The sequence below is a fragment of the Adiantum capillus-veneris genome, chromosome 12, assembly GCF_014529385.1.
Source record: "Adiantum capillus-veneris isolate H3 chromosome 12, ASM1452938v2, whole genome shotgun sequence".
Classification (NCBI taxonomy): domain Eukaryota; kingdom Viridiplantae; phylum Streptophyta; class Polypodiopsida; order Polypodiales; family Pteridaceae; genus Adiantum; species Adiantum capillus-veneris.
The window spans coordinates 29,380,168-29,452,256 of NC_140942.1; the positions used below are offsets into that span (position 1 = coordinate 29,380,168).

Sequence of the window (72,089 nt, forward strand, 5' to 3'; positions counted from 1 at the left end):
GTTTCACAAAGTTTGGAATGTTTACCAGTGTTTTTCACTCTTTTTTATGCCCTTGTAAAGGTTTTCAGCCTTTATGATGTTTCTTGCCCTTGCACAACTGCACAAAAATTTCAGACTTGCTCAAGAGTTGTATAATGTTCCAATGAAGCCCTATCAATTGAGACTTTTGTCAAAATCACCTTCTGGTTGCAAATCTATCTTTGGCGTGCCGAAGATAAATTTCTATCAAAAATTAACATTTTGCAATTTCTGCTTCACAAATTGATTTTTTCACAAGTTTGAAGGCTTATCCATGCCTTGATCTAAATGTTTAGCCATAGTTGACTTTACTTTTCTTAATTTTCTCCCAATTGGTGGTTTTCTTACCAAATTTGGGCCTGACCAACTTTCAATGGTCCAAATGATACCAAAATCAATAGGGATGGTATAAACAATTATTTACTTCACCTTGTAAGTTCAGTTTCACAGTTTCAACCCCAAAAGCCCCCATTCTATCTTTGGCATGCCAAAGAAAAATCTTGCCGGTTTATAATGTTTTCCAGTGCACCTCAATTCAAATGCAGTTGTGATTGTTTTCTACTGACCCTACTCCTATTGAACTTGAAAAAAGAGGGTTGAATGTGAAAAAATCAACGTTCTGTACCAACTCTCTAGTTTCTACCTAGGTGCCACCCTTCCCAACTACTAGCCAGTCTCAAGGACACTTCACCTAGCCCGACCTACTAAACTAATGCTATCAAGGTCCTTAAAGAGTACCCCTACTCTCAAGCGCCTCTCACCACTCTAGTCAAAACTAGAGGAAGTGATGGAAATTTTGGTGAATGCTTTAGGTTTTTCTCTATTCTAGGTTGCCTCGTCCCCAGCAATGGTGCCAAAATGTTAGTCATTCGTCAAGCCTCACCATATTGATGCTATCAAAGCAAGAATCACATACATAAAACGTCAATCGATGGGACGCATGGAGGCTACAAGCAAAATTAGCTCTTTGGGTGATGAGACATAGGCGTCATACGGTCACTAGCGAGGGCAAAGAAGTTGCTTGCGTGTTTAACTCCATTTGATAGAGATGGATACGGATTTCTTTTATGGCCAGAGTGTAGAGAATGATCCTCTTGTCTCGGCTTGCCTCGTGATGCATCGACAAAAAAGATTATCTACACAAAATACGCACAACATGAGGGAGTGTGTGTGTGTGTGTGTGTGTGTGTGTGTGTGTGTCTACTTATGCCACCAAGAGAGAGAGAGAGAGAGAGAGAGAGAGAGAGAGAGAGAGAGAGAGAGAGAGAGATTCCTGGTCAGCTAAGAACGAGTTAGAGAGAGAGCTGATGTCGATGATGTATGGCGATGGGGTAGGAAGGTCCCTGCGCTTTGGGAGGGTGGTGGCAAGCTACTACCCTCATCATAATAATAAAAAATCCATTTTTTGTCTTTGAAAAAACTCTCATGGGCTTGTTCCTACTAGAAAAGTTCTCCGAGATTGGTGTAGATAGAGAGAGAGAGAGAGAGAGAGAGAGAGAGAGAGAGAGAGAGAGAGAGAGAGAGAGAGAGAGAGAGAGAGAGAGAGAGAGAGAAGATCGTAGTATTTATTGTTCTAGAAAAACCATTTTCCCAAACATACAAAATTCCTTTCCTTGAATTTGTCAAGAGGAAAATTTTTAAAATAAGGTTTCACACAATTTTTCTCTATTTCGGGGCAAAATTTATCCTTTTACGCTTGCCTTCAACTGGGATTTTTGAAATTGAAACGACACGATATTGAGCTGAGAGAAATGGACCAAGGGCTATTATTGGCACATGGGAACACGTTTGGTGTTGCTTTCAATCAATTTTAGCGCAAGGGGCTACTCAAAAATTTGAGCCATTTTAAGGGTTTATCTCCAAGATTTGACCAGAGAGGTGATTCCCCACACATCTAGACTGACCAGGCAACCTGCTCTCAGGTTTGAGACCAATTTTCCTTCATCAATCTAGCTTAGATCTATGAGGACAAAAGTAGATTTTAGCTAAGGAAAGGACACTTAATCACTTTGACAATATTTTGTCTGGCCAAGGACTTCATTTCTGACATAAATTTATGAGAGGGCTCTTTACCGATCTAAGGACCAGAGGTTTGTCACTGATCTAACAACTATCCACCACTGATCTAAGTCACAAAAAGGGAGCCAAGTCTACTTTGGCTTATAATTTTTATTTCTTTTCGTGCGTGAAGATTTTTAAAAAATCTAAAAACAATTAAAAATTGAGAAAATTTTCTTTAAAAAGTATTGCTTTTTCTCATAGCAATCCATGGAAGGGGAACCCACATGTTATTTAGGATTGGAACAACCCTAGCTTTAGGTTCAAAAGTTTCTTCAAGAGCATCCACCTGTAGCAGTCGAGGCATGCCTTAACCCAAGTTGGGCTGAACCAATACCCAAAGAACATAGTGCCCTTGAATCTGAAGAAACTTCCACATGCAACACCTCTTCCATGGCATCCACCACAAGGTTCATGGCGGCAAGGTTTATGAGATGGCTAGAGATACTTTGTGACATGGAATTTTCTTAGGGCCTCAACATGTAAGGAGGTTTAAGATTTTGAAGCCTCCTCTGCTTTGTGGTAAGTTTAGATGTACGACCCATTTGTGTTGTGGTGCTGGTCAAATCCAACATGACATGATTATTTTCTTCAATATACCTTACACTTGCATCAATTTGTCAAGGGTGTTGCTCATATTTGCTCCGTAATTATCTTTGCTCGATTTTCTTTGCTTGTTGATTGGAAAGCCCCAAAGCTTCATGTAATACTCTTTGTGGTCTAAGAGTCTTAGCTATTCTAGGTATTTCTCAAGCTAGAAGAGTTGTGCAGATTTACATTGTGTTTCTCATGTTGGTATAGATCAGCATAAGAGTCAAAGTCTATGTATTTTAAGTCTGGTGAAGTGAAGGCGAAAGTTCAAAAGACACTCACACTCTTAAAATAGTGAGGTATAAGTTAAAAAGCTTCTACATTGAGCACCCTTCTTAGAAATGTGGAAGCTATTGTGACATCCTTTGATGCCACTTGTGCTACATTTACTCCTTGAACCACGCATCAGCTCCATCTTTCATAATGCATGCTTTTGTTCGACAAATTTCTCGTATGCATATGGAGTGTCCCATAATTGACACTTGCAATAGGCACTCTTCCTTTCTTTCTCCCAAGAACTCACCTTGTATTAATAGGTACTTAATGTCCAATTGCTCAACTCCACCACCGGGTTTTTTCCCTTTGGTCATCCAAGTTTTGGACCCTAATCTAGAAACACTCATCATTATCCTTGTATTTATATCTCTTTTACATAAGTAGTAAGAAAATTTTTATCCATATAAATCATCAAAGAATTAGAGCAACAACAGTAGGTCTCCACATACTTGTCACGAGAAAATCTTATCTTCAACAACAACAACAAAGATCCATCCAACAATGGCAAGTCAAAGAATGGTATACAAAACAACGAACCAGCAATGGAAAATTCAACAAGAGATCTATTATCAACAACAATCATAAGGAGCTCACACAATGCTTCAAAGTTGGTGAAATGCTGCAAAGGACTCGCATTGCAATGGAACTTGAGGGCAAGATCCATCATAAATTCAACTACACAAAGAGGTTCTATTCCAAAAGGCAGGGAATGAATCTTCAAGGCCAAAAAGTGGCAACAAAATCAATAATTTGCAACAAAGTGCCAAATTGCCTCAACAATGAAACCCCAACTCAGGAATCGACCATAACATAGTAGATATAACTCACTCAAGGAAGAGGGGAGAGTTATCAGCTACAACAAAATTTCGTTGCTAAAGACCACTCTTAAGCTAACAACCAGATTGCACATGGTTATTTCAAGGGGAAACTCAAGCTAGAAAGAGGAGAGTGCTTGGACATTCAACATATAGATGTCCATGCATAGCAAGACACCACATTTTTTATATATTTATAATCTTTTGTTTTTCCAAGACAGTATAGCTACACTATGTGAATCTGATTATAGAGTACTTGGTCAATTCCCTGAGTTGTAAATCTTTCATGATATGTGTAAAGGTCTACGTGAGCCAACCAGTAGCCATTTTGAAATCCCAAGTTATAAAGGTCAAAAAGTCTTAAATTGAACACATTATTGGGAGGCTTATCTTTTGGAGAAAGGGAGCTCTATTGTATGTACGCTCAACCGGCCAAGTAGCTCCAACTTGAAATCAAATTTTTTAACAATTGGATAATCCATTTCACTTTTGAAAACTTGAACTATGTTCCTCTTTCCTTTACTCTTTCAATCAAGTGTAATAATTTCAAGTTCTGACGTGGTTTGTGACTATTTGTTGGCTCAACCTTTATTTTTGAGTGCTTAAATCACTATTTTTTGACATTTTGACCATAAGAGGGTGGCATTACACCTTAGGGAAAAACATTTAGTTCTTCTAATGTTGTTTTTGTAACCTGGTACATTAGACCTAAGTCTCCTTAGACCTCATATAGATTCCCTTAAAGTTTCATGGCAATTGGATTCCATTTAGTCATTCAAATGGCATGATGACCTAGAGTAGCAGGACCATGACATAGGCATTGTTTGATCAGAGAGTGGTGGTTATCTTGTTGAGTTGTTGCGGTCACTTCCCTGAGTATTGACACTATGTTAGTGCCAGATAGCTATGCTACATACATCCATCACTATGACCCTGTGTTTGGCCATTTTAGCATACATGTATCCACATAGTCGGACACTTAGCTAGGCACTTATGTGGACACCACATTTTTGATATATTTTTACTCTTTTATTTTTTTAAGTTAGTGTAACTACACTATGTGTAAATCTAATTCCACAGTAGTAGGTCAATTCCTTGATTTGTAATTATTTCACAATATGTGTAAAGGTCCATGTGAGCTGGTCACTAGCCATTTTGGAATCCCTAGGTAAAAAGGTCAAAAATCCTTAGTTTGAACACATTATTGGGAGGCTTATCTTTTGGAGAAAGTGATCTCTATTGTACATATGCTCAAGCAGTTAAGAAATTCAGCTTGTAATCAACTTTTCTAATGATTGGATAATCCAATTTCAATATTGAAACTTGCATTATGTTCCTCTTTCCTTGCTCTTTCAATCAAGTGTAAGGATTGCAGGTTCTCTCATGAGTTGTGACTATGCATTTACAAGTCTAATCTTCAATTTTGAGTGCTTAATTCACTATTTTTTGACATTTTGATCGTAGGAGGGTGTTGTTAGACCCTAGGCCGACTTGTTTGGGTTGTTCTATTGCAATTTCTATGACCCAATACATGATGGATCATGATTTTGGTAACTTGTCATATTGCTATTAGACTTTGTAGACTTCTCTTTTTAGACCTAATATAGAATTCTTTAAAGTTTTGTGGCAAACCAAGTCCATTCAGTCATTGAAATGGGATGATGACCTAGATAAGAAGGACTAAACATAGGCAAATTCTCCAATCAGAGAGTGGTGGTTAGCTTGCTGAGTTGTGTCTGCTTGTTAGGTGCACTTCTTGATATTGACACCCTCAAAGAGTCTTTGTATCCCACTTCCCTGAGTATTGACGTTATGTTAGTGCCAGATAGCTATGTTATAGACATCCGTTGTGGTGACCTACTAACAACAACCAATTGTACCATCAACATTTTTATTTTATGACAAAGCACCCCCCCCCCCCCCCCCGTATACTACACCCAACTATGCACTGGCATTGGGATTCACAACTGCATTAAAGTCAAAGCAACCAATTTCAATCGATCATGCACAGTATGTGCTCAACACCTTAAAGAGCACCAAAAATAACAATGGCACATTGTCCTACATAGGGCCCCTAGAGGTATTTACATGAATATCCTATTATGCTATTGAGATGATCAACAATCTACCACTTCCCCCGTATCAAAATGCCTTTTTGATTTCTGGTGTGAACAATGAAGAGGAGCAGGAGGACAAGACTAAAGTGGCAAAGTCCCTAGCCACATGGTCAAAGAGAAAATTGATAGAAAGTTTAGAGGAACAAGAAGACCATGAATCTCAAGAGGAAGACCAAGTTGAATCTATACAAATAAACCAATCTCCCTTAGAGATTGAAGAAGAGAAGAGGAGCAAAAAAAAGGTTAACAAAAAGTGAAAGAGAGAAGTAGCAAAAGGACAAGGGTACATCCATACATGCAAACTGAAGAGCCCTCACAAAGAGCATCTTGACTACAAAGAAAAAAAGAGGCTTTGAAATTAGAAAGAAGACTTCAAGGAGATTTTGAAGAGTTTTGGAAACCCTCAAATCCAAGGATACTCTGAAGGAAGAATTCAATGTTTTGACATGAGAACAACCCACTAGCTTAGAAAACTACTCATGAAGAAGAAAAAATAGCATAAACAAAGATACATACTACCAATGATACCTTATGAGAGCATGGTACTATGTAAACAAAAGCAAACACCCCTATCTCTACAACTATGGAGAAAACAAGGTAGCACATCACCCTATCACCCATACAAGAAATACCTATAGATAGTGGCATACCTACAGACACAACAAGGTCAACAATTGGAGGAAAGAGGAGAACCAAAGGAAGAAAGTCCCAAAAAATATAAAGAGATAGTAGAAAATAGAATAGAGCATGTGGAAGTTAGAGAGGAGACGAGTATATCTATTGCCAAGAAAATGTCCCCCCTAAAAGACATAGAGGATTATGTTTATCACATCCACTCCATTATGGAATAACTAAAAACAAAAGTACGTATAGAGACACCACCACAACAAAGTCAAAAACTAGAGGAAAGAGAAGAACCAAAGGAACTCCAAAAAAGATTATTCCAAAAAAAGATGATGAGATATAGATGATAGAATAGAGCATGTGGAAGTTACAGTATCTAATGCCAGCAAAATTCCTCCCCTAAAATACATAGAGGAGTATGTCTATCACATCTACTCCCTGATGGAATTAGTAAAAACAAAAGTAAGTACTCACCAATCATGCATTCAGAGCTAGAAGGATAGAGAACACTACTAGGCTATATGAGTCAAGATAGCACATGTATTTCTCAATAAGTACTACCACATGCATGATAAGTCTCAAGCACTAGTCAAGGATTTGCAAGACAAATATCATAAACATTCAAAAGGAGTACAAGCGATGGCCAAAATCATGGACCAATTGTCAACTATGAAAGAGCAAGAAAAGAAGTTACAAGAGGTAAATAAAACTCTTCTGGGTACAAAGAAACATACACAATGGCTACAAACTCAGCTAGAGATTGCTAGCCTGCAGGTAGCTCAAGAAAGAACCAGAGAGAGGGACTAGAATGACCTTCTTGCCAAGTTAAAAGAAAATAGCAGATTCCTAATGTTGCACAGCTCGAACCTCACCTACCAGGCACTCAAAAAGAGAAACAAAGACTTAAAGATGGAGCTCGAGATTGAGAAAATGCAGAGGAGAGAACAAGAATTCAGATTTTATGCAAAAGGATCAAGCCTTCAAGAAAAATTAGAGAATCTAAAGAATTCACTTTAGGCTACACTAGCCAACAAAGGGAAGTAAGTAGAGAAGGATAAAGATGTGTTAGGGCTACCCATGGGTGACTCAAAGGCACTAAAATTTGTACAATTTTTGACAAAGACAATCAGTGAGTCTAAATAGATACTTGAGATGAAACCCATTGAAATTGAAACTAATATCTCCTCAATGCCCAACTTAAGTGGTCTAGCAAAGATAGAGATCAAGGTTAATGTGTTAGAAGATATAAATCAAATATGGAAAGAATCCATGCAATGGTAAGAGAGGGTATTCCACTCCCTCAATGTCACCCTAAATGCTCCCAAGATGATTAACAAATAGTGGCACCAACAATCCCTCCCATACCTTGCTCGTCAAGTTCAAGCTGCACTTGATCAAAGAATCTAGCTATCAAAGTATCCAAGGTACATTATCCTTCATACAAAATCCCCTAAGGATATCAAGATGAATCTTATACAGTGCCCTGTATAATGAATGTATAGTTGGGACAGGCACAAGGTCATCAAGAAGAAGTGCCCAACATGACTACATTATCTGAGGCTAGCACCACACAAAGATGTTAAACTGTCTCAAGAATAAATGGTTCCAGCACTCATAGAGGCAATGTATATGTTCACAATAATTTTGAACCTAGCCTATATCATGCTTATCAAGATACCATGAATGCTACTAACTTGCATCAAGACCTTTGAAGAGGTGGACCTAAGTGACACTGCATGGATGTCATTCCTGGAGTGAAATAAGGTCTTATGCTATGATTTATCCATCCAAACCTCAAATGAAATACTCTATGGATATTATCCACGGCTAATGTTTTGCCTTCCTACTACATGCAGACATTTGAAGATTCAATCTACATAGGAATCTTTACTTTTCAATCCAGAATCTTTGGCCATGTTGTACAAAAACTCCAAGGAGCAAGGTGTGAGGTCCCCAACCCCAAGAACATTGGGGCAACTTGATAGATGGCCTTCCTTTATTCTCCTTTTCCATTGATGACACCCTATTCCATTTCCACAGATTAGAGATACGAGAAACAGAAGAGAGGAAGTCCTCTATCCATCCTGTTCGTGGTTATAAGGGTCATACACCACACACCAGGTCGATAAATCAAGGATTCTAATGAAAGCTATTCCTAACATAAAAATAAAATCCCATTGACATATTTAGAATCCATAAACAACATCTTTTTCCCCACGTTTAAGAGACACAACCGCCATTCATAAACCTTGAATATGATATGAGACAAAGTCTAATTAACTAGTAATCTTGTGAAAAGTACCCGACTAATCGGGTCTGTAGCTTTCAAGGGCACGTATATTTGGGACTTCTTGACTCTTGGCACAATGAGTCTCTAATCTTGCTTCTCTTAATTAGAGGGAGTGGAGAGTTTCTTGACTAATCAAGACCACCCATCCTTGACTCGCAACCTGAGCCAACCCCCACTTTCCACCCCACACTTACACTTTTAAGCTTGTTTTCTAATTACTACCACACTGTTTTACATATACAAGAAGTATTCTTTTCTTAATTCCAGGCACAGGTTCTTTCGTTGAGCCCTTCAAACATCACCAAAACATTTCTTTCTAAAACATGGTCTAATGTGAAGACAGACAATCCTAAAATTTAACAAAAATGAATCTTTCAATTATACTTAAAGCGTTTTTTGCTACACTCAATATTTCTTTGTCTAATCAATAGTGCTTTTGCAAAGGATTTACTTATTTGCTAACTGCAAAATGCGCAAACTTCCCCAGTCGCTAACCGCAAGGGAGCATCTCGCTAATCGCAAGGCATCCCGCTAACCGCAAGGCATCTTGCTAACTGCAAGGTATCTTGCGGTATCTTGCTAACCGCAAGAGGCAAAAAGAGAGCTGGTAACCTCACCTTATTCTCTGCTAACCATGGAATCACCTCGCTAGTCACGAGTTCCATCTGGAAACAAGTTATTCTTTTGGAAATTGTTCTTTTTTTTTTGCAAAACTCACAATTGTGAGTGAATAGTATTAAGAACATCATAAATATATACCAACCTCGAGCTCATACCGAGCCTTGAGGTTCAAAGGATTACAAGTTCTCTGCTTGATAGAGAAACCACAACTACTCCTAGGCTTTACTTATTACAAGATGCCATCATGATATGTATTATTCTAGACCAGTCCTCTGAGGCTTGTTTACCTCCGATCATGTGGATCATCACTCTGCTCTCTTGTATGATTTCCCAAAAGCTTTCCATAGCCAAATCCCCCTCAAACACTCAGCAGTTACTTGCTTGCCAAATATGGTGAAAGAAGTAGTACCTAATTATTTGTATGCAGACAAGCAGAGCAGGACTTCCCAACTTGTTACTACCAAAGAACAAATTAGTCTTGAAGAACTTAATTTGCCATGTCTTTTGAATCCACTTGCATATTTTCCCATCCATGCCACTGATTGCCTGGCATCCCATGAAAAGGTGGGCTAGGTCTTCACTAGCTATTCTGCACCTCGAGCACGGATCGGACCCGATTCCTCTTTCTTGTATCTTTACGCCCATTGACACAGCACCCCACATCACTTTCCACAGAAATATCCTCATATAATGAGGCCACCTTGGTTTCCAGATGTTCTCCATGACTCCCTCCCATCGTTTCTCCATCGAGTCCCTCTTCCATAATTTGTTGAGGGGGCTACACCAATTAGCCTCGTACATTAATGCATGGTAAATGCCTTTAGAATGTTGTTTCCAAAAGAGGCTACTCCCGGGCCATCTCCAAGCGTCCCATTCAAAGTTGGATTCATAAATTGGCATCACCACTTTCTCAAGCTCTGTCATCACCCTGCAGACTAGTAAGATCTCAAATCCATTCAGTTGAAATTGGATGGCTAAAGAGTTAGTAGTTTTCCAACACTTCCTATTGCCATCCCAAAATTGATCTAGTCAAGCGAGCCCCTTATTATTCACATTTCTAGCCATTTCTATCCAAGAAGGGCTTTGCGGCGGCCCCAATTTTCTAGAAAGCCATGAGGACTAGTGTAAAATGGAGTTCTTAAAGTATCTGGTTGCTTCCCCCCATTGCAAAACCTCAGATTCTCTTTTGCACTTCCTCATTAGCTCCCCTCAGAGTCCACCAAATCTAAGAAAAGACCACTTCGGGGCGAGAAGTTTGTCGTGCATCACAACCCCCTTCCACTTTCCCCCTTTCTATCCTAGTTTTACTGCATCAAGCATTTCCTTGGTCATGATAGCCCAAGCTTGGTCCTGTTTTGCCAATGAGACCATAAATTTGGCACAAAGGGCCTCAGCATGGGATACAGGGTTAAGAATGCCGAGCCCTCCTTGGTCTACCGGCCGAGCAACTACCTCCCATCTAGCCCAGTGCCATGGCCGAGAGGTTTTTGTGTTGTTCTTCCAAAGAAAACTTTTCACTGGTTTTAAGAATTCTTTCCAGTTACACTTAGCCATCTTGAGCACGGGGCTGAGGAAAGCAATATATAGGATCATAAAAGCATTAATCACTCTAATCCGGCTTTGGAAGGGGAGGAGAAAAAACTCCCTTGGAAAGATTCTGTAGGTCTCGGCTATACTCATCTGCAGCGAAGATCTTCCCGTGTACCTTAAGTAGCAAGGGACTTTTTTATCTTCCCTATATTACCTCAAAAGGTGCTTTTTCCGTGGAAGTATGTACACTGTTATTGTAGGTATACTCCACTAAGGGTAAGTACTTCTCCCATTGGGACCTTTGATCTACTTCCGTTACATAGGCTTTTAGTAGATCAAGAATGGTTAGGTTAGCTATTTCACTTTGGCCATCCGTTTGCGGGTGATAGGCCGAAGAGAAATTTAGCCTTGTCCCTAAATTCTCAAAGAGACCCTTCCAGAAGTTACTGGTCATTCTAGGATCTCTATCCGACACTATGGACATTGGCAAGACATGGTACTTGAAGATTTGTGAAGCGAAAAGGGTTGCCATTTGATGGGCTTTGATAGTCTTTTTGATAGGTATAAAATGAACTTGTTTACTGAACCTGTCTACTATCATCCATATTCCCGTATTCCCATGGATAGACTTAGGCAATCCAAAGATAAAATCCATGGATATGCTCTCCCATGGTGAATTAGGGATTGGCAAAGGTTGAAGCAATCCAGGTTGCTTCCCTCTATCAAACTTCGTCTTTTGGCATACCACACCTTTAGAAACATACTCTTGTATGTTTGCTTTCATGGTAGGCCAATAGAAACATGTTTCAATCCCCTTTAGAGTAGACTGAATCCCTCTATGCCCTACATAAGGAGGAGCATGAGATTCATACATTACTTTCTCACGTAGTGAGCTAGTAATGTATAGTCTATTGCCATAGAGAAGATAACCATCTTGTAAAGTAAATGGTTCCTCTTTCTTCCCTAGTGCAAGGGCTGAAATCACATCTCTAAAATCGGGATCAATAGCAAAATCATCCATCATAGAAGATAGATCATTGTGAGTTGTTATGGAAACCGCATTCACTCTCGGCCGTCTTGAGAGTGCATAGGCTACTTGATTATTCTTGCCAGCAATGTGAGCAATATGAAAATGAAATTGCGAAAGGAAATTATCCCATCTCATTTGTTTGTCGGAGAGATTGGTCTGCGTCATGAAGTACTTAAGACTTTGGTGATATGTTCGCAGAATGAAAGGACTCCCCAATAAATAGTGCTTCCATGAGTCTAAGGCATGTAGAACTGCAAGAGGTTCCTTTTCATATATGCCTATAGCTTGCTCAACAGGGTCAAGCCTTGAACTTTCATAGCCTATAGCGTGCCCTTCTTGAAGCAAAACAGCTCCAAGGCAATCACCACAAGCGTCACACTGGACCTCAAATGGCTTTGATAGATCCGGTAGTGTAAGCACAGGTTGAGAGATAATCTTTTCTTTAAGCTTTTTGAAAGCATTGTTCTCCTTGGCAGACCATGTGTACCTAACATTTTTCTTTGCTACGTCATGTAATGGTCATGCTATTAGTGAGAACTTTTCTATGAAGCGTCTATAGTACCTAAAAAGCTTCTTAACTCATGAAGATTCCTTGGTTTAGGCCATCCTTTTATTACCTCTAGCTTTGATGGATCCATTTGGATGCCATCTTGAGAGATAATGTGACCTAAATACTGAATCTCTTGTAAGAAAAATTCACTTTTCTTTCGATTAACATAAAGTTTATTCTCTCTTAGAACTTGAAATATTACCTGGAGATGTTTCTTGTGTTCGTCTAATGAATTAGAGTAGATGATGTTATCATCAAAGAACACTCCTGTAAAGGTTCGGTGAGGCCTGAATAGCTTCTCCATCAAGCGGTTGAATGTGGTTGGTGCATTGGTCAAGCCAAAAGGCATGACAATGTATTCATAAAGACCAAACGTAGTGCGAAATGCGGTCTTTACAAAGTCTTGATCAAATATCCTTATTTGATGATAGCCACTTTTTAGGTTGATCCTACTAAATTAGGTGGACCCTTGTAGCTTATCAAATAGGTCATCTACAATGGGAAACCTATTTTTGATAGTGATCCTATTTAGTGCTTTATAGTCGACACACATATGATATGTGCCATCTTTCTTTTGCACTAGTAGCACAAGAGAACAAAATGGAGATGAGCCAGGCCTAACCATGCCCTTCTCAACTAATTCATGCACTTGCCGCATAATCTCCTCGTGTTGAGCTTGAGAAGCTCTATAATGAGGTTTGTTAGGCGGTGAACGTCCTGGAAGAATCTCAATTGCATGGTCATCATTGCCTCGTTTAGGAGGTAGCTCACAAGGGATGTCGTCAATAAAGACATCTTGAAACCCCTTGAGAAAATTGGATAACTCTAATTCCTTTTGATTGTGTATATTTTCTTTTGCTAAAACATTAGATTCGTTTTGAGAATCTTTAACAAAAATCATGTACACAAAAATAGAGCTCTTTATTGACTTGTTGAAAGCTTGTGTATGTACAATGGGTATAGTGTTACCCATTTCCATAGCATCTATATACATATCTTTTTCCCTGAACTTAAAGGAGATTCTCCTTTCAGGGAATTTAACATTGGCAGCCATGCGATCAAACCATGGTGCCCCTAGGATTACATCCTCATGCTTGAGAGGAGAGATAAAGAAGTCCTCTTTGTCCACATAGCTTTGGACATGGAGCCTCAAGTTCCCGACGATTAAGGGAGTGACTGAAGCTTCTTGCCCCTTGAAAGCACTGTCTGCGGGTAGGACATCTCCCATCTTGTAGGCTTGTATGCCTAGCTTGGTGGCCAACTCTATACATATAAAATTGTGAGTAGAACCAGGGTCAAAGAGAATAAAAGCATCATGTTCTCTTACCTTTCCCCAAGCATGGCATAGAGGAGATCCTTTGTGGTGAATTTCCTCCTCTTGAATTTCAACCAAGGTAGCTCTAGGAGATTCATGGCGGGTGTTCTTTGGGGGACAAGTGCGATACGCATGCCCTTGCTCCCCGCACTTGAAACAGCGGTTATCCTTGCGATAACACTCAAGCTCTTCAGCAGAGAGTTTATTTTTACCTTTGTAAACTCCCTTCTCTTTAGCTTTGTTGGAGTTGCCTTTAGGAGACTTTTGGACATTGTCCTTCCCCTTAGGCTCATTAGAACCCTTGTTTTCTGTGGGCTTAGAATTTCTTTTAGCCCCCGTTTGGAAATTGATTCGAGATGCCACCATAGTATGGTGTATAACCGCCAATATGGTGCGTGGCCTCTGGGAGTTGACATACTCCGCCATTTCTTCAGTTAAGCCCGCACAAAATTGTTGCTTTTGCTCTCCAAAATCCAACTTTTTGAAGATAGTGGCTTTGAGTTGTAGGTCCCAAAACTTGTCTACATATTTGTGAATGGATTCATAGGGAGAGAGCTTCAAACTTCACCATTCGGTGAGTACTTTGTCTTTGGCATCGGTGGCCAAAAACTACTTCATAATGAAGCTCGTAAAGCTTTCCATGTTCGTGGAGCTTCACTGTTGGCCTGAAGGCTATTGTCTAGCAGACGTTTGAAAGTGCATAGCTACATGGCATAGCTTAGAGGACTCCGTGAAGCCCTCATCTCCAAACGCCACATTGAACTGTTGGATAAAGGCCAAGACTTTGTCCGCCTCTTCCACGTGGCATAGGATTTCCTATGGCCTCTTCTTTTTGATGGTTCAAAGGTTGCACCATCACTTTCTTTAGAAGATGAATAATTTGAGGAAGATGGAGAAGAGGGTGACCTCTTTCTTGCCTTTTTCTTTCCTTGATCTTCATTGTCTTAACCATCACTTTCATAAGAGAAAGGGGATGAAGAAGATGTAGAACAGGGTGTCCTCTTTTTCACCTTTTTCTTCTCTTGCTTTTTGTCATCCCTCTTTGAAGTATGGTGTGGAGAAGTATGCGATGTTCTTCTCCGTTTTGGCCGCCGTCTTCATGCAGCCATCTCCGCCGAGGTGGCAGGAGACTCACTTCTTTCTCGTTAATTCGGTGGAGGATCTTGAATTCTCCTTTGAGAAGGAGATGCATCATCAAGGAGCAAATTTCTGAGCCCTTCATATGGATCCTCTTCTTCTTCCCGAATCGGAGAGAGGCCTCTTTTGGAAGTCTAGCAAGGAGGCTTCCTAGGTGCTCTCTTGTCATGGTGGGGAGATTGGAGAATCCCATGAGCACGAAGCTGCCGTTGCACTTCACTTTGGAGGGATGGATTTCCAATGGCTTGTTGAAGCTTAGAAACAAGATAGTTAACAAGCATCGGGGCATCATTAGTAGCTTTCTCATTAGCAAAATCAAAGTTATCAACATTAATTTCACTCTCTTTAGTATTGTCAACCATTCTAACAACTTTTAGGTGTAAAATTTTTAGGTGTACTTTGGCACTTCAAGCCCTAGTTGCTACTCCTCTTTACCCTTTCAGAAAAAGCACTCAAGCTACTGTACCCGTGGCTCGAATACATAATTGCAAGGAATAGAAGAGAGGGTCGTTCAACACCAAAACAGCACCGGATCGTGTCAAGCTTCTAATAGCTCAATAGTGGTTAAGCCGTAGGCAAGCCCCTTAGAACTCCACTATTAAGACCATAGCTCTTGATGGTGATGCCCCATTAAAAGGCAGGCGCACTGCAAGGCTGAAAAATCCCTATTCTACTTACTCACATGCAATTAATAGTACCAACCATTTATAGCTAGCTTGAGGACCTCCCTTCTTGAGCAAGAAAAGAGAAACATTGTGCTCTGACACCAATGTAACATTTAATGGCCTAGTAATTTGTGTGTAGCAGAAAATAGCATGAACATAGTGAGCATTTCATTAGAATAGATTCCTAATGAGATCAACAAGAGTGCTTGGGTGGAGAGAGCAACAAAAAGCATAACACCTAGTTAGATAGCATGAACAATACTTCAAAAGAGAGAGAAATTAATCAATTGAAAACAGTTGAGGACCGGATTTGCATGGAGCCGGTCCCCCCTCCAAAGGGCTTTGTATTATGGTTTCTCCCATCAAGAGAGACATTTTACAATACAATTCTTTGTTTTCCTTCAATATTAGCTAGTGCAATGAAGATGGAAACTTCAGGCACTAAGAAACACACTTATCAAACACAACATCAATTCCCTCACGGTCTCAGATCCAAGACCTCACACACCTTCAAAGATGGTGAGAGCTAGCGGGTTATGAGAGTAGATTGAGAGGAAGAAGAAGTATTCTTACGAGAAAGATGTACATCTCCTCACATAATCACTCATATTAGCATATCTTAGCTTAGTAATTATCATGGTAGAGAAGATGAGCATGCATTGAAGCTTGGCTCTTGGTTGGATTTGCATCACAAAGCCAAGAGTTGTTGGTGTAGGCCTCCCTTCTCACAAGCTTGGAGTAGGTGGTAAACTTTTTATTAAAGCTTGAGAAGGAGAGGGAGTCTTCTTTGCTTCACACATGATATTTTGTGAGTGTTTGTGTGATAATTCCTTGCAAAAATCAACCCCCTCTCTCTCTTGGCCCGACCTCCCTTGCTAATTACTCATGCTACAGCCGTTGGAAATTAAGCAACATAAGTGATAGCCTTCTGACATGTGTCCCCTTTCCCCTTTTGTGAGAGATTTAGGTAATTAATAAATGAAACTTAACTCTTATTGGACCCCTTTGCCTCCTGGCCAATAGGAATCAGGCAAGCCATAGGGATGTTGAATGCTCATTGGACCCCTTGGGAGACTGTCCAATAGTCTTCTAGAGAGCTTATTCTTATTGGTTCTTTTATTAAGTGTTTTTAAATTAATCAAACTAGACTTAATCTAGCCTAATTCTCATTGGTCCAACTCCAAGTTCATCCAATAGGATTTGAGTACACCTTGTGGGCATATGGCCTCGATCCAATTGAGCTGGGAAAATTAGAATTCCCATCTCTACATACTACCTATAGTCGACTATGATCACACCGCGGGCATTAGATACCAATATACAAAGATTTTAGACACTAAATGTGGGAAGAACATGATTGAATCAGTCTCAAGGACATACATATGTTGCAAGGATTGGAGCTAGAGGATGAATGGGATCTCAAACATCTAGAACTATTGTTGTAGGGAGCGTAGTTCCTAATCCAATCCCTAGATGTGGTTGTATAGCAGGATCGAATCTCACTTTTTGAAGGTCTTGTAAGGACCTATATAACACAGCTTTAACTTTCCTAGATGTTGGCCTATCTTTGAGTTATATAGTAGGACCAAATCTCTTTCTTTGAAAATTACTCGTGTATTAAACAAGTCTCTCTTCTTCTCTGCATAAGCTCTGATGCGTGTGTGCATTGATAACCCTATCTTCTTCTAGCTGTAGAGATAATTCTGCCTGTTTTTAATAAAATCTTATGGTCATTGTTTGTGTTGGGCTGAGATCGTCAAACTAGAGACTAGATATTCATTGGCACAACCACTTCCAACCAATTCAGCAGTCTAAATGGAGTCATCCATGTTGCTACCTTAAATATAGTCGTAAGAAGACCATAAACAAAAATCAAACTTATTGTCCCAATCCTTTTTGTTATCTTCTTCAAAATCCTGAGCAACACATTATTAGAGCTTCCGATTGGTCCATTCGTCGGTGGGTGATGTGGAGTAGATATCTTGTGCACCACCATATGTGCACATGTTAAATCCTCTATTACTAAATTCATAAAATGTGTGCCTTGATTAGACACCAATTCCAGAGGGCATCTAAAGTTAGTCATAAGGTTCTTATATAGGGACATTGCCAAACTAGTTCCCATATTATGCCTAAGTGCAATTGCTTCCACCCATTTCGTGGCACAATCCCTGTCCACAAGTACATATCCGCTACTTTTCCTTTTCACCCTATGCTTGATTGGCCCCGTAAAATCCAAACCTTACTTTTAAGAACGTTCTAGTGGCAGTAATGGATGCTCCACCATCTAATCCATAGAATTGAGTGGGTTGTCCCAAAGTTTGACACTATAGACACTCTTTAGCATAATTGTGTGCATCATTGAGAAGGAATGACCACCATAACCCGCTAATATCGATGTCGACCAAAGAATTACCAATCAAGGCACCTTTATCAACAGCCTTTGATTGACAATTTGGCATGATTTTACTTGCACATGGACAGTTGCATCTACACAACAGCCCTGGACTTGTAATTTGAAGGTTACAAACAAAGACCGGTGTGACGATATTGGATTGCAAATGCAAAGACATAACAAGTTATGAATGGACATTATGAATGCAACAATGTGTAACGTGATTTCGGCTTATCAAAATTCCAATTAGGCACAACATTCATTCTATTCTTGCAGCTCCATCCCTGTTGAGACAATAATGTCATGTTCCATCTATAAACCCCTTGTTATTCAGCTCAAGTAGTGAAGAAAGTTTTCATTCATAGTAGAAAGTTAGCATAGCATTAATCCTATCAGTTGTATTAGAGCTCTGGTTCATATCTTGAATATGCTTTGATTACTCCATTTGAGGTATTATACTCTATCTATGAGTAGTAATCAAAGAATTTTTCTTATTTAGTACCTCTGTATGAGGCTTCCTCTTACATGCCTCTCGGCTTCATGACCACCCTAGACCTCTTGGCAATGGTCAGGCCCAGCTGGCTGCCGACTGAGCTCAAGTCGACCTTGTTGTCACCCGGAGGAGGAAGAATCTCAAATGCTTGCAACAGCTTACCCAATACAAGCCCCAACAATGGCAAAGCAATGATGCTCCCAGGGCAGCTCCTTCGGCCAGACCCAAATGGGATAAATCGAAAATCATTTCCATTCAGCTCAACATTGTTGTCGAGAAACCTGTCCGGATTGAATTCTTCCGGCTTGTCCCAATATCGTGGATCATTTGCTATACCCCATGCATTAACCAACACTCTGCACCCCGCCGGTATGTCATATCCCGCAAGCTTTGCTGCTTCCAAGTTCATGTGGGGCAAAAGCAAGGGAACCACCATGTGCACTCTCAAAATCTCCTTCACCATAGCCTGCAAGCAGAGAAGCCATGAGCCAGGGCTAACAGAAGTCCTATATCCATTGATCTAGAAACGTTTGCAAGCATTCAAACAAGAGAAATTTTCACATTGCATATGCATATGACATCCAGAATGCAAGCAAAGAACGTGATGGGATCGACCCGCTTGCTTCCTGATCCATTCTTTGTATTCAAAAGGTGTTTATACTCACTTGCAAGTAAGGGAGACGTGGTAGGTCAGGCTCTGTGAGGGGCACTCCCTTACCCAAGACATTATCCAACTCATCTATTATCTTCCTCTGGATGCGCGGATTATTCACAAGCTCTGCAACTCCCCACTCTGTGGACCAGAGAGTGGTGTCTATAGCTGAAGAAAAGGCATCAAGGTAGCAACCAGATTTTCTTAGAGAAAGACAAGGCATCAAATTTGTGTGTCTACCTCTAGCAATAGGTACTCCAAGCCAAACAATGTATGCATACATGTGAGTGCATACACAGACACATGCAAGCACACAAGCAGGCAAGCACCATCTATCCAAGGTGAAAAGCTTTCGACAAAGGAACGTACAGCCAACCGAACGTTTCATCAGTTGCACGGACGTGCGCACACATCCATTCGTGCTACCTACCCTTTTCATCGAGCGATACGAATCAAGAAACATACCTGCAACATTCATGTTTTGAACAAGGTAGAGCACACTGCTCTCACTGATCTCCCCTTTCAAATAAGCATCCAAGAAGAAGTCTACTCCAATCTTTTGTCCAGTTTGCCTGCAGTTCCATATGCAACTAATCAGTGGCTTGACTACACATGAATCCAAGAATAGCCCAAAATGAGAGACATGACCACACACACACAAACAAACCAAGCAACCAAACGCAAACACGAAAGAACACACTTATCTGTTTTCTGCTTGGGAAAAAAAAGGGAGCATGCCTATGAACCCGGCTTCACGCACGTCTAATCACAGACCAATTTTACAACAAGCACTCTTTCTTCCACTTATTTATCAATGCAGCCCACTGCGACATCAACATCCATAATTACACAATCACTCACTTTCTGCGTTCATTGAGAAAGGCATCTTGAAGAAAGACCAGACGACGTTGGTTGGCTGCCCACACATCCTTCAAATAGCCTCTGAGGAAGGGCTTGAAAGAGGGGACAAAATCACCATAGTTATACTTGAAGCTCTGTCTGTGCAAGGTGATGGTTGTCACGATTGTGCTTCATCAGTTGCACATAGAGAGGATCATCAAGCCCAGAAAATCTCCGTCGAAACATCATGTGGTACATAATATTGTACATCATGAGTTGAAGCCTGTCTCTTATTATGATGCCGGAGGTTGTCGATTCAGGCATTGCCGTGATCTCAGAAATTGCCTGCCCAATCTCCTGTTCCCAAGCAAGTCTACTCTGCTGAACAACCTTATTAGTGAAGAATGGCAAAGTGGCAATTCTTCTCATCTTCCTCCAATGTTCACCATAATCTGCAAAGACAAAATCCTGTCCGTGGCCGGTGGTCATGTCGAAGACGAGGTTGCGAGCGCGAGAGCCGAACTCGACGCCCTGGGTCTGAAGTACTTCCTTAGCCATAGCTGGGGAGGAGATGACGAGTACTTTTCTTTGGCCCATCTGCAACAAGCAGACATCACCATACTTTTTGGCGACTGCTGCCAGGGTTTGAGGGGTAAGCCCTGTCCTCAGTTGAAGAAAATTGCCAACAATGGGCCAAGCAAAGGGGCCTGGGGGGAGCTTGAGTCTCAATTTCTGCACAACTTTCGCAAGAAGAAGAGCCCCTACGAGAGCCACCAAGGATGTGGATATGAGAGAGGAAGCACTAAAATTGATGAAGGGGGCGGCCTCTATCGACACATTGTTGTGGGAATCCATGAGGACCCAAGTGCTTAGCTCAAGGACCCAAATTCTTAACTCTGCGCTATGGCAAGCAGGAGCGTTCTGTCGTAGCAGTGATGTCGAAGTCAGCAGCTGGTTTATTGTCCAACAGACAGAAAAACCAATGGTTAAGTACACAAACAGAGTTTGATCTCTGCTTACAAAGATCCGGGGTGGCGTGTGCACGACGTCATTCTCAGGCTGGTCACTCACCGCTGCCCAAGCTTGGGCGTGCTGGCGTGGATTTTACGAGACTAGGGTAAAGGGGCCAATAGCGGGCCACCTAAGGAAGGCGAAGAATTGCACTCAGTGTACAGAACAGTTTTAGGGCGCGATCAAAAGCTCAACACAAGGGCTATCTAGGATAGTAAGGCCAACTTGAATGGTGCGACACACAAGCGGTACGACACAGTTCGAAATTCCATGTGTAACAAAAACGACCATGGAAAGGGAGACGCCGCGGGGTGTATATAGTGCATTGTGGCCAACAAGGCTCAATCTTGATATCGGACGATCAGGATTGCACCCAACTCTCGGCTAACCAGTACACCATCCGTTAGCTTGTGTTCTTCTTCTGGAGGAAACTTGTACAAGTAAGGGGCCTGCCGCGTTTTTGGATTGGAACCCGGCACACTATTGGCCCCTTTACCCTAAGTGACACACAAAATTTAATACGGCACGTAACGCGAAATTTCAACCTTCAGCCGGCCGATTTTGAACCGACCACCTCGCATCACAGGTTAACGGTCACATGAGTTACCCAACTCACCCACACGCATATGTTGAGCCCCTGCCTCTGTTTATGATCTCTTATGCTAAAAAAACATGCATTGCTTAGGTTTAAGGTGTCCAATTTGTGGTCGGGTTTAGTTTTGAGGGGACGGTTTGTGGTTGCGATTGCATAAAAACTCATGTGTGGACTTGTGAATCGTGGATCCCCTGACCACCCCGCATTGAATTTTGTGTGCTACTTAGTCCTGAGAAAACTCCCTTGTCCATCGTTGGACGGGAATGGAGCTCCAAGAATCTAGCGCAACTAATAGGCTACATGACAGTTGTTGAAATCGACAGCTTTTATTTAATTTTTACTTGAAGCTATGCAGGGAGGTGTGTAAAGCTCACCCGCCCACCCCAAAGTGAACGTGACTGCCTGCCCATGGATGTGCAAACAGTCGCAATACTCTCGTACGGTACCATTGACACTAATTGACACCACTTTTAGGGGACATGCAATTGGCAGTCCACAATCTTTGAATGATGTGGATCGTCCAATTGTTTTTGGGTAGAAAATGATGCATCCATTTCTGCCCCAAGGCCTTGAACCCACCACGTCCTCCAGACAACACTACTGCCCTACCACCAAGCTATCACGTGCCAATTGAAAGGTAGGTGGGGGTTAACATGCTGTTCAGATGGGTTTCACTTTGGATTCGATGTGATCACACGAAGTTCACTTGGGAATTAGTATGTTCACTTTGTGTTTACGGTCCACGTCATGTTCACCGAGATGTTCACATGGCATTCACAATGGGTTCACTAATTGGTGTCTACTCACTTCACATTCCCTTGGTGTTTAATTCAAGATTACCTCCAATCTTCCTGCCCCGTGATCCCGCCTTCCAAAAGTGGTGTGAAATAATGAGGGGCTCTCTATACTCATCATCACACCTTACATGCACACGTTCCCCCTCTCCCTTTATAAAACCTCAAAGGCACCCAATGTAACTTAGTCTTCATTTGACTTTGACTCTTTTAGTTTACCCTACACACAAAACACATTGATACACGTGTGACTTAGGTCTTGTCACACTAGGGCACCTGCCCTATGTTGGAATTAGGGTTGCAAGGAAACGCACACAGCCTGGAGAAGACGAAGGAAGCTCAAGGCACACAATAGAGAGTGTATTACTTAGTGTGCAATGGAAAAATAGATAGCCCTAGAGTGATGGGAGTATATACAATGCACGGGGTTAAAATCTCCTAAAGAGGGAAAAATGCCCCGGCAATCCTAGTGTGTTCACACACATCACTACCACATGTATATGGTAACAAATCCCCCCTGGAGTGATGCGGTGAATGAGAACTGGCACATGAGTAAAGGGAACTGCCATGCACTGAGGACATGATCAGTCCACAAAGGGGAGTAAGCCCAAAGCTTTGCGAAAAGCTTTGAGCTTCTCACGAGACAATGCCTTTGTGAAAAGATCTGCAAGGTTGTCCTGTGTTGGCACATAAGCCAAGTCGATCACTCCTGCTGAGAGCCTCTCCCTCACATAGTGGTAATGCACCTCAATGTGCTTTGTGCGAGCATGAAAAACTGGGTTCCTCGCAACTACCAATGCGCTCTCACTGTCATTGTAGATAGTGTTGGAAGTGTCCTGTACTCAGCCTCACAACTAGAAGTGGCCACAGTAGATTGCTTCTTGCTTGACCATGATATACATGAATTGCCAAGCATGAAACAAAAACCACTTGTGGACACTCTCGTGTCAAAACAACCAACCGAATCTAAGTCCAAAAAAGCATGTAAGTCTGGCAACAATGATCCCCCCTTGGGATGAAACAAGCCAAGATGTAAAGTGCCACTAAGGTAGCCGAAAACCCTCTTGACAGTCTGCCAATGCTTAGACCTTGGGCTATGCATAAATCTGCTGACCTGTGAGACTGCAAATTGAATATCTGGCCTCGTGTTGCATATATAAATGAGGCATCCAACAACAGTTTGGTAAAGAGTGACATCAGCAGGATCACCAGTGTCATGAAGACTCAATTTTAAACCTGTTTCCATGGGAGTGGCAATAGGTTTGCAATCCTCAAGTCCAAACTTACATAGTAAACTCTCTATACGCTTTGTGCGAGCATGAAAAAATGGGTTCCTCGCAACTGCCAATGCGCTCTGACTGTCAGTGTAGATAGTGTTGGCATTGTCCTGTACTCATCCTCACAACTAGAAGTGGCCACAGTAGGTTGCTTCTTGCTCAACCATGATATACATGAACTGCCAAGAATGAAACAAAAACCAGTTGTGGACACTCTTGTGTCAAAACAACCAGCCCAATCTGAGTCCGAAAAAGCATGTAAGTCTGGCGGCAATGATCCCCCCTTGGGATGAAACAAGCCAAGATGTAAAGTGCCACTAAGGTAGCAAAAAATCCTCTTTGACAGCCTGCCAATGCTTAGACCCTGGGCTATGCATAAATCTGCTGACTTGTGAGACTGCAAACTGAATATCTGGCCTCATGTGGCATACATAAATGAGGCATCCAACAATAGTTTGATAAAGAGTGACATCAGCAGGATCACCAGCATCATGAAGACTCAATTTCAAACCTGTTTCCATGGGAGTGGCAATAGGTTTGCAATCCTTAAGTCCAAACTTACATAGTAAAGTCTCTATGTAACTTTTCTGACACGAGGCAATACCACCATCACACTGCTTAAACTATATGCCCAAGTGATGATGCAACAGCCCCAAATCTTTCATCTTGAAAGTAGCATTCAAATCAACCTTAAATTCAGCAATATGTCTCTCATTTGGTCCAGTGATCAATAAATCATGTACATAAAGAACCACAATGAGAAGTACATCACCCTCACGCTTTACATACAATGTGCTTTCTATTGGACTGTTACGAAAGCCTTGTTTGACCAAATGAGTGTCAGCTTTTTGATACCAAGCACGAGGAGATTGCTTCAACCCATACAAAGCCTTATTACATCTGCACACTTTGTCCTCTTGTCCTTTCTTGAAAAAACCGCGAGGATGTGTTACATAAACTTCCTCAAATATGACACATTCAAGAAAGCAGTAACAATGTCTGATTGATATACATCCCAACCAAAATGAGCTACCAATGCACATAGAAAATGCACAGTAGTCATAGGACAAGTGGGAGCAAAAGTCTCTTCATAATCTATGCCTTTTTGCTATGCATAGCCCTTTGCAACAAGTCAAGCCTTATGGCGATCAATCTCACCATCCGGCTTGCGTTTCAACTTGTAAATCCACTTTGTACCAATGATCTTTTTGCCAGGAGGCAAATCACATAAATTCCATGTGTCATTTTCTATAAGTGCATCATATTTTGATTCCATGGCAGCCATCCAATTTTCTAAATTTTGTGCTTCATCAAAAGACAGAGGATCCTCAACATCATGTAAGCTAAACACAGCCAAAGCATAACAATTTGATGCATAAGATGCATGGCAAGAGCCTCAACGAGTACGACTAGACAAAGGTGCATCCAATTTACTGTCACGCAATGTATGCACCAGCCATTTTGGCATACCTCTAGCTTGCTCATTTTCGGCCCTTTCTTCGTCAAGTCCATCATGTACATCTGCATCAGTAATAGGCTGATATGTAACATTTACAGAAATCCCCTTAGGCCGTACATTTGCCTCATAGGAATTTACATTCGAACTTCCACCACTAAAAAGAGGCAACAAAGTGTCATAAATTCCTGTGAGCTTACATTACTCTCTCTAGTACATGAGAGCAAGGGTTGAAAAGAATCTTCCACAAACACTACATCCCGTGAAACCAGAATACGCTTTGTTTGCGGATGATAGAACCTGTAACCTTTACTTTCATCACTATAACCAACAAAAATAGATTTCACAGCCTTATCATCCAATTTTTCTACGCTGTGTTTGTGGCACCAAAGCATATGCCAAACAGCCAAAAACACGCATGTACTCAATAGAAGGTTTTCTATCATGCCATGCTTCATATGGAGTAATAGACTACAAAGCTTTCATAGGACACATGTTTAGTATATAAGTGGCACACATGATGTCCTCAAGCCAAAAAGAATGCTGCAAAGCTCGACTTTTGACCATACATCGTGCCATTTTTTAAAGTGACCTGTTTTTCCTCTCGGCAACACCATTTTGCTGAGGTGTGTAAGGCACTGTACATTGGTGTTTTATCCCACGACTAGCCAGAAATACATTAAATTCATGAGACATATACTCCCCCCCTCGATCAAAACGGAGGGTGCCCATAGTACATTTCGAGACATTTTCAGCCATAGCCAGAAATTTTTTGAAGCACATAAAAACTTCGGACTTTGCTTTAAGCGGAAATACCCATGCATGCCAGTAATTATCAATGAAAGTCACGAACTAAAGGTAATTGCCCAAGGACGGAGTTTGCAAGGGCCCACAAACATCACTATGCACAAGCTGCAACCTGCTTGTGGCCCAAACTGAACCATCCTTTGGAAACTTAGAACGTTGCATCTTACCCAAAATACAGCCTTCACAAACATGTTTGACAGGTGCTTCAAGAGGCGGCAAAGAAGCAACCATATCAGATTTTTGCAAACGTAGCAAACTGGCAAAATTCAGATGACCAAAACGTGCATGCCAAAGTTTTGCATCTGAAATAGCCCTTGAATCTGCAACAACATTCGCAAAATTTTTTCCACACTTGTCATACAAAGTGAGCTTATACAGCCCATGGCACAAAAGCCCAGATGCAACAATTTCATCACTAAAACTGAGATCATGAAATGTACATTTGTCATCCATAAATTTGACTACAAGTCCAAGTCTAACAAGTGCAGATACAGACAAAAGATTCTTCTTGATACATAAAGTGCATCTCTCAGTGTGAAAGAACTACCATTTGCAGCAATAAGCACAATCTTTCCAACTCCTTGAACCGGATAAGAGGCATTGTTGGCACAAGTGACTAAATTCCCATGAGGGACAGACTCAAGAGAGGTGAACAATTCACGATGTGAGGTAATGTGCTTTGTAGCACCACTGTTGAAATACCACACATGTGAATCTGCAACAACTGACATGCATGCATCATGGACAGCAGGATTGTAAGTGCACTCTGCACTAAAAGCCCATTCTACATCAACATTAGCAACACAGTCTCCTTTCACAGAAGACTCAACAATGGCTGCATTTGTAGTGGAACCAGCATTTGCATTGGAGCCACCCTCTTTCTTCTTAGCCTCTTTGGACTTCAACTTAGGACACTGCTTGATCAATTGATCATTAGCTTTACAACAATGGCAACGCATCTTCTTTTTGCCCTTATCACCAGAATTTCCAGAAGAATTGCTGCCAACAAAAGCATTAGGAACATAAGTTTTGCCACTCTCAGCAAAACCATAACAAGTGGCTGCATTGTTGTTACCACCCTTTCTTTGAGAAGCAATAAAAGCATGTTCAACTTCACGCTGCCTAGTCCTGTTTTTTCTAGAAAGTGACTCTTGCAACAGCAATGTGCATAATGCAACAAACTTGACAACTTCAGGATTTCCTTGGATCATAAGTCTCCAAGTACTAGCAAACGTCTGGTAATAATCTGATAAGGCATCAAGAACAATTTGCACAAGGGAATTGTCTGAAATGACTTCACCTGCAGAAATAAGTTGCTCGTTGATATCCTTGACACCAGCAAGGAAAGTGTCCTTATCATCTTCCTCATGCATAATCTTTGATTCCAGCTCTTTATGCAGCAAAGCAATTTTTAGCCTCATTGCGACTTGCATAAAGACGAGCCAAAATATCCCAAGACTGTTTTGCAGATTTTGTTGAATGAATGTGAGGAACAATGGTGCGCTTCATAGACAATGCAATCAATGCATGAGCCTGTGCATCCTTTACATCCCAACGAGATTGTTCTACCGTAGGCAAAACAACTCTAATAGGAGCAATCCTTGCAGCAAGACCTACCACATCCTCAACATCACCTACATCCTCAGAACCAGGATGTACATCAATGCCCTACACAATATTCCAGACGCCCTTTGACACAAGAACATGTTGCATCATATAAGCCCACATAGGGTAATTGTCCCCATCCAACCTGTCCTCAGCAGCAAACATCTTGAACACATCTGTGTTGTTGTCAGCCATGGTAAATGCTGCACCTGATGTGAAAACTGCCCAAAAATAGGAGAAATGAAGCGGGAACAACACGTGCTATATAGCACAAACCGTAGAAAACTGTAAGGCACCTATTATGCAGAAAATGACACTGACAGAAATTATGCACAAAATGACAAAATAGCATGTGCAGTACCGCCCTGTAGTGAAGCGGAGGCCAAAATGAGCCCGAATAAAAAATCTGAGCTGCGACCTGCGAACGCTCGCCAAAGCTCACAAAAATTTAGAGAAAGTGAGCAGGTGTGTGCTGGAGCTACTGGCGACTGAGCCCGGGAGGACGCAACCTGCTCTGATACCAATTGTTGGAATTAGGGTTGCAAGGAAATGCACAGAGCTTGGAGAAGACGAAGAAAGCTCAAGGCACACAATAGAGAGTGTATTACTTAGTGTGCAATGGAAAGATATATAGCCCTAGAGTGATGGACATATATACAATGCACAGGGAAGAAACCTCCTAAAGAGGGAAAAATGCCCCGACGGTCCTAGTGTGTTCACACAGATCACTATCACATGTATATGGTAACACCCTAGTGTGACACCCGTCCCCTCTCACTTTTCTTTCTACGACACTGGGCACCCTCCTATTGCATGTGGTTAACTGCAATTGGGATAGCTGGATTAATACTTAATTGAAAGGATGAGAGTAATGTGTGTGTTAGTCTCCACCCAACCATGCTATCTTATAGCCTTCCCTAGCGTACACACTGTCTGACCGTGTCGGTGGCCTTGCCCGTAGGACCCATGTCCGTACATTACCCTCCCCCCCCCCCCCCCCCCCCCCCCTCCCTCAGAGAATCGTTTTTGTCCTCAAAACGAACGTAGGAAAACATTTCTTAAGTGCGGAGACATTCTCCCATGTAGAACCTTCTTCAGGTCTATCTAGCCATGTCACAATAAGGTCAACTAACACATCTGTGTCAATGACATTATCATTTTGTCCTAGCTGTTTTCGTAAACGGTTAGCATGAAAAATAGGATGAACTCGTGAGTGCTCGGGAAGAGCGTACTTATAGGCCACTTGACCTATACGTTTGAGGATGGTAAACGTTCCACAATAGCATAGTAAAAGTTTAGCAACTTTTTCTGCCTTCAAACTTTCTCAATGCTCAGGAACTTTGAGGAAAACTTGGTCTCCTTCTTCGAAAGTAGCAAGACGACAATGCTCATTTGCGTACTTCTTATATTGATCTTGAGCTTGCTTAACATTCTATCGAGCAACTCGAAGGGCATCAAAATGATCTTGGAGAAAATCCTTTGCTTGTTGTATTTTCTCCTTAGCCAACCCCACCGTAACTGCTGAACTAGGTTGAAAACCATATAAAACCATAAATGGACTAAACCTTGTGGTCACATGTTTTAAACTATTATAAGCAAATTCCAATATATGTAAGTAGTCTTCCCAATTGGTTTTCTTCTTACTAACGTACACTCGTACCATATCCTCGAGCACTTGATTAACTTTTTCGGTTTGACCATCTGTTTCTGGATGATCAGTCGTACTAAGATTAAGTGTAATTTCCAACTTTTGAAATAGAGCTCTCCAAAAGTAATTATCGAACTTTCGATCTCTGTCACTAATGATACTAGCTGGAAGACTGGAGAGTTTATATATATGCTCTACAAATAGCGGTGCTAATTTTTGCGTCTTAACCGTAGTCTTAGTGGAAATGAATCGACCCATCCTTGTTAGATGGTCTACAATTACCCATATGGCATCATGGCCACGATTTGTAGTAGGTAGTCCTACTACAAAATCCATAGAGATACTCTCCCACTTACCTTGTGGAATCTCTATAGGATGTAAAAGACCACCTACCTTGAGGCGCTCTGCCTTATTAACTTGGCACTATTGGCAGTTTAGTACGTACTCTTGAACATCATGATGAAGGCCTGGCCAATAAAATTACCGCCGAACTAAGGCATACATCTTACGAATACCTAGATGACCAGTACTTGGACTATCGTGACACTCAATTAATATTTGGCTCCTAGTGTCTAAGTCCTTTGGCAAACATACTCTACCCTTGTGGAGTAAGTAGCCATCATCAATGGAAAAAAAAATTATCGGTTAAGCTCTTCCTGAGTAGGGGTGGAGCTCTGTGTGTTGGAGTTTTTATTTGCGCATGCAAAGACATGTTGATCTCGTTGTGCAAATACATGTGAGTCTGAGGGATCTCTTCTTAAAACTGCACTCCACACTTTAGCATATGATTGATCTTGTGCACACTTGCCATGTAATGACTCCAAAAATTCACTCTTTATTTCTGTGAAAGCAAGTGACCTAATCTGAGGCATCCGACTTAGTGCATCCGCTACTACGTTATATCACCCCTTGCGATATCATAGCTTACAATCATAATATTGAAGGATCTATGCCCATCTAGCTTTATGACCCTTCAAGTCCGTTTGAGTAGTAAACCATTTAATACTCTCATGAAAACTCGGCACCATAGAAATACTGTCGCCACTTTTGTAAAGCGTGAATCATGGCATAGAGCTCCCTCTCATAGACAAAATAATTCCGTTGAGCTCTATTCAACTTTTTACTTTCAAAGGCTATAGGTCTTCCCTCCTGGAGAAGTACTGCACCAATTTCTTTATCACTAGCATCAGTCTCTACCACAAACGACTTAAGTGGATCAACGAGTGCTAGGATGGAGTAGTGGCTACAGCTACCTTAAGTTGTTCAAAATTGCCTTGCCTTTAAGAGATAAACTTGTTTCCACAGGTGTCTTTATATCTGGGGTGTGTCTCAACCTATGAATACCACTCCATTTGTGTAAGAACGTATTGACCGCACCCACCGCACCCTTGTTGCGATCACACTCTTCACCCTATGAGACTCAGGAATGGTGATATTCTTAAGCAATGCATTGTTACCTTTTGCATCTTCTAAAGAACTTGTCTCTTGGACTCCTTGATTCGTGCGAGATTGGGTTCCTTGAACCGTGCTATCTGTGAATTCATAAATTTCACAAGTAGCTCAGTAAGATTTGAACATTTGCATTTAGTGCAGAGAGGTTGCGTTCAAGTACGCTTTGACAATTTTCCAAAGTCTTGAAAGAAGCCATATCTACAAGGCCATGACCTCCTAGATCATCATTGTCATGCATATTAATATCGGTAGCACCTGTGGCGTCCGGATTGTGATGTACATGCTCAAAATCAAAAGTGTGTGTAGAGGGAATATCCTCGCTAGCCATGGTAAACACACAGTAATGTAGAGAGAGAAAAAAACTTCAACTTGAAGTCTTTGTGTTTTTTTATACTCGACGACTTTTGTGCTGCATGCGAACCTCGCCTTGCAAAAACTGTAGCGCTTCACATGTCATTTGTCATAAGAACACCTTCGTTGATTCTTCACAAAAACTCATCGTTTTTGTGAAGACTTTTGTTCACGTGTGAAGCTTCCTTCTTGATGAAAAAGGAAATTTTGGAGGAAAACTTGCCTTTCTCTAAAAAGTAAAAAGGAAGGGTGAAACTACTTCCTTGAAGTTTGTAGTTTTCCTTTCCTTCTAGCTTTCCTCGTCAATTCAAGTATGCTATCTTTCTTTGTTATACATAGCAAGATTCAATAGCTTGGATGGTAGAGTGTTGGCCTCTTGCCCTCATGGGGTGGGTTCAACCCTCTTGCATGTAAGGATTTAGAGGGCCTTTTACATACGTAGCCAATGGCGCCAACGAAGCCTCAGTGTTATAGAGTTGCCTTGGTTGTGCATTGTGGAGGGCGGATGTGGGCATTGTCTGTTGTCTATCTCCTCGTGGTGCACACAAACCTCTGTTCCTGTCTTCTTTTTGTTGCACTGCAAGGGCGTCGTTGACCCTGCCTGCAAATCGTAGGGGAGGAGATGTGCGTCGCATGCACATGCAACCCGCCCTTCCCCTTTCCCTAGAATAGCTGTGATAGCAGTGAAGGGACAAGAGTAATGCATGTGCTAGTCTCTACCTAACCATGCTATCTTATAGCCCACCCCTAGCGTACACACTGTCCGGCCGTGCCGGTGGCCTTGCCAAGACTCATGTCCTTACATTAATTATGTGATGTCTACTTGACTTTACTAATAGTGAGTGGATGATAATTTGTAGATTAGAATTCAGGGAGTTGACGAGGAGGTGCCGACAAATAATAATCCTCCCAGTCATTTTATTATAGCACAGTATTTTAGATCTTTTATCAATAATCCATTATGGCTGCTTTGTAAATAGGACATCGAGAACTCACCCTAAGAGGGTCATGCAATAAGTAATGTGTTCTACTCATAACTAAAGTGGCACTAGAGTGTAAAAGAGGGGCCTCCAATTTTTGGCACCAAAAATAATATCAAATATCAAATACCAAACTCTACAAGAGGTGCCATGGAGTTTGGGGTTGCAATCTTTAGGCCTTTTCTGTGTAGATGCCATAAATTTTTCCTTCGCTCTCTCTTATGCTATGTTATGTTACTATGTATACTCCATGATTATGTCTACATCTCTTACAACCCCTCTTACACTCTCTTTCGTTCTTTCCTTGTCAATCTATTCTTTTGTATGTGTGTTGTCATAGTCTAGTTGTGTGTGAGTACTTGGTAATTGGAAGGGATGGTGAAAGTTTGATAGAGAAGTGTGTAAGCAAACTTGGGAATTTAAAGCAACCGTTCTCCCCATCTCCCTCCAATAATGGTATTAGAGCAACAGGTTCGAGAAAATCGGCAATTAACATTCAAAAATTCAAGGGGCAAATTACGAATCGGTAATATCAAGTCCACAAATTGAAGCTAATCGGCGATCAATCGACGAATCGACAAATTAATTTGATTATCGACATCGAGATTTGGTATGGCCAATTTAAATTATAATGGTTAGCTAACTCTTGGCGACTGTGAAGACAAAAGAGTGAGAGTCGTAGAAGCAAAGGACTCTTGAAGGAACGATGATTGAGAGCGCGGCATCGAAGTGCTTTGAAGAAAGATTAAAAGATCGAAAGTCGGCATAGATAAAATATTATCAAGAAGTAGCAGATCTGAAAGCAGTTATAAAATCGGATATCGATTAAGTGGAAATTAAGAAGGTACTTCTCTTAACACTAGTTCTATAAAACTGGACACTTAAGTGTCCTGTTTTCATTCCAAGTTTTGGCAATTTATTTGTCAAGATAGAAAGAAGTTTTTTCTACCTTGCTTCTTCCATAGGTTGATCATGAGGGAAAGAAAACACTAGATTTTACTCCATGTCAAAATACAATCCGTATGGATAGAATTATGGTAAGTTGTAACTCATAAATTTTAGTTAAATTTCACGTTGTTTTGCCAAAAAAAAACATAAAATTCTTATAGCTTTTCGAAGAGATGGCCTTTTTTATGTTTATAAAAGCCAAGTATTAGCACTCATTGTTACAAAACAATGGAATTCAATTTAAAGACAAGCTTCCAAGTCACAAATAAGTTATAGACATAATTTCATACTTGAGCACATGCTGAATAAGAGGATAATTTTGGTCTTCCAAAGGTCCCCTCGTGGAATTGGGGATATTCTAGTGCATTTGACAACTACAAATGAATTTATACATTGAAACCAAGAAACTATGTTTTTTGGGCTCGCTAACTCAATTAAATCTCGTTGCTTGAACTCTATATCGATTTTTTTATCGTGCAAAAACTCTTGAAAATCTTGAGTTCTCCATAATATTATTAAACCAAGGTTTTGGGCACCCCAATTGTGTATGTACCACGTATGTTGATACATTTAGTTGATCTACATAAAAATTTTGATATTATTTATGGTTTTGAATGCTTATGTCTCAAAAATGAAACTATCAAAGTTATCTCTTATGCAGTTTTGGATATTTAAAATAATCCAAAAATTGTTGCATACCAAAATATATCTGATGTATTTTCCATATTTCAAAGGTGGAAAGACTTTGTGGAGAATGAAACAGGTACCAAGGTTAAATGCCTCAGATCCGACAATGGAGGTGAATATTGCAGCCAAGCTTTTGAAAGCTTTTGTGCTAGCAATGGCATTCGAAGGCAAAGGACAACCCCAAGGACACCTCAACAAAATGGGATTTCGGAAAGGATGAACAGGACAATCATGGAGCAAGCACGAAGCATGCGGCTACATGCTGGCCTACCGCTTGGGCTTTGGGCGGAGGCTGTAAGTACGTTTTTTTACTTAATCAATCGGTCACCCTCAATGGCATTGGATGGGGGAGTTCCAGAAGAGGCATGGACAGGTAAACCGGTGAATTATACATTTCTCAAAGTGTTTGGGTGTGAGGCTTTCATGCACATAGATAGAAGCCTAAGATCAAAGCTAGATGCAAAGTCTAAAAAGTGTTTCTTCCTTGGCTATGGAGAAGGTGACTTTGGGTATCGCCTATGGAATCCTGAAGATGGTAAAATCTTAAGGAGTAGGGATGTAATTTTTAACGAAAAAAATATGTACAAAGATTACTTGGAAAGAAATCAAACAAAAGAAACAGGTCATGAGTACATGGAGCTTGAGGACGGGGAAGACTCAAGGACTGCAAACGGTGACAATGTGCAACAACGTCAACCAAATGTGGAGCCTCAACCTATTCCCCGAAGATCTACAAGAGCAAGTAGACCTCCAGAAAGGTTTGTTCCTTCCTTCAACCATCTCTTGATCTCAAACTCTGGAGAGCTGGAATCATACGAAGAAGCTATGCAACATGAATCCAAAGAAGAATGGACGAAGAGCATGCAAGTGGAGATGGACTCACTACATCGCAACCAAACATGGGAATTGGTTGAGTTGCCTAAAGGTAAGCGGGCACTTCAAAACAAATGGGTGTACAAGGTGAAGGAAGAAGAAGGTGGGAAGAAAAGGTACAAGTCTAGGCTTGTGGTAAAAGGTTTTTCTCAAAAGAAAGGTATTGACTTCAATGAAATATTTTCTCCTGTTGTAAAAATGAACTCAATTAAGCTTGTCTTAAGCCTTGTGGCTGCTCATGATCTAAATCTCGAGCAAATGGATGTAAATACGGCATTCCCTCACGGTGACTTAGAGGAGGAAATCTAAGTTATTCTCATGAGGGTTCTTAGGCTTCTCCATTTTCTCCAAACAGTTTGACCACACACTTGACCACAGACACCACAGATCCTATTGCTGGTCTATTGGAAATTCTTTGACGACAAGGAGTTGTTTTTTACACTCAGTTCGGGACCTTTACGCAGTATCTTCACCCTGTATCCGCAGAGTACAGCAGTTTGCTACACTGCTTGTGACAACACTTTTCCATGGAGTATCTCTTGGAGGTTGGGACACCCCAGACTGCTGCTACACTCATGGAGTATCCTTCAGTGGACATTGCAGCAGACATCTTCATCATTTGCCTCACATCTTCGACTTCATGTGGTTTGTTTAGCATCAAGTGCTAAGAGGGGGTGTTAGACTTACACTACTCTGCTGCTTCAAATTTCTAGGGCATGCATGTACGGCTAGTGTGCCTCTGGGTTGGCCACCCTTTGCATATGCATTTAGGCTGCATTGTCCGACTGCCCACTTCTGGGCCGGCCACCCACCTTGTATTGGGCGCCCTACATATTTCTTTTTTGTGCTGGGTCATAGGGCATTTTTTATACATTGCCCTACCTCCCCTTAGGCTCCTATATATGGAGCCAAGGGTGTCACAAGACGGGCACCACGTGCCAATAGAAAAGAACAGACTTTTAGCACTTCAATAACAACTGAATTGAGAGAGAGAGAGAGAGAGACGCGACACGGAGTGGCGGAATTCCACCCCAGAGAGTATTGGCCCCAAACCTTGGCGCCCCATCGGTATTTCTTTATATTGTATCAACACAGTATAAGCCGGTACTCCAGACTCTGCACCTTCTCCAGGAATCATGCCATAGAATGAGACCTAACCTCATATTCAAAGGCCCTAGGTCCCAAAAGTAGTTTATAGTAAAAAGCCTTCAAACTCAAAAGCATCTGGTCCAAAAGCAAAGCCAAAAAGCTGCTAGCATAAATCATGGAATTCCGTACAGTTTCCACGTCAGTAGTCAGCGCAAAACGCGGAAATCCGTACAGCATGCCATGTCATCAGCCAGCGTGATTTTTGGAAATCTGTCACGTCATTAGCCAACTTCGCGATTTTCTCTGTGTGTTGTGAGTCCTGCTTTATTTCCTGCTGCTATGCCTCTTCACTGCCCCTCGGCCAACATCTATAAGTTGGTTCCATTTTTTAGCTTTAACACGTCAACAATTGGTGACAAAGGGGGTACCCACAGATATACACATCTCAATTGTATATGTCTCTTGTTCTTGTAGACACTGGGGGGCTGATCGCCCCCTTTCCCCATCTCTAGCATTTTCTCTCTCTCTCTCTCTCTCTCTCTCTCTCTCTCAAGTGCCCTACGTAGCACCGGTTTCCCTCACCAGCCAAAACCTTGCATTAAATCCCGCCGAGTTTCCGAAAGGAAATGCCTAACCCAATCTGGGCGTCGGCTCAGGCAGTGTCCCGTGGGCCACTGATGACACCCGGAGGTAGCCCGGTTTTCCACCAAGTGCCAAAACGTGTGCTTCGTCTAGCCAACAGAACACCTTAATCCCAAGCAGGACCTTTCCTAATCTCCATGTGATCCGACAAGCTAGGCACGCAAAAATGCGGGTCAAGCCCGCAAAGTTCCCCTTTGACAAGGGGGTGGACTTAGTCCATGGGGTAATGGTGGGAGGGGGGATGAAAGGGGGGAGAATAGAGGTCTACAAGACAGTGTTCAATCTTGACTTCCTGGGTGTTGATGAAACATAGAAACCGCGGACTGTCATTGTACGGACCCGACATAAGGGGGTGATTATTGGCGGTCACTCCCTCTTCCAAGTCCGCAGGAGGGCCCATTAGCGGCAACCACTCCCTTGGATTTACTCTCTCCATGAGTCAAAGGTGGGTCCACCCAGGGGGCAACGGGGTCTGGGGCGACATGGTATCTCTCATTGGGTCCCAGTTTAGGGATGCTGCGTGAACCACCTCCAGCTGGCCTAACACCCGAATTTCACTCATGGATGATTTTTACAGAGATTCCCCTAGGACCTAGGTAAAGTCATGGGAAGGTAAAAAATGGAGAGAAATGGCTAAAAATTACAGTTAATAGCCTCCAAAACTGCCCCAAAAAGTCAGTTACGAGTTCTGTTCTCCGAGACTTGGTAAATTGACCAAAAAGTGCCACTTGGCACTCATACATGCAATTTCCCCGCATTGGGCTTCCTGCTTAAAAATCTCTCAACTGGTGCATTAGTTCACTTTGCAGCAGAGTAATAAAATGTTTCCATGGTCATACTAAAGGTAATGACGCGAACACATTTCATGGCCCAAAATAGCAGTTCCCTAATTTTTAGGAGATGCTTCCGTTGGGCTCCCACTGGTCATCTGACCATCTATCCTCATTTGGACCGCATCCAAAAGTGCAATGTGGCCCAACTGCCGAATACTTTCTGTTGGTGATCCCACCTTGACTTTATGCCTTTATTGAGTTCACTTCCTAGTATCCACCAACTTGCTAAGTGCGACGGGGGGACCTACATGATCTTGAATTGAACCTAGACCATAGTCACATGGGGACGGGGACAGGTCTCGGGGCTGGGGACGTGGCAAAACAAGGGACGGGGCACGGGTCAGGGGACACGTGTTAAAAAACACTTTTTCTATACTAGACAACACTAGGAGCAAAGAAAAAGTGGGGTTTGCACTCATAAATGCCAAAATATAACATGCGGTAAGAACACGGCGAGCACGCGCCGCACATGTTGACGTGATGATCAATCATCATACTCAAAGGGAAAAAAGTAATGATGTAGAAGTGAAGAGTGGGTTAGAAGAGTCTGGTGGGAGACATTGGCATATAGCTCAAGACTCTGAAAAGCCTAAAAAAAGAGTGTGGGGTCCCCTGTCCACGTCCGGCTCTTGCAAGTGTCACCGGGGACCCGCGTCCCCTCACTGTCCCATGTGAGGGACCCGTCCCCGTCCCCGTCCCCGTCCCCGTCCCCGTCCCCGTCCCCGTCGTGTCCCTGCGTCTCTCGTTGCGTCCCTACCAAAAAGGGCCACGTCCCCTATTTCTATGGCCTAGACATCCTTTTACTTTACGAGTTCTAGTGCCGACCAACTTCCCTTCTGAAGGTGAAACTACCGTTCACATTGGCCATACAATGTCCGACCATTTGCAACTTCAAAAAGAGGGTCTCAAAAATTAAACAAAAATCATTGGAAAGAAACCAACAACTAAGGTTAGCAGTTGCCACGTCCTCGTGACATACCCCCCTTTTGAAATCACAAACGTCCTCGATTACATACCATAAATTCATGCCACTGATGATCTTGTGTTTTTAGCACTCTTTTATCATGGCATGTATCCGCAAGAAAGGTCGTAACACATAGATACAAATAACTTAATGATACCTTCATACTTTTGTCATTTCCATCTATTACACTGAATCCATATGTACATATGATGTGCTAGCTCTATCATTATCCCTCCTTTGCACACGTTGGGTTGGGGCATAAGTAGGCTGTAACCCAAAGAACTCAAGGTAAAGCTGCAATACATTTGGTGACTCTGACAGTTCATTCTCTTCCATCCACTTTCCATCCATAGGTGGATAGTTCTTAAACTTCACCATATAGCATCTTGCAACCTGTCCCTTAACTTTTTACCTGTGCAAAAGGCTGTTGCCTCTACAAACGAGCATAATTTCACAACACAGTAGCGTACTACCCACGACCAAGAAAGCTCAAATTTCAAGATGGTTTACTAGTGTGTCAAAGAATCCAAGCAATCGCCTTAGAGAATCGGCGAGCAGCGTGCCACTTGGCAGACCCACATCACTTCCATAGGAGATCTAGTGGCCAATCTACCACCGTGAGACCTCTCCCTATCTCATCTTGGTTCATACTTGCAAACCCTAAAAACACAACAGAAAAACAACCTTAATTTGATCACTTTTTGGCAAGGCGAACATGCGGAATTTCCTGTTTGTCCTGTGAAGAGGAACCCTCTTCCATAATGCCCTTCTCTTTGGCGGCCATAGTGTAATCCCGCGTTCTTGTACTCTTGTGTCTTTACCCAAAACAACCGAGGCTCACTCTTTGAGAAAAAAGTGATTGATGTCCCGGCAACGGAACCTTGAAACCGGCCCGTGGGGCGGTAGGATTTGGCTTTCACCCGAAATTCTTTACTTTAGACACACACACAGAGCACTTTGCAAAGGAAACCTGCGACGGGAATTAACACTTAATCACACACACGGCGCGAAAGCTAGAATGCTCCGAGCAGACGCCGACAACCTATAGGCCCCAAAATTGGCGCCCCTTTCGGTATTTCTTTATTCTTTAGGAGGGTAAATTACAAAGAAGAGTCCTGGGAATCCTATATCTGTATCAAGCTAGATACCACCTGTTTTGGCCAAATTTCGGCAGCATAACAACCCCAAAACTTACGCGAAACCAATTCCCCTGCTGGAACTCTCTCCCACTAGCATAAACCCTCTGATTCCTGCCCAAAAAAAGTAAATTCAACACGCTGTATTTACTGGTTTTTTCCTTGTTTTCAGCTTCAAACAGTCCCCTAACTATCCTTTGCCAGTGGGCACTATTCCCAATGGTTCTGGCGTCCGTATGGCTGAAAAACAGTCAATTTACAGCACATACACAGCGCTGAAAACACACCTGTACGGTGAGGTTATGACCCTCACCGGTGCCTGCTTTGGAGTATGTCATGTGCACATGGCTTTATTTGCCACGTGGACATACTTCATCGACTTCCAGAGCCAGTTTTCCCCTTCTTCCTAGATAGGGATGTCTAGAATCCTAGGAGGATTAGTACCGGCAATTTTGTGAGCCTGTTTGCAGGACCTGCATGTCCGGACAAATCCATTAGATTAGGTTTTCCAATTTGAAACCCTCTTGCATAAATGGTTTGTATACGCGTTTTGACAGATGTTATTACACTATGGTGGGCATCTGGCATGACGAGCATGTAGTTCTAGGTTAGAGGAATCCGACGTGCCAAACTGCGCGTCGATCGGATTCCCAAGTGGGCAGATGTGCGACAATCTCACCAAGTTTGGACCAATTTTTAATAAATCATTTTATGATTTATTTGTTGGGAAAACTTGCCCTACCTAAGGCCTAATAATTACTTAACACTAGGTTGGTAATGGGACACTTTTATGTCTTGGGACACTTTTATGTCCTGTTAAGTGACCATTTTCCTTGAATTATGTCAAGAGTTTCAAAATGGATTTTGAGGTGCTATCTGTCTAGAATGTTGTCTCATGAGCTGAAAAAAACTCGACATTTTTTTGGAATATCAATTCCATCTTTAACCTTGTCCTTGCACAACATTTCACAACCTAAACTGTGTGAAAAAACGGGTCCTGTTTTTGGCTTTTTTCAACTTTTTGCAACTATATCACTCTAGAATTCATGTTTGTGAGGTCTATAATGCTAGAGAACTATCTTTAGTAGTCCTCAACATGTCCTGATGCTTCTAGGGAGAAATAAATGTTAAAGTTGTAAGTTATGACCAAATTACAAAAATTGTCAAATCCTGTTTTTTAGCCAACTTTAGCTCTTCTATGATTTTTTTGGTGGCTTTCATGATATCCAAATGCAGTTTTGATTTTCTTTGTTGCATATTGTAACATAAAGCTAATATTCCTTGAGTTTTGGGGCACCTAATACCCTATTTTGCATAGTAGACAACGATGGTTGATTTTTTCAATTATAGAAGAAAACGAAACATTCTAGAAACATTCTAGTATATCAAGTATAGCTTTTTCAATATTGTTAGTTTCTTGTGACAACTACATGCATTTTGTAGGTAGTAACCATATCTAGTCATAAGGATCAATTTTTTCTAGATATTGAATAGTTTCTATGGGATTCTACAACTCATAATATTGAACCCCAGTTTTTCATGTTTGTTGTATTTAACACTTCATCTTTGTCCCCAAGATTCCCCTTGGTAAGAGATGTATTATTATTTGGACATGCTCCATGGCTCCTTATGAACCTAAAGGACAATAGGAAACTAAGGAAACATGCATATATTATTTGTATTGAGCGTGGCTATAGAAACTTTGATGATAGGTTTGCAGAATGGTAAAAATTCAACTTTTTTGTACCTATTTCTTTTGGCAAAACAAAAAATAGTGAGTGAGAAGCAATCATATGTTCTGATCACCAACCCATTGAAGTTAACTAGGGAATTTATCTCAAGTCCTACAAAAATCCCTAATCTTATTTTTATGCAACACAACGTAAGAAATGACTATTTTGATGAAAATGTACCGGTCCATCAACTTTGGAGGCTTGGTGTGACCAAAAGATGAGAAATCTTTCAAGTTTCTTAATTTTTCCACGTGTAGTAGTGCTTGAACTATAACCTCATGAAAGGATTTTACAAAATGAGTGGATCTACTATGGTTTTGGAGGTTTTTTTCAAAACTCTGAAAGGACACTTTTATGTCCTGTTAGGTTACCAACCTAGTGTTAAGGCCTATTCTTTCCCTACAAAGGCACCCAAGGAGCTAGTGCTATTCTCATTCTCTCAAGGACTACCATTCAACCAACGTTTTTGAAGAGGAGCAACCAGCGTTTTCAGAATTCATCCCTTGGTGTTTTCAGCCCTGCACAACAGCCAGCGTTTTCAGTTTTCAACCCATCGCCGTCGCGGTGTGGGTGAGATCTAACCTACACAACTGCGGTCCGCCCTTCTACTTGTCACCTTGAGTCCTCAATGGAAAGGGTAAGCAATGTATCACTTTCTAAAACTCACAAATACATCAAAAACATATTTTTCTTTGTACAAAACGATATGCTTGAAATGGCTATATCAAACACAGAGAACCTTCCATTATTTTATATTCTCCCAAGTCAAATTTTTTGCACATGAAACTTTCAATTATGTATAAAAAATTATGGAAAAGACACCTAAATTTTTTTACAAGATCGCTTCATTTTTTCTTGAGCTTATAAAGTCAATTTCTTCAAACCATCAATTACTTTCTTACGAGGGTCAACTTGAGGAGTATAGTTCTTGATCATGGTAGATTCTAAACTGCAAGGTTATATTTTTAAAAAACCCTTTAGCTAACAGATTTAAGCATATCAAGAGGGTTTTCTTAAATAAACTGTCAGATGCAAGTAGAATTTAATTTAAATTTGTAAAAAAAGGACACTTAAGTGTCTTGTTTTGGTACCAAACTAGTGCTAAGAGCGTTTAAATCTTTCAAAGCTTTGTTAAAAGAGAAATTGATGTTAGAGATGGCACCAACAAGCAATTGAATGAGCAACAACTGCCACTCAGAAGATCCAATTGTGACACACGACGGCCTTTAATCACACAAGAAGGTTTTTTTTCTTCTGGGAAAAGCCAACCAATTGGGCTTTTCGGCTAAGAGCTGCAGTGTGAAGCTTGGCTTACATACACTTGAAGGTCAACCTCCACCAAAAGCCATGGCAACCGGCTCTTGGCAGTAGTAAATCCACTCTGTTGACCACTGCAAAAGTGCACAAAAGCTGCATCAAACGGGATGCCCTGGCCTTGTGAGCAATTTTGCCTCTTTGCACACGGGCCGAAATGACCACTGTCGGTCATCATCTCCCCTCCCCTCTCCCTCTGGTGCGTTGTCACCCATGCTGTGTTGCTCGCTGCATGCCCTTGCCTTCACACCTTTTGGTTTAAAAGGTGTGGCATTAGTGCTCTCTAGTCGGCGACCCAACTCCACAAGCTTTATGTGCTTAGCTAAGGGCCTATTCACCCCCCCCCCCCCATTTACGTTGTTGCCAATGGTCATGAACACACGGAGTTTAAAACGTAGCCGCTCAATATCCACAGCCCTCGCAAGCCCTTTACGAACTCCTTCAACGGGCTGCTCTTCAATTCCCCTTCGGCCATAATAACCATTTAAAAGTCACTCAAAGATATATATATATATATATATATATATATATATATATATATATATATATATATATATATATATATAGATGAAATATAAATATATCCCATTCAACTGGAGTTCATTCAACCTCGCATCGCTCAAGCTCCCTCAAGCTACAATATTTTCCATCACACTGAGTCCTATTCCAACGAAGATAATACCAGCTAACATTTGATGGACGCAACGGAGGGTGACCCTATGAATCGAATTTTAAGGTGAAGAATAAATTATTTTGCCAAATGTACTGTCATTGTTGTGGGACACGGGAGATTAGGCGTTGAAAAAAGAACCCAATCAACTTGCATTTGAATTATCAACCGATCATTTTGATCTTGCCATCGTACTTCACAATTTCGACTAGACGGCATCATCAAATCTACAATCTAAGTACCCATTTATTTATGCTTATAATTTATTTATCTTTAATTCTTAAGTGTTACTTTGCATATGATCATATACATATACACTCATAGCCTTTATATTAAAAAAATTAGATTAAAAAAAACACGCAATCATGGCACACCTCCCACAGGAATCCACAGTTTGCTGAGCAGCTTACCAGTTTGCAACAATCTCTCACATATGAATGCATATGAAGGCAAGAGTTTGAAGATAAATTATTGCGTTTTGCACGCATAGAATCTGCATCGGCACCCACGAAAAACAAAATTAGCGCCTTTACTTTCAAGGATTTTGATGGCACCAAAGGTGGTAGCAAGGTTCTAGCATGGGTTACTCAATTAGATGACTATTTTCATGACAAAGACTTTCTCGAACGTAAAATGGCAAAGTGTGTATCAAATCATCTCACGAGTAGTGCTGCATTGTGGAGGAACGCCACCAAATAGCACGATAAAAGACCACATACCTAACATGCATTCAAAAACTTGTTTTTACCTCAATTTTTGTCTACACAATATAAAGCTAAAGCACCACGCCAATGGGATTTAATTTGACAGGGTCAAAATGAAGATGTACAGGGCTATACTGATCATTTTTGGAACTGTTTAATTCAACTGCAAGCTATTGAACATGTCAATCGCAAGAAATTGAAAGTGTAAGTATATATCTGGCTTGGCACTACAAATTGGTGTTGAGGTAGATATGTTTGAACCAGATTCACTGTCAAAGTCTATTAATTTGGCCCTTAACGCGGAGAAGAAGAAAGGTGGACAACCCTCTCACACCGACCAAATTGCTAACACTAACCGTAACAAGAGAGCTTCTTTCTCCCTAGCTTTGACAGGAACAAACATCAAAGCCGTAGCGTTTTCAAGAAACACAGATTTGACAATTCTTCCACAACTTCTCAACCTTATGGAAACAAGAACAGCAACACACAACAACGAGGCAATCAAAATTCTTCCAACCAACGTCCTGCTCAAAACTCTAATGGTAATGAAAAGGTAGAAGCGTTTCAAATGTTTTTAGTATGGTTTACTATCCAGATAAGTACCCAAATGGTCTTACTAAGAGCAATGGAAAACCCAATGGCCAATCCAATGGAGTCGCCTGAAATCGAAACCAACAACCCTTCAACTACAACCGCCCCAACGGTGCTACTATTAACATCATCAAAGATGCTAATCCCAACAACAATGAAGTGGAAGCTAATTACGATGAGGGATATGGTCCTGAGTATGACCATGATGACAACCCATATTTAGGTACTCCTATATCTCCTCAAACTTTGTTTAAAGTGCAAGGCACAATCAAGGGTGAAAGTGTCACCATTCTTTTAGATGATGGCAATAGCCATAATTTTATTTCTGCATGGTTGGCACAACAACTCTTGTTACCATATACATGTGGTAGTGATGTGTGTGAACACACTAGGACCTCCGGGGCATTTTTTCCCTCTTTAGGAGGTTTTTTCCCCCGAGCATTGTATATACGCCCATCACTCTAGGGCTAACTATCTTTCCATTGCACACTAAGTAAAACACTCTCTATTGTGTGCCTTGAGCTTCCTTCGTCTTCTCCAAGTTGTGTGCGTTTCTTTGCAACCCTGATTCCAACAATTGGTATCAGAGCAGGTTGCATCCTCCCAGGCTTAGTCGCCAGCTCCTCTAGCACACGCCTGCTCACTTTCTTCGATTTCAGTGAGCTTTGGCGAGCGTTCGCAGGTTGACAAATATTTTGGGAGAGGTTGTAGAGGTCGGTCTGCTCAAATTTTTGATTCATTTTTGGGCAGTTTTCACACCAAGTGCCGCATTTACCATGGCTGACAACAACAACACAGATGTGTTCGAGATGTTTGCTGCTAAGCATAGGTTGGATGGGGACAATTACCCTATGTGGGCTTATATGATGCAAAACGTTCTTGTGTCAAAGGGCATCTGGAATATTGTGCAAGGCAATGATGTACGTCCTAGTTCTAAGGATGTAGGCGATGTTAAGGATGTTGCAAGTCTTGCTGCAAGGATTGCTGCTGTTAGAGTTGTTTTGCCTACGACAGAACAAGCTCGTTGGGATGTTAAGGATGCGCAGGCTCATGCATTGATTGCGTTGTCTGTGAAGTGCACCATTTTTCCTCACATCCGTTCAACAAAATTTGCAAAACAGGCTTGGGATATATTGGTTGGTCTTTATGCAAGCCGCAATGAGGCTAAAATTGCTTTGCTGCGTAAAGAGCTGGAGTCGAAGATTATCCATGAGGAAGATGATATGGACACTTTCCTTGCTAGTGTCAAGGATATTAATGAGTAACTTATTTTTGTAGGTGAAGTCATTTCAGACAGTTCCCTTTTGCAGACTGTTCTTGATGCCTTACCAGATTCCTACCAGACTTTTGCTAGTACTTGGAGACTGATGACCCAAGGAAATCTAGAAGTTATCAAGTTTGATGCATTATGCACATTGTTGTTTCAAGAGTCACTTTCCAAAAAAAATAGGACTAGGTAGCGTGGAGTTGAATAGGCTTTTATTGCTTCTCAAAGAAAGGGTGGTAACAGCAATGCAACCACTTCTTATGGTTCTGCTGCGAGTGGAAAAACTTCTGTTCCTAATGCTTCTCCTGGTAGCAGTTCGTCTGGAAATTCTGGTGATAAGGGAAAAAAGAAGATGCGTTGCCATTATTGTAAAGCTAATGATCACTTGATCAAGTCGTGTCCTAAGTTGAAGGCCAAAGAGGCTAAGAAGAAAGAGGGTGGCTCCACTGCAAATGTTGGTTCCACTACAAATGCAGCCATTGTTGAGTCTTCTATGAAAGGAGAATGTGTTGCTGATGTTGATGTTGATGCAGAATGGGCTTTTAGCGCAGAGTGCACTTACAATCCTATTGTCCATGATGCATGCTTGTCAGTTGCTACAGATTCACATGTGTGGTATTTTAACAGTGGTGCTACAAAGCACATTACCTCACATCGTGAATTTTTTACCTCTCTCGAGTCTGTCCCTCAAGGGTATTCAGTCACTTGTGCCAACAATGCCTCTTATCCTGTTCAGGGAGTTGAAAAGATCATGCTTACTGCTGCAAATGGCAGTTCCTTCACACTTGTTGATGCAGTTTATGTACCTAGGATCAAGAAGAATCTCTTATGTGTATCCGCACTTGCTAGACTTGGACTTGTAGTCAAATTTGTGGATGACAGATGTACAGTTCATGATCTCAGTTTTGGTGATGAGATCGTTTTGGTGATGAGATCGTTGCATCTGGGCTTTTGTGCCATGGATTGTATAAGCTCACTTTGTATGACAAGTGTGGACAAAATTTTGCAAATGTTGTTATAGATTCAAGGGCTATTTCAGATGCAAAACTTTGGCATGTCTTAGGAAATAAGACGTAGCTAAATAGATAATTGAGTAGTTTACTTAGTGAAGAGAGACAGATTTACATACACTAGATTATAGAGTAGAGAGAGAGAGAGAGAGAGAGAGAGAGAGAGAGTACACACGATATACGTGGTTCACCCAATGTGGGCTACATCCATGGGAAAGCAGCCACTCAATGGCTTTAGTACTTCAAAACAAGAAGTAGTTTACAAAGGGATTATACCCTTAATGGAGCTCCCGCCTTGCTTCACTCTCACCACCTCATACTCACCTTTTTGCATCAACTTCACACTATGAAATGTGTGTAGAAATGGCCTCCTTTTATAGGCCAAAAGGTCTACCCTCTCTCATGAGAGATAGTCATGTGTAGCCGCCCTTGTGTAGATAAGTCCAAGTCTGACCCTTCGATCTGCCCATGTGTGGCCGCCCTTGAGGAGACAAGTCCGCTTTTGAATTCAGCCACCGGCCATTGACTTCCGACCACCGGCCATTGACTACCGGACACACCGGTCAACCGAGCGGTTGTTTTCCGACCACTTTCCGGCCGCCGTCCGGCCATAATATTCCGACGGAAAGGAATATTCCAGCGAAGGAAAAAATGGCTCGGGGGCTTCTGCCTTTCGAGGCCCCTAAAGTTGCCCCTGATTTTTGGCCGTGAAAATTTTGGTTTCCGGCGAGTGATTTTCCTTCACGCATGATGGCTTCTCCTTATAATGGGGACCTTACAAATGTGCACTTTTACCACAGAAGATTACAAGGTAAATCAGGCTCCATACTTAATAGCATGCACATTTTGGTCATCTGAATTTTGCCACTTTGCTACGTTTGCAAAAATCTGATATGGTTGCTTCTTTGCCGCCTCTTGAAGCACCTGTCAAATATGTTTGTGAAGGCTTTATTTTGGGTAAGATACAACGTTCTAAGTTTCCAAAGGATGGTTCAGTTCGGGCCACATGCAGGTTGCAGCTTGTGCATAGTGATGTTTGTGGGCCCATGCAAACTCCATCCTTGGGCAATTACCTTTACTTCGTGACTTTCATTGATGATTACTCCAGGCATGCATGGGTATTTCCGCTTAAAGCAAAGTCCGAAGTTTTTATGTGCTTCAAACAATTTTTGGCTATGGTTGAAAATGTCTCGAAATGTATTATGGGCACCCTCCATTCCGATCAAGGGGGGGAGTATATGTCTCATGAATTTAATGCATTTCTAGCTAGTCATGGGATAAAACACCAATGTACAGTGCCTTTTACACCTCAGCAAAATGGTGTTGCTGAGAGGAAAAACAGGTCACTGACGGAAATGGCACGATGTATGGTCAAAAGTCAAGCTTTGCTGCATTCTTTTTGGCTTGACGCCATCATGTGTGCCACTTATGTACTTAACAGGTGTCCTATGAAAGCTTTGCAGTCTATTAATCCATATGAAGCATGGCATGATGGAAAGCCTTCTATTGAGCACATGCGTGTTTTTGGCTGTTTGGTCTATTCTTTGGTGCCACAAACACAGCGCAGAAAATTGGATGATAAGGATGTCAAATGTATTTTTGTTGGTTATAGTGCTGAAAGAGAAGATTACAGGTTATATCATCCGCAAACAAAGTGTATTCTGGTTTCACGGGATGTAGTGTTTGTGGAAGATTCTGTTCAGCCCTTGCTGTCATGTACTAAAGACAGTAACGTAAGCTCACATGACATTTACGACACTTTGTTGCCTCTTTTCAATGGTGGAAATACAAATGTAATTTCCAATGAGGCATGTACAGTCTATGGGGGTTTCTGAAAATGTTATAGATCAGCCTATTACTGATGTAGATGTACCTGATGTACTTGATGAGGAAAGGGATGAAAATGAGCAGGCTAGAGGTATGCCAAAATGGCTGGTGCACACTTTGCGTGACAGTAAATTGGATGCACCCCTTCTATTCGTACTCGTTCAGGCTCTCGCCATGCATCTTATGCATCAGATTGTTATGCTTTGGCTGTGTCTAGCTTACATGATGTTGAGGAGCCTTTGTCTTTTGATGAAGCACAAAATTTAGAAAATTGGATGGCTCCATGCAATCAGAATACGATGCACTTATATAAAATGACATATGGACTTTATGTGATTTTCCTCCTGGCAAAAAGGCCATTGGTACGAAGTGGATTTACAAGTTGAAACGCAAGACGGATGGTGAGATCGATCGCCCTAAGGCTCGACTTGTTGCAAAGGGTTATGCACAACAAAAAAGCATAGATTATGAAGAGACTTTTGCTCCCACTTGTCGTATGACTACAGTGCATTTTCTATGTGCATTGGCAACTCATTTTGGTTGGGATGTACATCAGTTATACATTGCTATTGCTTTCTTGAATGGTGACATATTTGAGGAAGTTTATGTAACGTAGCCTCGCGGTTTTTTCATAAAAGGACAAGAGGACAAAGTGTGCAGATGTAAGAAGGCTTTGTATGGGTTGAAGCAATCTCCTCGTGCTTGGTATGAGAAAGCTAACACTCATTTGGTTAAACGAGGCTTTCGTAACAGTCCAGCAGAAAGCACATTGTATGTAAAGCGTGAGGGTGATGTACTTCTCATTGTGGTTCTTTATGTCGATGATTTGCTGATCACTGGACCAAATGAGAGACATATTACTGAATTTAAGGCTGATTTGAATGCTACTTCAAGATGAAAGATTTGGGGCTATTGCATCATTACTTGAGTATACAATTTAAGCAGTGTGATGGTGGTATTGCCTTGTGTCAAAAAAGTTACATAGAAACATTGCTATGTAAGTTTGGACTTGAGGACTGCAAACCTATTGCCACTCCCATGGAAACAGGTTTGAAGTTGAGTATACATGATGCTGGTGATCCTGATGATGTCACTCTTTACCAAACTGCTGTTAGCTGCCTCATTTATGCATGCAACATGAGGCAAGATATTCAGTTTGCAGTCTCATAGGTCAGCAGATTTATGCATAGCCCACGGTCTAAGCATTGGCAGGCTCTCAAGAGGATTTTCTGCTACCTTAGTGGCACTTTACATATTGTCTTGTTTTATCCCAAGGGGGATCATTGCCGCCAGACTTACATGCTTTCTTCGCACTCAGATTGGGCTGGTTGTTTTGACACAAGAGGGTCCACAAGTGGTTTTTGTTTCATGCTTGGTACTTCATGTATATCATGGTTGAGCAAGAAGCAACCTACTGTGGCCACTTTGAGTTGTGAGGCTGGTGCATTACCACTATGTCAGGGAGAGGCTCTCAGCAGGGGAGATCAGCTTGGCTTATGTGACAACACAGGACAACCTTGCAGATCTTTTCACAAAGGCATTGTCTCGTGAGAAGCTTGAAGCTTTCTGCAACGCTTTGGTCTTACTCCCCTTTGTGGATTGATCATGTCCTTAGGGCATGGCACTTCCCTTTACTCATGTGCCAGCTCTCGTTCACCGCATCACTCTAGGGGGGATTTGTTACCATATACATGTGGTAGTGATGTGTGTGAACACATCACTACCACATATACATGTGGTCCTAGTGTGTGAACACACTAGGACCACCACGGCATTTTTTCCCTCTTTTGGAGGTTTTTTCCCCCGAGCATTGTATATACGCCCATCACTCTAGGGCTATCTATCTTTCCATTGCACACTAAGTAACACACTCTCTATTGTGTGCCTTGAGCTTCCTTCGTCTTCTCCAAGTTGTGTGCATTTCTCTGCAACCCTAATTCCAACAACTCTCAGCTCTCTCTCTGAATTTTCTTCACCTCACAAAGCTAAAACTTTTTTTAACAATGAACATTTTAATTGAAAAATCCAAGTCACTGTTGAAGTTTGCATTGGTGAATTTACACAAGCACATATATTTTTGGTAGCACCACTCCATTCCTTCATGAATTTAATATGTTGATTAATTATAAAACACGTAGCATGTCTCTCACTCATAATAATCAAAATTTCTCCATCCAAGCAACACTAGCACATCAAACATTTCCACTTCTCTCTCACACTCAAGCCAAACAAGAAATTCAAAAACAAGGGAAAACATACCTGGTGCTGATAAATCAATTTTCCGTTGAAACAAAAACATCACATAACTCTTCACATGATGATTTTCTCTCACAATTTAAGAATTGTTTCATGCATGATCTACCACTTGGAGTTCCACCTTCACACCCAGAAGACCACAAAATAGATATTATACCAGGAAGTGAACCTTCTTGTAAAGCACCTTATCGTGTAAATCCGACTTCACATAGGGAGATACAAACTCAAATCATTGACGTTCTTGATCAAGGACTTATAAGGCCTAGTAGTTCACCACACGGGGCTCCATTACTTCTTGTTAAGAAGAAAAATGGAACTTTTTGTATCTTTATTGACTATAGGACTTTAAACAAGATCACCATAAAAAATAGGTTCCCTATTCCCAAAGTGTATGATCTCTTAAAAAAATTGAAAGAGGAAAACATCTTTAGAAAATTGACCTCAAATTAGGGTACCAGCAACTCAAAATGTTTGATCAAGATGTCTACAAAACTGCTTTTAGAACACAAACGGGACATTACGAATTTCTTGTCATGACATTTGGTCTAACAAATGCACCAGCCACTTTTACACGCATGATGAACAAAATTTGCATTGACCATCAAGATTATGTGATTGTATTCTTTGATGAAATTTTTTTATTCATTAAATCAAAACAAGAACATAAAGAGAACTTACTACATGTATTTGAACTACTTGCACGCAACCACTTGTATTTGAATCTTGAAAAGAGTTCATTTTTCCAATATGAAATTGAATAATTTGGACACATTGTATTGGGCAAGGAAATACATATAGACCCTAAGAAAATTGAAGCCATTTAATCATGGCCTAGACCCAAAAATTTGCATGAACTTTGTTCTTTTTTTGGTCTATGCAGTTATTACAGGAAGTTTGTACATGTAACTTTGCTTACAAATCTCATTACTACCTGACTCTCCTGTCAAAGAAAAATTCTCCTTATGTATAGTCTGATTTGCAAGACAATTTCTTTAATGCACTCAAGACTACTTTGATAAATACACCATATTGCGATTTCTTGACTTTGATAGACCATTCTTTGTCGTAGTCACTAATGCTAGTGGAAAAGGTATTGGTGCAGTCCTTATGCAAGATAACCATCCACTCGCATTTGAAGTCGTAAGTTTAAACCATTTGAAGCAAAATTTAGTACATATGACAGAGAGTTGACTGTTGTTGTACATGCTTTGAAAATTTGGAAACACTATTTAATGGGTGCGTGCTGATTTAATAATCAAAAGTATCATATACTTACTGTCTCAACCCTTAATAGATTGTAGACATATTAAGTGGGTTGCCTTCGTTCAAAGTTTTCAACCCAACATTCAATACCAACCTGGTAAGGAGAATGTTGTAGCTGACGCTTTGAGTTGAATATCCTCTCTTAACACTAGAATGGTAACAGGACACTTTTATGTCCTTGGACACTTTTGTGTCCTGTTAAGTGACCATTTTGCTTGAATTATTTGAAGAGTATGAAAATGAATTTCTAGGTGCTATATATCCACAAAGTTGCCTTATGAGCTGAAAAAAACTTAGCATTTTTTTTTGAGTATCGATCTCACCATTAACCTTACTCTTGCACACCATTTTTGAACCTAAACTGTGTGAAAAAACGGGTCTTGTTTTTGGTTTTTTTTCAATTTTTGGCAACTATACCACTCTAAAATTCATGTTTGTGAGGTTTAGATGGCTAGAGGTTAGGCCTTCATAGTTCTCAACATGTTTTGATGCTTGTAGGGAGAGCTAAGTGTTAAAATTGAAAGTTATGACCAATTTACAAGAATTGCATAGTCCTGTTTTTTGGCCAAAATTAGCACTTTTATGATTTTTTTGGTGGCTTTCTTGATATCCAAATTCAATTTTGATTGTGTAAGTATAATGTACAACATAAAGCTAATCTTCCTTGAGTTTTGGGGGACCTAATATGCTATGTAGCATAGTATATGATGATGATTGAGTTTTTTGATTGCTAAGAATACGATACAATTTAGAGTAGCAAGTATAACTTTCTCAATATTGCTAGTTTCTTAGGCCAATTGTGTGTATTTTGTAGGTAGTGACCATATCTAATCATAGACTACAAACTTGGCTAGATATTGAGTAGTTTCTATGGGTTTCTAGAGGTCATAATGCTAAACTTAGTTTTTTCATGTTTGCTGTATTTAGCACTTTCTCATTGCCCCCAAGGTTCCAATTGTAAGAGATCCATTATCCTTTTGACATGCTCCATGGCTCCTTTTGAATCCAGAGGCCCAAAGGGAACTAAGAAAACATGTATATAGTATCTGTATTGAGCGTGAATATAGAAACTTTGATGATAGGTCTGCTGTATTTAGCACTTTCTCATTGCCCCCAAGGTTCCAATTGTAAGAGATCCATTATCCTTTTGACATGCTCCATGGCTCCTTTTGAATCCAGAGGCCCAAAGGGAACTAAGAAAACATGTATATAGTATCTGTATTGAGCGTGAATATAGAAACTTTGATGATAGGTCCGCAGAATGGCAAAAATGCAACTTTTTTGTACCTTTTTTTTTGCCCAAAAAAAAAAAAAGAGGTAAAGGGTGGATGCATGAATAGGTGGACCAAAAACCTTTTCCCGGACAGAGGTTTTATAACCGGTACATAAAACCATCTCTATTAGTTCAATTCGATATATTCTTTTGAACAGATTTTTAATTAAATATAGAATTTCCACAGCTTTTTGTTAAATATAGAAGACGGCTCTGTACCTCTTAACTATGCACATCAACCAGCTCTTTACACCATTACTATTTCCACGTCTCTTTTTCAAATATAGAAGACGGCTCTGTAGCTCTTAACTATGCACGTCAGCCAGCTCTTTGTCTTCCCGCTCTCTCGTTTTCCTGTCTCTCTCTAACTCTCTGTGTAGGAGCACAGATTGTTGTTTTACTTTGTAGGCCTATCACACATCTATTGCTGTCATATACTGCTCTTGCTCTCTGTAGGCCTATCACCTCGCTCAATCTCTCCCTCTCTAGCATGGAGCAAGAATCTCACACTGTATGTGACTGCTCTCAGCCTCACTATGAACTGTGTGCTAGGTATGCTGTTGATGCGGTCAAGGAATATCATTCTAGGAGAAAGAGGGAGCAGCGTGCTAAGAACAAGCTTGAGCAGGTAGCACGTGAGGAAGATAATGATCAAAATGGTGCTGATGATGCAAAGAGTCAAAGACTTTGCAATGACCTTGTTATGCTCTTCAATCGGCGTACAAAGGCCCTCGATGTTGCATCACGCTCAGATATTTTGTGCAAGTTTGTCAATCATCCTTCTCTTGGAGACCTTGAAATGCCCAAGGCACAAACAACCTTCGTTGAAGCCATACGCAGCACAATAGATGCAATCAAATTACCCAAGAGCGGACAGGAGCTATTTCTTAAAAGATTCATCACCACAATGCTTATGAATGTTGAGTATACATCTACCTCAAAAGTGAATGTTTCAGCTGCATCTAAGTTGCTAAATTTGCACAAGAGGAACTTCATAGCTGCAAAGAATCGGTTGAGGGCAGCAGGTGATTGCAATTTGCCAATGTCTTTGTGTGCTCAACAGCCCATGGATCGTGGCTTCATAACACCTAATGAGAAAGAGTTGATCTTCTCTTTTTGGATGTCTAACACTCGTGTTTCACCCAATAAGAAGGATGTGTGCAGAAAGTGTATTGGAAGAAATTCATATGTCAAACATCATGTGCATCTTCTTGAACAATCTCAGGTAATAACTTGCTTCACTATATCCATTTTTGTTTTCTAATATTTGCATTCATGACCTATATTCTCTATAAATTGGTTGATAAGAGTAGATATGAAATCGGATATGAAGTTATAAATGGAAATAAGGGGAATCTGTATTTGGTCCTAGACTAAGAGTAGATAAATATTGGATGTGAAGGAGAATATAAATGGAAACATAGTTTTTATCATACGCGTATGTTTTTTGAAACATACGTTTGCAGACGCATACTTTCACACGCGTATGATATGTATAAACTGGTTAGGTAAAAAACTGGTTTACATAACCAGTAAAAATCTTTTAACACCTATTTCTCACTGGTATACATAGTGGTTAAGTGTTCACATGTACTCGTCAAGTGTTCACATGTACTATTTGTCATGTCAGATAGGTAAAAAACATATCTGTTTGAAAGGAAAAAAGTGGTTTACATATCCAGTAAATTTTTTTGTACACTTATTTCTCACTGGTATACATCGTGATTAAGTCCTCACATGTACTGGTTAGGTAAATAACATACCGGTTTTAAATGAAAAGACTGGTTTACATTAGCAGTCAGAACATTTGAAATGGTTGACACTTATATACCACTGGAACGTACCAAGGACATGTGTTCATTTTTTTTAACACATTTTTCTCACTGGTATACATCGTGGTTAAGTGCTTACATGTATTGGTTAGTAAATAACATAGCGGTTTTAAATGAAAAGACTGGTTTACATCAGCAGTAAGAATATTTGAACAAGTTGACACTTATATATCACTGGTATGTACTAAGGACATGTGTTAATTTCTTTTAACACTAATTTCTCACTGGTATACATCGTGGTTAAGTGCTCACTTGTACTGGTTAGGTAAATAACATACCGGTTTTAAATGAAAAGACTGGTTTACATCAGCAGTAAGAAAATTTGCACTGGTTGACACTTATATACCACTGGAACGTACCAAGGACATGTGTTCATTTTTTTAACCCTTATTTTTCACTGGTACACATCATGGGTAAGTGCTCACATGTACTGGTTAGGTAAATAACATACCGGTTTTAAATGAAAAGACTGGGTTACATCAGCAGTAAGAACATTTGCACTGGTTGACACTTATATACCACTGGTACGTACCAATGACATGTGTTCATTTTCTTTAACACTTATTTCTCACTGGTATACATCATGGTTAAGTGCTCACATGTACTGGTTAGGTAAATAACATACCGGTTTTAAATGAAAAGACTGGCTTACATCAGCAGTCAAAACATTTGAACTGGTTGACACTTATATAACAATGGTACGTACCAAGGACATGTGTTCATATATACTCGTTTACCTAACCAATCAAGTGAAAAAACATAGTGGTTTGAAATAAAAATACTGGTTTATAGTAATGTAACAGTTTTCCTCAAAACCTGCAGTTTTCTTCAATGTTCTTTTACCATATATGTCTTTCATTGTAGGTGGAGCTCTTTCTCAACTTCAAAGAACAATACCCTGAAATTGTAATAAAGCAGCGGGCGTTTGAGTACATGAAGCCATATTTTGTGCGGAAATTGAGAGACCAATATACTTGCTGTTGCATTTCACATGTTCAAATGTCCTTCCTAAAGGATGCCATAAATCACATGCGAAGTTATGTATTCGGTCTGCATGGAAAAGCTTGCCATTGTCAATGCAACATATGCAAAGACAATGGTGGATGCAAGGCACCAAAAAACCCTATCAAGAGTGTAACAGCCTTATTGGACTCTATATTGTGTCCTAAATCAGATACGTCCACCTTCCATGCCCTTGCCTGCTTGAGTGGTCAATGTAAAAGGTGTGGCCCGGATAAGTTAGACTTTTGTGCTGCAAATGCTGCATTTATTGCTAAAAAGATTGTGGTGAAGATTTTTGAGGACCTAGAAGGAGGAACTACGCGTGACGGTCTGCAGAAGAAAAGGAAAGTCTTGTCGCATAAGGAAATATCATGCCAGGATCTCTTAGTCATGTTCAAAGACCATCTTAAGAAATACATAATGCATAATTTTGTGTATAGATGGCAAGCAGAACAATATAAGGAATGTATACAAAGCTTTCTAAAAGATGTTGTTGTGTCAGTTGTTGACTTTGCTGAAAATTATAGTTTCAAAGAACAAAATGAGATTCAGTCCATGCACTGGTATTCAAATCAAGTAACTACTTTTGTGCACATAACATATTTCCGAATTGCAGGTAACGACATCACCCTAGATCAGTATTATTTCTTTTGTATTAAGACTTCAATAATTTCTGATTTTTATATTATGCAGGTGACATCCACAAGACAATTCACTTCTTCATTTCAGATGACAAGCAACATGACACACATTTTGTTCAACACTATTTTCTGAAACATGCGTAATGGCTAAAGCAATTTGGTCTAAATATAAAACGTCATTGGGTATGGTCTGATGGAGAATCTTCACAATTCAAAGCAAGAAGACCATTCTATTCCCTTGCCAGGTATACCATGTTCTAACAAACATCATCTGAAGGTGGTTTTAATGTAGAGACCTATCATAGTGGCATTAAAGTTGTAATAAAACGCTTGTCTAACATCAATAATATTATAATACGTGTTTTTTTTGGTAATTTTATCGTGCCAAGAGTATATTAATCTTCTTCTATCCATTGAATAAATTGCAGATACAGTGTTTTTACGGGATGGAAAATGTATTGGAACTTTTTTGGATCCGGACATGGTAAGGGAGAACACGACGGTGCGGGAGCAGTGATAAAAAGGTCTTTAACTCAATACCAATTGTAGCCAAACTGCCCAAAGATAGATTGTGCTACAGATGTTGTGGCATTATTGAGACGGACCTTGTCAGATGGTGCTACAGCCACCTATGCATCCCAGGCCTGTTATGTAAGCAAGATTTTTTGGGTGATTGAATTGGGAGATGTCGAAAGGGGAAAAATTGGGATGTGAAGGCTGTAAAAAATACCCGTTCAATGCACTCTTTTTCTGCATATTCAGAGCATGATACAACTGCTTTGAGAACACGTTCGCTGTCTTGTTTCTGTAGTGCATGTAAACAGGAAAAGTGGAGGAGATGTGTGAGCAAGTCACATGTTCCTTTCTGGACATACCTTATTTTGGAGCCTACAAAAGAAGGGGAAGACGATGACCATGAAATAAATGAGGATGCAGCATATGAAGGACACTATGACACCCTCAGTCAAGCTCTTATTGTTGGTGATAATTTTGTTGTTCCCGCACCAAATGACAATGAAGAAAAAGTGGATTTCTATATAGTGAAATGCACTGCAGCTATTCAAGAGTTTCATTCAGACGCTGAAGATGACTGGGGCAATATCATTGGGCGAGGATCCTATGCTATCAAAGGGTTTTACTATCGTATGATAAGTGAACAGACCTACGAGCTTTTGGACAAAAAGCCAGAGGTGTTCATATATTCACATCTTGTTCGGGCAATCAAAATCCCCATCATACCCCATCCCAGCAACTCAAAACTATATACAATATCACTTGATGTCAGTGAGTCTATCTACAATAGTATGCCTTTTGAGCTGTAACCATCTTAAGAAATGCATAATGCATAATTTTGTGTATAGATATCTGCCTATTACTGTAAACTGAACTGTCTCCCTCTCTCTCTCTCTCTCTCTCTCTCTCTCTCTCTCTTTGTCACTTCTCAGTATCATTTCTGTATCATACCAGTCATTTCTCAGTATCATACCGGTATCATACCAGTCAATTCCCAGTATCATACCGGTATGATACAGTATCATACCAGTCATTTCCCAGTATCATACCCATATCATACATTCCATCTCTCTCTCTCTCTCTCTCTCTCTCTCTCTCTCTCTCTCTCTCTCTCTCTCTCTCTCTCTCTCTCTCTCTCTCTCTCTCTCTCTCTCTCTCTCTCTCTCTCTCTCTCTCTCTCTCTCTCTCTCTCTCTCTCTCTCTCTCTCTCTCTCTCTCTCTCATTTCTAAACATCATACCAGTCATTTCTCAGTATCATACCGGTATGATACTGAGGAGCGACTGGTATGATACCGGTATTATACAAGTTCCTCTCTCTCTCTCTCTCTCTCTCTCTCTCTCTCTCTCTCTCTCTTTTTCATTTCTCAGTATCCTCTCTTTGTCATTTCTCAGTATCATACCGGTATCATACCAGTAACTCCTCAGTATCATACCGATATCATACCAGTCCCTCTGTGTGTGTGTGTGTGTGTGTAACGTCTCAGTATCATACCGGTCACTCCACAGTATCATACCGCTATCATACCAGTCCCTCTCCTTCTCTCTATCACTGCTAAGTATCATACCGATCACTCCTCAGTATCATACCAGTATCATATTAGTCACTTCACAGTATCATACCGGTATCATACCAGTCACTTCTCAGTATAAGACTCTCTCTCTCTCTCTCTCTCTCTCTCTCTCTCTCTCTCTCTCTCTCTCTCTCTCTCTCTCTCTCTCTCTCTCTCTCTCTCTCTCGTGTCACTTCTCAATATCATACCGGTCACTTCTCAGTATCATACCTGTATCATACCAGTCACTTGAAAGAATCATACCGGTATCATACATGTCACTTCTTTGTATCCGACTCTCTCTCTTTCTCTCTCTCTCTCTCTCTCTCTCTCTCTCTCTCTCTCTCTCTCACTCACTTCTCAGTATCATACCAGTCATGCCCAGTATAATACCGTTATCAGACACTCTCTCTCACTCTCTCCTTTTATTTGCAATATACTTAAAATATAGAGTACAATGTATTTCCGTGCAACTTGCTTGTAAATGTATTATACATGAATTCTGTTACATTGATTGAGCTTTTTGGCTGAGTAATTCTCCATTTACATCCATCGACAAAAAAATACATTGACAAAAGTCGCCCACTTCACAGACTTTATGAAGCTTTCTTTTTATATAAAAAATCTGTTCCTTTCTTCTTGAAAAATTCAGTCTGCCATTTCCAATAAAAACGACGCACATAGGTGTCATCAGGTTGTCTGTCTGCACAAATTACAGTCCTCTTTGTATACTCAATTATGTCCTTAGAGTACAACCAGTGTGCCAGCCAGTTTATGATAGTGGTTGACAAAAAACAGGCGCACACTTCTTTAGATTGCTTTTTAGCTTGGGAAAAACAAGAAATGACCCCAATGGATTAAACATTAGCTTATATCTAGAATCATCAAAGATAAGTGTGTTAGGTGGTAGGTCAGGAAAATTTTCGAGATTCTTGTGGAACACCGGTTTATCTGTCGCGCCCAATTTAAAAGGGGCCCTTGTGCACTGCGCCTGACTTACCACTCTATTGAATCTTTTGTGGTGGTCAGGGAACACTGTCGCTAGCGTGCATTTGAGCTTCTCAAACTCGCAGCAGCTCCATATCCACACTTCCAACCATCTGAAACAAAAATTCAGAAACACTTCTGCATCGGGCCTTACCCAAAACTGTGTATCCCCTTCAACAACATACTGCATTTCTGGCCAGTGGGGCAATTCTTCACCGTATTTTCCATCAAATTTCTTGAGCAGTAATCCATTAAGGTCCAAAATGAGAACCCTACGCTGGACGCTCAACGGAGTGGTGGCCTTGTCCATATCAGTGGGATTCTTTTAATTATTCTATACCATAGAGGAAACATGAGCACTGCGGGAGACAACACGCAATTCCATATTGCACGAATGTCAGCCCTGCCATTTTGCTTGTCAGCCCTGAACCTATCTGCAAGTCGCCATTCTTCAACTGAAAACATATCTGCAGATGCAAAATTACACAAGACTCAAATTTAAATATGCAATTAGGACATATCTATAGATTGAAATCATACAATTAAAACACACAATGTTCAAAAATTAGGCACAAGATGAAAGAGACGTCGAATGGGAAAGAAAGTTATATTAATTTCAGAAGAGGTTACATAAAAAGAAACATGGGGGGGCAAACTATAATCTTTTGCAGGCTCTGGGTTTAGGGTCAGAACTTGTGCCGGTATTCTGCATCTCCTTAGTGTCTTCTATGTCCATCTCCTCTTCTGGCTGCCCCTGGGTCTCTTCCTCTTCCTTGCTTTTTTGATCCATTTCAGGCTTCTCATCTCCAGTCTTCTTGATTTTTTTTCTTTTTGCCTTTCTTATATGCTGAGCAAGGGTCTCCTCGGGACTTCCCTCCAGCCTGACATCTACACGACCATCAACTTTAGAAAGCTGTGCAGCAAGAGATCACTTATTAGAGCCATAATCAATGAAAAAACTTACTCTTGCCACGTTGGCCTCGTTTTCTCAGGGTCTTTGATCTTATCACCCGCACGCTGTCTAGCAACACATCGTCTTCCTCATTCTGGGTTTTCTCTTCAGCACCAGTCGTACTCTTCTCCTTTACCTCAAAGTTTTGTTCTTCTTCTGTTGTTTCCGAAACAGGTTTCTCAGCATTGCCAGGGACATTTTCATCAAGCAATACCTCCACAGGTGTCTTGTATGCAGGCGTCACTGCATCGTTCCCTGTGTCTTTACCGGTAGTAGTTCTGAAGCAGCTTGACTCTAAAAAAACATCAGAGAAGACAAAAATCAACCACCTGATTACCCATTGAAACAATTTTCTCACCTGTTTTTGGGCATGGTTCAACTAGCTTCTTCTTTAGAAGGGATTGGTCTTTTGCAGAAATAACTCTGAGGCAATCCTTAAGCATGCACTTTCCTTTCTCAGCCAAGTGAGCATAGCAGAATGCATGGTATGCATGTGAACAAGGCAATAGAACAACATGGCTTGAGCGATTGTGATCATGAATTCTTACACCACAAGCATTGCACACATCAATGAGAACAACACTATGTCCAGGAGTTGTTACTCGTGCCGGCAAGACTATGGTTCCAGGTAGCATTGGTTGACTAATCGTGCCTGTCACAAACGTGACATAGAGACCAAAGGTTTCCTCACGGTCCAAGCATTTGGATAATTCTTCCTGTAGGCAAGAGACCTCTCTTATCAGACAATGTCAAACAAGTATAAAATCGGTATGAATGCTTGAAAATCGGTATAATGGTGTTATCATACCGGTATGATTACATCCTGCTGGTATGATGTTATCCCACCGGTATAATGTTATTATACTGGATAGTATAACATCATACCGGTAGGATAACAGTATACCGGAAGCATAACATCAAACCGGTTGGATTTTATCATACCGGTTGGATCTACCCATACCGGTCGGATGTAACCATACCAGTAGGATGTTATCATACTGGTAGGATTATCTCCTAAATCCTACCGGTAAGATAACATCCTACCGGTATTGTCATCTACCCTTACTGAATATGATATAATCCTACCGGTATGAAAAATCATACCGTATGGTACTTTGCATGTATTATACTACAATCAGATGGAGTTAAAAACATACATGTGCCTGTTGTAGGGTGGCTTTTGCTTGGTCAAATTTTTCTTGGAGGCTATCAAGCAAGCCTGTTGGTACATTGGCATCATCAGGGAAGTGCATTCGGATGGTGTCAAGGGCACCCTCGCAACGGTGCACATCAGCAACAGATTTGACCACTAAATCCTTAGCCTTCTGACACTCGGCTGATACATTGTCATGAGATTTTCTAACCTCAACAAGAAGTTCTTGCAAGGAAGTGGATACTTCAACACTAAAGGCAGACTGAGTGGTCGCAAAAAGTCCACTTCCGACTGGTGTACTTCTGGATGGGGTATTTACTAAGAAGATGGCAGAACCACTTGGGGTACCTGTGGATACTTGGGAAGTCTCTAACTTCCATTGTTCTCTTTTCCTATCTAAGTGACCTTCATTGGTCACATGCTTCACCACCTCAGATGCAAACTCAACCCACTTTACCGGACCTGTGCATACGAAATAAACATATCCGCGTGCAAACTTGACTTCCAGTAGATAGTTTGGTGGTTTGGATTGGTACACCTGCTTGTAGAGCTAGTAGAGTGCTTTGTAGTGATCTGGCCTTGCTGTTTTTATCGGTACTTTTTTCTCCTTCACTGGAAGACACGTGAAAACTTTCATCCAGTCGGATATGGGCACATCTGCATCTGTCAACTTCCTAACATCTTTCCCCTCAAGACTTAACCCATATTCCCTGTGAAAATCCTCCTTTGTCGTGCAGAATGCCTTTAATGGCACCTCCACATCCTTGGGGTGAACAAAGCGGCTGATTTTGGGAGGAGGCTGTAACTTCTGTCTCTGAAAGGAATAAATCCATACTCATTACTCAATGTATCCACACCTCAGTACTCTACTACACACATGTCCGCTGTACACAACACAGAGAGAGACAGAGAGAGGTGACATACCTTCGTGGGAGAATGTCGGGTCTTTGTGGGGGAGACCTGTCGGGCTGCATTCCTTGGGCTCTTTCTTAGGTTGCTATCCATAGCGAAGGATAAGCAGCGTGCACAGGGGGCTGTAGAGCGAGCTGAGAAAGGCATAGAAGGAGAAAGGCACAAAGATACAGAGAAGTCACAGTCATGAAAACATTCGAATGAACATTCGTCTAGACGTGGGCTCCACACGTGTTTTTGAATCCTCCACATGATTTTTAAGATTTTGTATCCTCCACACGAATATTTTAAGCCTCCAAAAGAAACTTTCAACCGGTTAAAACCGGGCCACCTATTCATGCATCCACCCTAAAAGAAACTATATGTTTTGGTCACCAACCCATTGAAGTTAACGGGGCATTTTATTTCATGTCCTACAAAAATCTCCACTCTTATTTATATGCAATCAGCCATAAGAAATTGCTGTTTTGGGCAAAATGCACTGGTCCATCAACTTTGGAGGCTTGTAGTGACCAAGGGATGAGAAAAATTACAAGTTTCTCATTTTTTCCATATGTAGTAGTTATTGAGCTATAAGCTCATGAAAGGATTTTTCAAAATGAGTGGATCTACTATGGTTTTGGAAATTTTTTCCAAAACCCTGAAAGGACACTTTTATGTCCTGTTAGGTTACCATTCTAGTGTTAATAATCTATCAACCATTATCGATACTTCGTTTGATTCAATGCCTGACACTTATGAACAAGATGATGATTTCAAAACCACATGGTTGCATATGATTGGGAATTTTGTGCACACAATTTTTGAATACACTATTCAAGAAAACTTTCTTTATTTCAAAAAAAAGTTGTGTGTAACTAAACCTTTTTGTATATTGATCATTGAAGAGTTGCACAAACCACCCTATGCTAGACATAGAGGATTTTCTGCTCCTTTTTAAAACTTTTGTCGTGATTTCTATTGGCCTACAATGAAAAGTGATGTTAAACAATATGTTTCAACTTATTTGATTTGTCAAAAGGTCAAAGAAGCAACAGGTAAGAAATTGAGACTTTTACACTCTCTCCCTATTCCTAAAAACCCTTGGGAACATATTTCAATGGATTTTGTCACTGGATTTCCACTCACTGTTCACAAGCATGATATGATTTGGATTGTAATTGTCCATTTTTCTAAACAAGCATACTTCATTTGTTGTACGAAAACACTCACTGCACATCAAGTTGTACTTCTATTTCTTAAAGCTTTCTTTCCACATCATGGTTTGCCTAAACTCATAATATCTTATCAAGATTCCAAATTTTGTAGTGTTTTTAGAACTATTGTTTTTGAAAATCTTAGAGCAACACATGACTTTACTTTTGCATTCCATCCTGAATCTAATGGCCAAATTGAAGTCACTAATGGCACCATCATTGATTTATTAAAAGCTTATGCTTCTTCTCAACCCAACAAATGGAATGATTACTTGCATATTCTACAATTTTCATATAACAGCACCACTCACACTGCGATAAGTAAATCTCCATTTGAAATTTTGTATGGTCATTCTTTGCCTACTCCTACTTCACGTATTTATAATGTTGTATCTGTCGCTGATGATTTTACTGCTAATTTTCATGATATTTATGCAAGTGTGCATTCTGCCATTAAACACTCACAAGAACTTTACACTAAGCATGCTATCACGCACCACAAGGCACCCCAATCCAAATAAGATGATTATGCTTTGCATTGAAAAATGAAGGATCAAAGTGTTGATACTAATGTTTTTGTTAAACATGCTCCTCGTTTTTATTGCCCATTCTAATTTTTTGTTGTGATCAATGATGTTTCATTTTGTTTAGACTTACCTTTGCATTGGCACATTCACATATCTTTCTATATTAGTCTTTTAAGACCAGGACCCCTACCTACACATCACATTTATGAGGATCCACCTTCACTTGTGGACCAAGAATAACAACTCATCCTTGCACAAATAGTTGATCATGAGACCACCACCACACACACTAGAGAGAATGCCAAATGGATGACTTTTTTTTTTTGCAACTTCCTAGACCTTCTCCACACTTTCCATCACTCATGGTCCAGTTGATTCTTTAGTGAGCAACTGAGGATAGCTGTTATCCCTGGTGGGAGGGATGTTACGAGACTAGGCACCCTTCTGTTGCATGTGGTTAACTGCAATTGGGATGCCTAGATTAATGGTTAATTATGTGTTGTCTATTTGATTTTACTAATAGTGAGTGCATGATGATTTGTAAATTGGAATTTTGGGAGTTGACGAGGAGGCATCGGAAAAGAATAATCCTTACAGTCATTTTATTTTAGCATAGTATTTTAGATCTTTTATCAATAAGCCACTATGGTTGCTTTGTAAATAGGACAATGAGAACTCACCATAAGAGGGTCATGCAATAAGTAATGTGTTCCACTTATAACTAAAGTGGGACTAAAGTGTAAAAGAGGGGCCTCCAATTTTTGGCACTCATAACTAAAGTGGGACTAACGTGAAAAAGAGGGACCTCCAATAATATCAAATATCAAATACCAAACTCCACAAGAGGTGTAGTGGAGTTTGGGGCTGCAATCTTCTGGCCTTTCTTGTGTAGATGCCCTAAATTTTTCCTTCCCTCTCTCTTATGCTATGATGTGTTCCTCCGTGTACTCCATGATAATGTCTACATCTCTTACAACCCCTCTTACACTCTCTTACATTCTTTGCCTGTCAATCTATTCTTGTGTGTGTGTGTGTGTGTGTGTGTGTGTGTGTGTGTGTGTGTGTGTGTGTGTTGTCATAGTCTAGGTGTGTGTGATTACTTCCTAATTGGAAGGGATGGTGAAAGGTTGACAGAGAAGTGTCCAAGAAAGCAACCATCTTGAATCACACTAGGTTTTCAGTGGAAAGTTGGTTGTCATCTGTTGCAGCCAATTAAGCTTAGAGAAGTGGTTGAATCCATGCACTTGTCGTTGACAGTCAGAGCAAGTCCTATTATAATTTCTCCCACCACCCTTTTTGCATTTGGCCTCCCAAATCAAGGCCCTAGCTAGGTTGCTTTCAAGGAGTGTCCAAAGCCTATTGGTTGATCCTTAGAGAGGTCCAATGAGGATCTAGCTAATTAAATTAATTGTTTTGAGCCTTTATCAATCCGTCTCTCTCTAGGAGGAAATAAGGACACTTGTCCAAGGACTACCTCTATTGTTAAGTAGTGAACAAGCTTGTGATTGGCTGGGCTTGGAAAGGCCAATGAGCTTTCGCCCTGAGCTAGAAGAGGGGGTTGATCCAAGCAAGGAGGGGGCCTACTTGCAGGATATACTCTCCCACACAACAAAAACACACACACACACACTCATTGTGTGAAGTGCAAAGTGCAAGAGCTCCATCTCCTTCTCCAAGCTAGTAGGGAAGTTGACAGTTTACACCAACACTCTTGGCTATGGAATGCAAATCCAACCAAGAGACATGCTTCAATGCGTAAGCTTGCCATCTTCAGTACTATGCTATTATGTATGCTAGCAAGAAGAGTGATGATAAGCGAGGAACTATTTTTTTTCTCCTATGAATGTTTCTTTTTCCTTTTCCCTACCCTCATTCCCCGCTAGCTCTCTCCACCTTTGAAGGTGTTTGAGGCCTTGGGACTGAGGCTGGGGATAGTTAATGCTTTTTACAAAGTCTATGTTATTCTCATGATGCATGAAGCTTTCCTTCTTCATTGAATCACCTAGGTCACGCGTTATGTCTTTGAGCAAGCTCAACGGAGTGAGCTTTTTTTTTTTGGGAGTGCCTCCCTCCCTCCCTCCCCTTCCTCCTCTTGCCGCCCATGTGCTTCCTCCTCTTCCCTTCCTCCTCCTCCTCAGCCTCCTCCTTCAACATCCTTCCTCTCCTCTATCTCCTCTCTCCATTTATCCTCTAATCACCTTCCCTTCCTCCAATTCCTCCTCTAGAAACCACCATCCCTTCCCTAAAGTCCTCCTATCTCCTACTCCCTTCTTCATCTCAATTTTCTTAGTCACTCTATAACCCCTCTCCCTATCCCTCTCTCCCTCCCACCACCCCTCACTCGTGTTGTCTTCCCCCTATGCGTGTGTCTCTCTCTCACCCGCCACCCCTCTCTCTTGTTGTCTCCCCCCCCCCCCCCCCTCTCTTTCTCTCTCTCTCTCTCTCTCTCTCTCTCTCTCTCTCTCTCTCCATCCTCTCCCTTGCCTTCCGTCCCTTCCTGGAGTCAGCTCCACCCCGCTCCACCCCTCTCTCCCCCATGCCTTCCTTCCCTCTCTCTCTCTCTCTCTCTCTCTCTCTCTCTCTCTCTCTCTCTCTCTGTCTACCCTTGCCACCCTTCCCTCTCGTCCTAGTGTGTGTGTGTGTGTGTGTGTGTGTGTGTGTGTGTGTGTGTGTGTGTGTGTGTGTGAGAGAGAGAGAGAGAGAGAGAGAGAGAGAGAGAGAGGGTGGAGAGAGCTATTTTAAAAAAACAAAGCACGAGTAGTATCTATAGTGCCTCCCTTTTTTTGTAAAAGAGGGAGAGAGAAAGAGAAAGTGATAGCGGGAGGGGAAGAGAGAGGGGGGCGATTAGGAGGGGAGAGAGAGATAACGAGAAGAGGGGTGGCAGATGGAGAGAGAGAGTAGGAGACTGGGAGTGAGAAAGAGAGGGAGCGCAGGGGGGGGGGGGGGGAGCCCGTCTTTATTTATAAAAAAAACAATTCACTTTACCTCTCTCCCTCACAATTTTGTCGCCCCCTTTTCTTCTCTCTCTCTCTCTCTCTCTCTCTCTCTCTCTCTCTCTCTCTCTCCCCCCCCCCTTATCGATCTTTGTCCCACTATAGATTCCTTTTTTTTCTCTACCTCCTATCACATTGTCGCTTGAGTCCCTCCAATCCCAATGAGAAATGAAATGAAATGCTATATTAAATGTCTTCAAAAGGCCAAAATGACCCATGCGACCAACCTGATGGATCTAATACAATCTTGGTGGATATAATACAATGTCTGGGTAAAAGATAAAATGAGAGAAGGGGGGGGGGGGGGGGGAGAGAGAGAGAGAGAGAGAGAGAGAGAGAGAGAGAGAGAGAGAGAGAGAGAGAGAGAGAGAGAGAGGGGGGGGAGAGGGGTCCGCAATGGAAGGGAATGATTGGGCGGGGGGAGATTGTAAGAGGGGGAGAGTGGAGTGTAGTCTCTTTGTTTTTTTTAAGGCAAAGAAAGGGAGTGCAAGGGATGCTTAGGCCAAAAAAAAAAGTCATCCAAAGCACTAGCATATCTAGCATATCGCTAGTGCTTTGGATGACTTTCTTTTTTTGGCCTAAGCATCCCTTGCACTCCCTTCCTTTGCCTTAAAAAAAAACAAAAGAAACTACACTACACTCTCCCCCTCTCAGAGTCTCTCTCTCTCTCTCTGTCTCTCCCCCCCCCCCCCCCCCCTCTCTCTCTCTCTCTCTTTCCCTTTCACTGCAAGTTCGAGAGTCTGAATACCACACACTTCTAGAGTGCTCAACTTTGGTCACATGTGAACTTACTTCCTTCACATTTTCATCCATGACCTAGACCTACACACTTTCCTCTCCCAGCCATAGTGTGGGCTCTCCATTGCGACTCTCATCACCACAATTTTGGACCATCAAGAATCACTCATCACCCACACAAATACTACATCACATGTAACTTTGGTCCCATATGTCATATTTGACATACGAGGGGGATAATTAAATCTATCTATCTACCTCTCCCTCCCCCACTGGCCCCTCCCTTCCCTCTCTCTCCCTCCCTCCCCCCCTCTCTCTCTCTCTCTCTCTCTCTCTCTCTCTCTCTCTCTCTCTCTCTCTCTCTCTTCTCTCTCTCATTTTACTTTGTACCCATGCATTGTATTAGATCCACCAAGACTGTATCAGTTTGCTCTCATAGGTCATTTTTGCCTTATGAAAATTCTTAATATAGCATCATTTCATTCCATTTCGATTCATTTCTCTCTAGGTTTGGAGGGACTCGAGGGGTGGTGTAGTGAGAGCAAAGAGAGAGAAAGGGAATAGGAGGTGGGGAGAGGGGTGGCAAGTGGAGAGAGAGAGAGAGAGAGAGAGAGAGAGAGAGATGGAAGGATAGGGAGACTAGGATAGGAGGACACACACACACACACACACACACACACACACATATATATATATATATATATATATATAGAGAGAGAGAGAGAGAGAGAGAGAGAGAGAGAGAGAGAGAGGAAGGGGAAGGATCAAAGCTAGGGAAGAGGGAGGGATAGACATAGAGCAATAGGTGGGGGCCAAAGAGAGAAAGGAGGTGGGCTGGAGAGATGGAGAGAGAGACAGAGAGAGAGAGAGAGAGAGAGAGAGAGAGAGAGAGAGAGAGAGAGAGAGAGAGAGAGAGAGAGAACAGGGGCAAGAGAGGGAATGGGTTGGAGGGATCATGAGAGGGGGAGCGGTGAGAGGGGCTGATTTTTTTTTTAAAAACCAAAGGCACTAGCAAATCCACTAATGTTTTAGGTTTTTTTAGAGAGACAGAGAGAAAGAAAGAAAGAGAGGAGAATTTTAACGTCATAGAAAAGTAGAGAGAGAGAGAGAGAGAGAGAGAGAGAGAGAGAGAGAGAGAGAGAGAGAGAGAGAGGTCCTTGGCTACTCCACTGGAGGGAGGGGCGGCAATGGGTGATGGTGGTAGGAGTAGGAGTGGCACATGGTGTTAGTAAGCTAACACCACTAACCACCAGCAGTAGGCTAGGGTGGTGGGTGCTAAGGGGCGGCAATGGGAGGTAGTAGTGGTGGGATGAAAAAAAAAATCTCTCTTTGTTGAGCTCGCTCCGTAACCATCCCCCTAGGTCACAAGGAACACAAAGATTGTATTGTACCAAGTCTCTCTTGATGGGAGAATCTATAATACAAAATCCTATTGGAGGGGAGACTGGCTCCACATAAATCCGGTCCTTAATTGTTGTCAAGTTCTTTAAACCCTCTCTCTTGCAAAAGTATTGTTCATGCCAAGTTAGTTAAGTACTATGACTATGTTTCTACCATCAATTAAGTTCACCCTCTATGTTCTCAAAGTAGTCTCACAAAAATGTTCACTCTAACTCTCCTAATTCCGCTATTCTCAAAGTTCATAGGCCATTTCCATTACATCACTCCCTCATCATCCCGAGGCAGTTACTTATAAAAAATGTCCCTATATCGTGTGCGTTCTATCCCAATATACATACTATACTTACACTGTGTGCCTATTAAAAAAAACCCCATCCCCCTCTAATGTATACATTTTGATCTTTTAATAATCGTCTCTGATTAACTCACGTGATATACACACTCTAAAAAGTGACCACCCCAAACTCATCATCCATAGGGGTTGTATCCATGTATCTTGGCATTCACTATATTAGCCTCTACCATGAGTTTGTCCAAGAACTCCATATCTGTCATCTTTGTGGTAGGAGGCAAAATCAGTCTGTTGTGTCTGGCTACATCATGGCGGCTCTAACTCTAAATGTGTTGAATGTTGTGTACAACACTTTAGAGCTCATCCATGAAAGATATGTGTCTAGTCTCTTGTTAACGACTGTAACATAATGGACAACTATGCCATCTCATACCTCAGATACATGCATAGGATAGACCAAGCCAATCTTGGCTCCCCTTGCAATGACTAGCAAACCACAATGCATCTAGAAAGAGTGCTCTCTAAGCCTATCTGACATCCATTGTCTCTCAATCGTCTCATCAAGATCATATTGTGTCTCAGCTGAGAAACATATTGCACATGATGAACTGTGTATAATGTGCCATTAGGCATTAGATCAAGCCAATCTTGGCTCCCCTTGCAATGGCTAGCAAATCACAATGCATCTGGAAAGAGTTCTCTCTAAGCACTACCAGAAATTCATTGTCTCTCAATCATCTCATTGAGATTATATTGTGTCTCGGCTAAGGAACATGTTGCACATGATGAAATGTGTATAATGTTCCATTGGGCAATGAAAAACATGCATACATCTCCTACACTTTCTATGTCACATGTTGAGCCATTACCAAGTCGAATGCAACCAACTCTCCCTCTAAAAAACTAGTAAACCATTCACAACATGGTGTGACATGGTGTTGGGGGGCATCGTAGCATCACCTAATCACAACCCAAGACCAACAAAATTATCAATCCTAGGATCGGCAACCCGGCTAGGGCATGGAAGCATGAGCATCATTGGATGTATTGAATGAGAGGATTCAAGAGAATGCTCTTCCAATGCAATAGGGTGAAATCATTTCCATGGAGGAATGTTGAGTTGCAAAACATAAAACAAGTAATGAGTATCAAAGGCCAACAAGGAAAAATAAAACATGAAGTACAGTGAACAATCATGCAAAGTGAATTTCTAATTCTATAAGATGGGTCAATCATAATAAAAAACTAAACAACATAAAGCAAAAAACCACCTAAACTATCATTTAGATTAAACCACTTGAAATTTTTGTTTTATGCATGAAACACAAGGAATCAAGTATCACCCTAGGCTAATGAAAGTTCATAAACCTACTAGCCTAGAAACTATATGGACAATCTTAATAAAGCATTTAAGTCTATCCTGTCTATGGGCTATAAAGAAGCTCCTAATCTATTAGTACATTGTCAAAGCTTTTTGAAGCTCATGGAAGATTTGTTTTTGTCATTCATAGAAAAAATTAAAGCACATCACAAGGCTAACACCCCAAGGAAAGTCTAGCTATGACTCTTGGCTCCTTAAACCCTCAAGGAGGTATTCCAAGAATCTACTAGCCCACCACACCGATGGCTAATCCCTATCAGCCCAGGGCATCAGTTTAGGGCCTTGACCAAGCGAGCCAAGGTGGTTCCTGTCGCCTGCCAAGTTTCAATAAGGCACTAGGCCACACAAGACACAAACATAACATAGAAATTTCTTTTTCATGTGTTTAGTAGCATTTGTGCTACTCTTTTTGGACACTTTTTTGCTTCATTGTTTCATTTTTTTTAGCACTTTTCTTTTTCTTCCATCATGAGATGTTCATGGCAAATGGACTTAGGGACTAATGCCTAATCATAGCCCTAAGTTATGTTAAAAATGAATGGAGTATTAAAACAATCACTAAGAGTCTAGGACTAATGAGAAATGATCCTACATTAGCCTAAGGTCAAGGCCAATCACCTATGATTAGCTCACATAAAACCAAATTTTTAATGAGTTTAATATTCAAAAAGAAAAGTGTTGAAACTTTAGTATGCCTAGATTTTGAAAACAAAAAAGGAAAAAGCAAATTCACTAATATCAGGGAAGAATTTCACCTATTCATGCTCTTTTGAGCATCCTTGAGCAAAGCACCTACTTTCTGTATAGAGACCCCTTGATTCTTTTATTGAATACCAAGCTTCTTGAAGCTAAGTGTAAACACAAGCTACAAAAGCCACTTACTGAAAGACAAGAAAAACACACAAAAAACATTATTGGAAACCTAATGTTAGGGTCTCAAATACC

General features: G+C 41.0%; 1 pseudogene across 1 annotated transcript; it reads right to left on the reverse strand.

Moving 5' to 3' along the window:
* Positions 1–18,266: 18,266 nt before the first annotated feature.
* Positions 18,267–21,022, reverse strand: LOC147445504 (trans-cinnamate 4-monooxygenase-like; annotated as a pseudogene). Its single transcript, XR_015189918.1, has 4 exons — positions 20,039–21,022; positions 19,643–19,749; positions 19,191–19,345; positions 18,267–18,991 (listed from the first exon to the last, which is right to left on the reverse strand). The product of XR_015189918.1 is annotated as a trans-cinnamate 4-monooxygenase-like (transcript).
* Positions 21,023–72,089: the final 51,067 nt, after the last annotated feature.